Raw genomic sequence first — 72,089 nt, 5'->3', positions numbered from 1 at the left:
CCATGGACAGAGGTGCCTGGCAGGCTACAGTCCATGGGTTCGCAAGAGTCAGGCACAACTTAGCAACTAAACTGCCACATGGTTCGTATTAGGATTGCTTTTTCTATTTCTGAGAAAAAATTCCACTTGGAATTTTGATAGGGATTGTGTTGAATTTGTAGAGGGTTTGGGGTAGTATGGACATTTTAACAATATTAATTCTTCTGATACATGAACATGGGATATCATTTCATTTGTTTGTGTCTTTTTCAATTGAGAAATTGAATGTCTTACAGATTTTGGTATTTTGTCTTACCTCCTTGGTTAAGTTTATTCCTAAATATTTTATTGATTTTGGTGCTATTGTAAATGGGATTATTTTCTTTCTTTTTAAAATTGTTATTATATTGAAGCACAACTGATTTTGCATGTTGATTTTATATCCTGAAATTTTACTGAATTTGTTTTATTAGTTCAAATAGCTTTTAGTGGGGTCTTTAGGATTTTGTATGTACAACATTACATCATCTGCAAACAGAGAGAGTTTTGCTCTTTCCTTCCCAAATTGAATGCCTTTTATTTCTTTTTTCTTTTTTTGCCTAATTGCTCTGGCTAGGGCTTCCTGTATTTTGCTGAATAGAAGTGGTGAGAGTGGGCACCCTTGTTCCTGACTTTAAAGAGAAAAGCTTTCCACTTTTTCACCAATGAGTAATAATGTTAGCTGGGAGTTTTTAATATATGGCTTTTATAGTGTTAAGGTATGTCCCTTCTATACCCAGTTTGTTGAGAGCTCTTTTATCATGAAAGGATGTTTAACTTTTTCAAATTCTTGTTTTGCCTCTGTTGAGATAATCATATGATTTTTGCATTTTATTCTATTAATGTGGTGTGTCACATTTATTAATTTATATATGTTGAGCTATCCTTACATCTCAGGGCTAAATCTCACCTGATCATGGTGTATAATCCTCTCAATATGCTTTTGGATTCGATTTGATAGTATTTTGTTGACAATTTTTACACCTATATTCATTAGGGATATTAGTTTGCAGTTTCTTTCTTTGTAGTATCCTTATCTGGCTTATCATGATGCATAGTACATCATGAGAAACACTTGACTGGAGGAAGCACAAGCTGGAATCAAAGATTGCCGAGAGAAATATCAATCACCTCAGATATGCAGATGACACCACCCTTATGGCAGAAAGTGAAGAAGAACTAAAGAGCCTCTTGATGAAAGTGAAAGAGGAGAGTGAAAAAGTTGGCTTAAAGCTCAACATTCAGAAAACGAAGATCATGGCATCTGGTCCCATCACTTCATGGAAAATAGATGGGGAAACAGTGGAAACAGTGTCAGACTTTATTTTTCTGGGCTCCAAAATCACTGCAGATGGTGATTGCAGCCATGAAATTAAAAGACGTTTACTCCTTGGAAGGAAAGTTATGACCAACCTAGACAGCATATTAAAAAGCAGAGGTATTATTTTGCCAACAAAGGTCCATCTAGTCAAGGCTATGGTTCTTCCAGTGGTCATGTATGGATGTGAGAGTTGGACTATAAAGAAAGCTGAGCACAGAAGAATTGATGCTTTTGAACTGTGGTGTTGGAGAAGACTCTTGAGAGTCCCTTGGACTGCAAGGAGATCTAACCAGTCTGTCCTAAAGGAGACCAGTCCTGAGTGTTCATTGGAAAGACGGATGTTGAAGCTGAAACTCCAATACTTTGGCCACCTGATGTGAAGAGCTGACTGATTTGAAAAGACCCTGATACTGGGAAAGATTGAAGGCAGGAGGAGAAGGGGACGACAGGATGAGATGGTTGGATCGCATCAGCGACTCAATGGACATGGGTTCGGGTGGACTCTGGGAGTTGGTGATGGACAGGGAGGCCTGGTGTGCTGCGGTTCATGGAGTCACAAAGAGTCGGACATGACTGAGTGATTGAAATGAACTGAACTGTCTGGCTTTGGTATCAGTGTAATGCTGGCCTCAAAATGAGTTTGAGAGTGTTCCCTCTTCTCAATTATTTGGAAGAGTTTGAGAAGAGTCAGCATTAATTCTTTTTTAAATGTTTGGTCAATTTCACCCATGTGAGGCCACCTGGTGCTGGGTTTTTCTTTATCAGAAGGTTTTTGATTACTGATTCAATCTCTTTACTTATTATTTGTCTGTTCAGATTTTCCATTTCTTTATGATTCAGATTTGGTAGATTGTATCTTTCTAGGAATTTATCCATTTTTTCTAGGTAATCCAATTTGTTAGCATATAGTTAGTTATTCATAGTAGTCTCTTATTACCCTTTTTAATGTTTGTCTTTTCATTTATAATTTTATTTAAGTCATCTTTCATTTTTTATTAGTAAGTTTAGCTAAAAGTTTATAAGTTTTTATCTTTTTAAAAGCCCAACTCTTGATTTTGTTATCTTTTCTATTGTTTTTCTCATTCTCTACTTTACTTATTTTTGCTATGATCTTTGTTATCTACTTACTACTGCTAAATTTGGCCTTAATTTGTTTTTGTTTTTCTAGTTCCATGAGGTTATTTATTTGAGATCTTTCTTTTTTCCTTAATGTAGGCATTATAACCATCAACTTTCCTTTACTACTGCTCTTGCTTCAACCTAAGTTTTGGTGGTTGTGTTTCCATTTTCATTTATTTCAAGATATTTTTGATTCCCCTTTTGATTTCATCTTTGACTCGTAGATTGTCTAGGAGTGTATTGTTTAATTTCCACATATTTGTGAATTTTCCAGTTTTCCTTCTTCTATTGATTTCTAATTTATCATGTGATCAGAAAAGATACTTGATATGTTTTCAGTCTTTTTAAATTTCTTGAGACTTGTTTTGTGACATATAATATATCCTGGAGAATGTACTGTGTACATTTTAGAAGAATGTGTGTTATGCGGGTGTTGGAATGTTTTGTGTATGCCTGGTAGGTTCATTTGGTCTAAAGCATGGTTCGAGTCTAATGTTTCCAGGTTGATTTTCTATATGGGTGATCCAGATCCATTGTTGAAACTGGGATATTGAAGTTCCTATTGTCACATTATTGTCTGTTACTCCCTTCAGAAATGTTAGTATTTGCTTAATCTGTTTAGGTGCTCTGATGTTGGGTACATATATATTTATAATTGTCATCCTCTTCATGAATTGAGCCTTTCATCATGGGCTTCTTTGTCTCATTACAATTTTTGACTTAATGTCTGTTTTGTCTAGAGAATGAAATTTTGCCATTTGCACCGACATGGATGGACATGGGGGGCATTATGCTAGGTGAGATAAGTAATACAGAGAAAGACAAATACTGTATGATATCACTTATAGGTGGAACCTAAAAGATACAAGGTCATGTACACACTGCTATATTTAAAATGGGTAACCAACAAAAACCTACTGTATAGCACATGGAAGTCTGTTCAATGATATGGGCAGCCTTGATGGGAGGGAAGTTTGGAGGAGAATGGGTACATGTATATGTATATGTATGGCTGAATCCCTTCACTGTTCACCTGAAACTACCACAACATTGTTAATTGGCTAAGCTCTAATACAAATTTTTTGGTGTTAACAAAATTTTTAAAATACAACAAACTATCAAATAAAACAAACAAACAAAAAAAGCAGACTCACAAATATAAAGAAAAAATAAGTGATTACCAGTGGGGAGAGGGAAGGAAAAGGGGACAATAGAGGGGTAGATGGAAAAAAGGATTATGGGATTATATGAAATCATGTGTGTGAAATATATAAATTGTAAAGAATTTTAGAATTTTAAAAATCTTTCATTCAATAAAAAAATAAAGTCTGTTTTGTCTGATACAAGTATAGTACCCCTGCTCTCTTTTGGTTTTCATTTCTGTGGAATATCTTTTTCATCCCTTCACTTTAAGCCTATGTGTGCCCTTGAAGCTGAAGTGAGTCTCCTATAGGCAACATATAGATGAGCTTTATTTTTATTTAGTCATTAAGTCACCTCTGCCTTTTGATTAAAGAATTTAATCTATTTACAGTCAAAGTAATTATTGATAGGTAATAACTTACTGTCAAAATCTTATTGTTTTGACTGTTTTAAAGTTCCTTTGCTCCTTTTTTCTTCCCTTACTGTCTTCCTTTGTGAACTGATGATTTTCCACAATAGTGCACTCTGACTTCCTTCTTTCTATCTTGTGTTCATCTATTATTCATAGAATTTTATTTTGCGGTTACCTCAATTCTTACTGGAAACACTTTTATTTTGTATAACAGTATATTTAACTTAATAACAACTTAATATTGATTGTATACAAAAACTCTACCCTTTTTTGCACCCCATTTTGTTTTTGATGTCCAAATTTACATGTTTTTATACTATGTAGTCATTAAAAGATTTTTGTAGCTATTTATAATACTTTTGTCCTTTAATTTTTATACTAAATTTATGTGAGCAACATAGCTCCATATTACAGTATTGTTGTTGTTATTCAGTCTCTAAGATGTGTCCAACTCTTTCTGACCCCATGGACTACAGCATGCCAGGCTTCCCTGTCGTTCACTATCTTCCAGTTTGCTCAAACTCATGTCCATTGAATTGATGATGCTATCCAACCATCTCACCCTCTGTTGCCCCCTTTTCCTCCTGCCTTCAATCTTTCCCAGTATCAGAGTCTTTTCCAGTAAGTCATCTCTTTGCATCAGGTGGCCAAAGTATTGGAGCTTCAGCTTCAGCATTTGTCTTTCCAATGAATAGTCAAGATTGATTTCCTTTAAGATTGACTGGTTTGATCTCCTTGCTATCCAAGGGACTCTCAAGAGTCTTCTCCAGCACCACAATTTAAAAGCTGGTTCAACTCTCACATCCATGTAAGACCACTGGAAAAACCATAGCTTTGACTATATGGATTTTGTTTGCAAAGTGATGTCTCTGCTTTTGAATACTCAAAGTTTAGCATAGCTTTTCTTCCAAGGAGCAAGTATCTTTTTATTTTAATTTAAATTTATTTATTTATTTTAATTGGAGGCTAATTGCTTTACATATTGTATTGGTTTTTCCTTACATCAACATGAATCTGCCACGAGTGTACACGTGTTCCCCATCCTGAACTCCCCTCCCACCTCCCTCCCCGTACCATCCCTCTGGGTCATCCCAGTGCATCAGCCCAAGCATCCTGTATCCTGCATCGAACCTGGATTGGCGATTCATTTCTTATATGATATTATACATGTTTCAATGCCATTCTCCCAAATCATCCCACCCTCACCCTCTCCCACAGAGTCCAAAAGACTGTTCTATATATCTGTGTCTCTTTTGTTGTCTCGCATACAGGGTTATCGTTACCATCTTTCTAAATTCCATATATATGCGTTAGTATACTGTATTGGTGTTTTTCTTTCTGGCTTACTTCACTCTGTATAATAGACTCCAGTTTCATCCACCTCATTACAACTGATTCAAATGTATTCTTTTTAATGGCTGAGTAATACTCCATTGTGTATATGTACCACAGCTTTCTTATCCATTCATCTGCTGATGGACATTGGATAGGTTGCTTCCATGTCCTGGCTATTATAAACAGTGCTGCAATGAATATTGGGGTACACATGTCTCTTTCAATTCTGGTTTCCTCGGTGTGTATTCCCAGCAGTGGGATTGCTAGGTCATATGGCAGTTCTATTTGTAGTTTTTTAAGGAATCTCCACACTGTTCTCCATAGTGGCTGTACTAGTTTGCATTCCCACCAACAGTGGAAGAGGGTTCCCTTTTCTCCATACCCTCTCCAGCATTTATTGCTTGCAGACTTTTGGATCGCAGCCATTCTGACTGGTGTGAAGTGGTACCTCATTGTGGTTTTGATTTGCATTTCTCTGATAATGAGTGATGTTGAGCATCTTTTCATGTGTTTGTTAGCCATCTATATGTCTTCTTTGGAGAAATGTCTATTTAGTTCTTTGGCCCATTTTTTGATTGGGTCGTTTATTTTTCTGGAATTGAGCTGCAGGAGTTGCTTGTATATTTTTGAGATTAGTTGTTTGTCAGTTGCTTCATTTGCTATTATTTTTTCCCATTCTGAAGGCTGTCTTTTCACCTTGCTTATAGTTTCTTTTGTTGTGCAGAAGCTTTTAATTTTAATTAGGTCCCATTTGTTTATTTTTGCTTTTATTTCCAGTATTCTGGGAGGTGGGTCAGAGAGGATGCTGCTGTGATTTATGTCGGAAAGTGTTTTGCCTATGTTCTCTTCTAAGAGTTTTACAGTTTCTGGTCTTATGTTTAGATCTTTAATCCATTTTGAGTTTATTTTCGTGTATGGTGTTAGGAAGTGTTCTAGTTTCATTCTTTTACAAGTGGTTGACCAGTTTTCCGAGCACCACTTGTTCAAGAGATTGTCTTTTCTCCATTGTATATTCTTGCCTCCTTTGTCAAAGATAAGGTGTCCATAGGTGCGTGGGTTTATCTCTGGGCTTTCTATTTTGTTCCATTGATCTATATTTGTGTCTTTGTGCCAGTACCATACTGTCTTGATGACTGTGGCTTTGTAATAGAGCCTGAAGTCAGGCAGGTTGATTCCTCAAGTTCCATTCTTCTTTTTCAATTTCATGGCTGCAGTCACTGTCCATAATGATTTTGGAGCCCAAGAAAATTAAGTCTGTCACTGTTTCCATTTTCCCCCCATCTATTTACCATGAAGTGATGGGACCAGATGCCATGATCTTAGTTTTTTGAATGTTGAGTTTTAAGCCTGCTTTTTCACTCTCCATTTTTACCTTCATCAAGAGGTTCTTTAGTTCTTCTTTGTTTTCTGCCATTAGGGTTGTATCATCTGCATATCTGAGGTTATTGATATTTCTCCTAGCAATCTTGATTCCAGCTTGCAATTCATCCAGCCTGGCATTTCACATGATGTACTCTGCATATAAGTTAAATAAGCGGAGTGGCAATATACAGCCTTGACGTACTCCTTTCCCAATTTTGAACCCAGTCTATTGTTTTGTGTCCAGTTCTAACTGTTGCTTCTTGATCTGCATACAGTTTCTCACAAGGCCGATAAAGTAGTCTCGTATTCCCATCTTTTTAAGAATTTTCCAGTTTGCTGTGATCCACACAAAGTCTTTAGTGTAGTCAATGAAGCAGAAATAGATGTTTTCTGGAATTTCTCTTGCAAAACTATGATCCAATGTTGGCAATTTGATCTTTGGTTCCTCTGCCTTTTCTAAGTCCAGCTTGTACATCTGGAAGTTCTCAGTTCACATACTGTTGAAGCCTAGCTTGAAGGATTTTTGAGCATTACCTTGCTAGCATGTTAAATGAGCACAATTGTGTGGTAGTTTGAACATTTTTTTGGAATTGCCTTTTTTAAGGATTTGAATGAAAACTGACCTTTTCCAGTCCTGTAGCCACTGCTGAGTTTTCCAAATTTGCTGACATATTTAGTGCAGCACTTTAACAGCATCATATTTTAGGATTTGAAATAGTTCAGCTGGAATTCCATCACCTCCACTGGCTTTTCCGTTGTAATGCTTCCTAAGGCACACTTGATTTCACACTCCAGGATATCTGGCTCTAAGTGAGTGACCACACCATCATATTACAGTAGTAGAGTATTCTAAATCAGACTACATACTTAATATTACCAGTTTGTTATATATTTTCTTATGTTCTCATATTACTCATTATTATCCTTTCATTTCAGTTTGAAGAACTCCTTTTAGCATTTCCTGTAAGGCAATTTCTGGTGGTTATGAACTCCCTCACCTTTTGATTTTTGTGGAAGTCTTTATCTTGTCTTCATTTCTGAAGGCAACATTGCTAGGTAAAGTCATCCTGGTTGGCAGAGTTTGCCTTCAGCACTTTGAGCATATAATCTCATTATCTCCTGGTCTGCAAGGTTTCTGCTGGATTCCCTTGTATGAGATTTTTTTTCTATTGCTCTTTTTAAATTTCTTCTGTATTTGATTTTAGACAATTTTATTATAATGTTTCTTAGAAAAGATTGTTTTGGAATGATATTATTGAGTGGCCCCCTAGCTTTATGAATTTGAATATCCAAATCTGTCCAGATTTAGGAACTTCTCAGCCATTATTTATTTAAACTTTCTCCTTCTCTTCTCCTGCTGAGTTTCCAATGATGCCATAGATTGTTTCTTTTAATGGTGTCCCATAAACCCTGTACACATTTTTCATTCTTTTTTCCTTTTGTCTCAATAATTTCAAATGATCTGTCTTGACTCAATAATTTCAAATGATCTGTCTTTAAGCTCATTGATTTGTTTGGTCCAATCTGATGATGATGCTCTCTATTGAATTCTTCAGTTCAGTCATTTTATCTTCAGCTCCAAAATTTTTGTTGTACTTCTTTATACTTTCTGTCTCTTTGTTGGACTTTATATCTTGTTTTTGTATTTTTTCCCCTGATTTTGTTAAATTGTTTATCTGTGTTCCCTCAACATCTTTAGAAAAATTATTTTGAATTCTTTGTCTGGCAATTCACATAACTCCATTACTTTGAGGTCAGTTACTGGAAGTCTAGTATGTTCCTTTGGTGGTATCACATTTCTCTGATTCTTTGTGATCCCTGTAGTCTTGCATAGGTTCCTGTACATTTGAAGACACAGTCACCCTTTCCAGGCTTTATGGACTGAGTTTGGTAAGGAACGGCCTTCACTCGCAAGTGGGGCATGATGGGACATGATATAACCCTGGATCTAGTGGTGTAGGGCCCAAGTGCAAGGGCATGTGTGGCTCCAGGTCTGAGGGTAGTCATGATGTCAGCTCAAGATTCTGGGGTCCACAGCTTCAATAAATGTGTGGTGAGAACTTGGTGGGTTGCAGTGGCTACAAGGGTTGGTGGGGTCCTCAGCTCTACCTCCAGATCTGGCAGCTAGGGACCAGGACAGGCAGTGGTGGTAGCTGGAGCTGGTGGCATGCCCATGCTTGGCTATGGGGGCCAGCTTTAGGTTCCTGTATAGTGGGATGGGCTGCTTACAGACATACACAGTGGTGGGGGCCAGGACCAACAAAGGGCTTGGGCCAACTGTTTGTTTACTGGCAACCATGGAATACCTGGCTATCAGCATGCACTCCTGTTGCTATAGAGTCTCCTCATGAGTGCATACATAGCAGTAGAGGCTGGGGAAGGGAATCAGGTAGAGTTATACAGGTGCAAAAATGGAGGAGCTAGCAGTAGCTGAGATCAGTGGTTCAGGCTAAAGACAAGAAACAGCCAGGTCCACAGCAGTTTCAGGGGCCTTGTTTGTTGGCACACACTATAGCAGCTACAGGATCTCCACATGGTTATGTGCATGACATTGGATTCAGGTGATGTGAGTCAGACCAGGAACATGCAAATATATAGCTAGGGGACAAGGGGAAGCTAGGTGCAGGTGAGCCCATTGGTGCTAGCTAGTGACCAACTCTAAACCTATAAGCAGCCATAAGGACCCTGACTACAGGATCCTGCATTGGGCACAGGCATCACAGTAGAGACCAGTGATGAGAGGCAGGATGGTGGTGTGCAAGTACAGAGCTAGAGGGACTAGCCCCAAGCACTCACATAGCAGTTAGGGACAGTCACAGGGATCTAGGCTGGTGTCTTGCATTCACATGGCTAAAGAGGCCTGGGCTGGCTACTAGTGTAGATCTCAGGCTCCAGTAGGAGCAGGGGGCAGAAGGAGCTAAGAGGGTCTTATGTAGCTGGCATCTGTGATTGCAAATATCTGTGGCTCAAAAAATGGTGAAATCTGCATGAGATCCACATGGATTGTGCTGACCATTGGTTTCTTTAGTGCAAAAGCTGCTGGGTCCTCTACAGAGCAGGCCACTGGGAAACATGAACCCTCCTGCTGCATAGCTCATACTGGTAGCCCTGCTTCCCTCCTTGTTCCTTGCCACTTCTCTATGTTTCAGCTTTGCTGCTCTCTGGGTGAGAAAAACCTGAAAAGGGTCTTCCATTTGGTGCCTTGAAAGGCAGGGGAAGCTGGTCAGTCAGCCCTACTCTCCCTTTCCTGGCAATGGAACTCTTTCTAGCTGGGGAGTTACTTCTTGGCACTGAGTAATGTCAGCTTGGGGGATGGGATGATGAAGGCAAAATGAAGCTATTCTTCCTTCTCTTTGTGTGGTTATTCTTAGATTTTTTTGTTGTTGTTGTTCTGTTGTGTTGCTAAAGTTTCTTAAGTGGACTCTTGTGGTCTCCCAGAGCTGTTTCTATTTATGAATAGCTGTGTAATTGTTAATATTTGTGGGACTACAGAGGCTTGGTCTCCTACTTCACCATCTTGATGATATCACTCCTTAGCTTTGGCTTTGATATCTGAAGACCAAGTAGCCAATATAATCTTCAACTTTGAATTAATTAGTTTTTGTTGCAGCAACAAACAATTTCTAAATTTCAGTGGCTTACAACAACAAACATTCCCTATGATTCTTAGTGAGGGCTAATGGTTAATTACAGCTTTGCTGTTTGGCTAGGTTCAGGTGGCCTCATTATTTTTTTTTTAATTAATTAATTAATTAATTAATTTTTAATTTTTACTTTACAATTCTGTATTGGTTTTGGCATAGATTGACATGAATCCACCACAGGTGTACATGCGTTCCCAAACATGAACCCCCCTCCCACCCCCTTCCCCACAACATCTCTCTGGGTCATCCCCGCGCATCAGCCCCAAGCGTGCCATATCCTGCATCAGACATAGACTGGCAATTCGATTCTTACATGATATTATACATGTTTCAATGCCATTCTCCCAAATCATCTCACCCTCTCCCTCTCCCTCTGAGTCCAAAAGTCCGCTATACACATCTGTGTCTTTTTTGCTGTCCTGCATACAGGGTCATCATTGCCATCTTCCTAAATTCCATATATATGTGTTCGTATACTGTATTGGTGTTTTTCTTTCTGGCTCACTTCACTCTGTATAATCGGCTCCAGTTTCATCCATCTCATCAGAACTGATTCAAATGTATTCTTTTTAATGGCTGAGTAATACTCCATTGTGTATATGTACCACAGCTTTCTTATCCATTCATCTGCTGATGGACATCTAGGTTGTTTCCATGTCCTGGCTATTATAAACAGTGCTGCGATGAACATTGGGGTACATGTGTCTCTTTCAATTCTGGTTTCCTCTGTGTGTGTGCCCAACAGTGGGATTGCTGGGTCATAAGGCATTTCTATTTGCAATTTTTTAAGGAATCTCCACACTGTTCTCCATAGTGGCTGTACTAGTTTGCATTCCCACCAACAGTGTAGGAGGGTTCCCTTCTCTCCACACCCTCTCCAGCATTTATTGCTTGCAGATTTTTGGATCGCAGACATTCTGACTGGTGTGAAGTGGTACCTCATTGTGGTTTTGATTTGCATTTCTCTAATAATGAGTGATGTTGAGCATCTTTTCATGTGTTTGTTAGCCATCCGTATGTCTTCTTTGGAGAAATGTCTATTTAGTTCTTTGGCCCATTTTTTGATTGGGTCGTTTATTTTTCTAGAATTGAGCTGCAGGAGTTGCTTGTATATTTTTGAGATTAGTTGTTTGTCAGTTGCTTCATTTGCTATTATTTTCTCCCATTCGGAAGGCTGTCTTTTCACTTTGCTTATGTTTTCCTTTGTTGTGCAGAAGCTTTTAATTTTAATCAGGTGGCCTCATTAATCTTCTCATTTAGTGACCCATACTAAAGGAACTACCACACCCTTTGGCCCACTCGTCTCTTGTTGAAAGTCTTAATGTATGGCAAAACCAATACAGAATTGTAAAGTAAAATAAAAAAGAAAAAAGAAAAAAAAAAAGAAAGTCTTAAGCTTGAAAGAGATAGAGCCAAACCATGAAAGGATGTTTAAACCTTTTCTGATATGAGGTATACCATATCCACTGTATTATCTATTGTTATATGATAAATTATAAAAAAAAACTTAGTGGCTTACAACAACACATTTATTTTCTCACATTTCCTGTGAGTCAGGAGTCTGGACCTTGCTTAGCTGGGTCCACTGCTTAAAGGTTTCACCAGCTACTGCTGACTGTCAGCAGAAGGCTACCTTCATCTCCTAAAGGTTGTCCTCAATTCCTAGAGGCTACCCACGGTTCCAGTGCTTTTGTAGTTCCTAGAGGACTCTCCATAGTTCCTTGCAATGTGACAACAGAGCTAACAACTTCATGAAGCTAGCAAAAAGAGTCTCTAAAGTAATTCTCCTAGCAAGACTAGATCGATCTTATATCATGTCATATAATCACAGAAGTGACATTTCACCACTTTTAACATATTTTATCAGTTAGAGGCATGTTACAAGTCCCATCTGCACTCAGGTAGTAGGGATTGCAAAAGGGCATGAACACCAGGAAGTGAGGATCATGGAGACCATTCTAGAGTCTATACACCACATTTACTTACATTCTGTTGACTGAAGTTAGTCACATGGCTGGCCAATCCCTAAAACAATAGGGCAGTAAGGTGTAATCTTCCTAGAGGGTGGGGAAAGAATAAATAATTTTGAATATATAATAAAATCTTCCAAAAACTTCTGGCATTCTTAAGCTGTATGTAATCAATAATACTGTTATCAATTGTCATATTCATTAGCATAATAATGAAAGTAATATGAACAAAGGAAGTCAGTAGGACTTATTGTTAATATCTTAACATTCACTTTAAAACATAGACAAGCATTTTAGATGGAACTTGAGGATAAAATATTGTTATATATTCTTTATGTTTCAATTCTTTCCATCAGTTGAAGAATAAATGTATATTATGGCAAAAGCAAAATATAACAAAAATGGATGCTGATTGTAACACCTGTTAGTTTTACCTCTATAAAGATTAACTTTCAAACAGTTAAACAGAGAAGTATATTGGTAATTAATACAAATTTTGAGGTTATCACTAGACAACCTTAGGAAGAACAATATTTCAGTTTTAAGCTAAAATTCTTTTAAAATGTTAAGTAACAGAGATCTAAATATATTATAATTCTAAGCTGTAGACTTGCTTGAGGTATTACCATTCATAATAATAAACAAAATACCTCTAAGTACATACTTAATTATTAGTTATTAATTTCATCCTTCTTTCAAGAAAAAAAAAATCTTGCATGGGAATTGTTTACATCTTATGAAGATGGCTTAAAACCAGTATGTCAACTTTGCCACCTCAGATTTTTCAAGGAAGGTAAATCTTAAAAGTGGAATTTAAAGAAATCATTCCAAAGGAAATGATAATTAAAAACCCAAAAGAGTTAGCCAGGAGAAAGTTGAATGAAGAAGGTGGAGGAAAATTCCAAGTAGAACGGGTGGCCTATAAAAGAATGAGATGGCTGAGTATATGTTACAGGGGCTGAAGTGCTGTGGAGAAGATATATTAATTTATGATGCTACTACAACTTAATGACTTAAAACAGCATGCATTTATTATCTCAAAGTTTCTATGTATCAAGAATCCAGGCAAACTTTATCTGGGTTCTCAGTAAGACTACAATAAAAGCCTTAGCCAAGACTGGTCTCTAATCTAGAGGATCAACTAGAGAAGGTGCCACTTCCAAGCTTAGTCCAATTATTAGCAGAATTCTTTTTCTTGTTGCTTTAGGAATCATGGCAGGTTGCTTCTTGCAATTCAGCAATGGAGAGTGAGACTGCAAATTTAGCTAGTAGTATGGCCAAGATGGCAGGGTGGGAAGATGCTGAGCTCACCTCCTTCCAAGGACACGCCAAAATTACAACTATTTATGGAGCAACTATCTGTGATAACTAAAGACTAGCAGAAAATATTTTCCACAACTAAATATATAAAGAAGGAACCACAGTGAGAATGGTGGAAGAGAAAATATAATCAGGACCCACACCCAGGTAGGCAACCCCCAAATGGGAGGATAGTGACAATTACAGAGGTTCTTCCCAAGGAGTGAGAAGTCTGAGCCCCACAGTAGGCTATTCACCCTCAGGGATCCTGCCTTGGAAGATAAGCCCCTAAACTTCTGGCTTTGAAAGCCAGTGAGGCTTGCATAGGGGAGAGCTGGAGAGCTATAAGAAACAGAGACTCTCTTATTAAAAGGCATATGAAACATGTATAATATCATATAAGAAATGAATCATCAGTCTATGTTCAATGCAGGATACAGGATGCTTGGGGCTGGTGCACTGGGATGACCCAGAGGGATGGTATGGGGAGGGAGGAGGGAGGGGGGTTCAAGATTGGGAACACGTGTACACCTGTGGCAGATTCTTGTTGATGTATGGCAAAACCAATACAATATTGTAAAGTAATTAGCCTCTAATTAAAATAAATAAATTTAAAATTTTTAGAAAAGGTATATGAAAATTCTAACATGCTCAAAGTGCCAGCACAGAGGAAGTAATTTGAAAGTAACCAAGGTCAGAAACATTTGTCAATCTTGGAGAACCTGGAGAGACAGGTGGCAACTGGGACTCCCTCTGCAAACATAGATACTGGGAAACTCATTCTACCATGAGGACACTGGTGCTGGCAAGCATAAATTTTAGAGTTCTCTCTAACCTAAGAGCACCAGGGACATATTCACCCACTAGCAGGTTGCCACAAAACCCGTGACAAACAGACCCCACAGCCAGCCACCCTGTGTCCCAAGCCCTGCCTACTAGCAATCCTGGCACAAACACCAGGACCCACTGGGCCAGAGAGCAAGCCATGCTGGGACCTAGCCCTGCCCACTAGTGGGTTGGCAGCCCCCATTTAAGGCAGGGCCTGGCAGCCAAATAGGCCAGGGGTCAGTCCCACCTACCAGTGCACACACAATAATCAGGCCCACCATAACAGAGCTCCCCACACAACTCACATAGGGGAAACCCTAGAACATAGAGCTCTGCTCACCAAAGGGGAATGTACAGCTGGGCCACATAGGGTGTCTCCTACATAAGACCAGTTCTTCAAGATCAGGGAATGTAACTGACAAAGCTAATATATAGAAAGAAACACAAAGGATTAGGCAAAATGAGGAGACAAAGAAATATGTTCCAAACTAAGCAATCTGAATTCAACAATACATTAAAAAGATCATACACCACGATCAAGTGGGATTTGTTCCAGAGATGTAAGGATGGCTCAATATCCACAAATCAATCAATGTGATATGCCACATCAACAAATTGAAGAGCAAAACTAATATAATAATCTCAATAGATGCAGAAAAGATTTGACATAATTCAACATCCATTTATGATAAAAATTCTCCACAAAGTGGGTATAGAGGGAACATACCTCAACATAATAAACCTACAGCTAACATCAGCCTCAATGGTGAAAAGCTGAAAGCATTTCCTCTAAGACTGGGAATGTTTCAAGGATACACTCTCTCACTACTGTTTTCAACATAGTATTGGAAATCCTAGCCACAGTAATCAAACAAGAAAAAGAAACAAAAGGAATACCAAACTGGAAATAAAGTCATACTGTCACTGTTTGCAGATGACAATGATGCTACATGTAGAAAACCCCAAACATTCTGCCAAAAAACTATTAGACTAATAAGTGAATTTAGTAAAGTTGCAAGACACAAAATTAACATATAGAAATCTGTTGTGTTTCTCTAGACTAATAAAAAGCTATCAGAAATAAAAACTAAGTAAACAATACCATTTATAATTTCATCAAAAATAATAAAATATCTAAGAATAAATCCAACCAACAAGGCAAAAGACTTGTATTCAGAAAAAATAAGACATTGATAAAAGAAATTAAAGATGACATAAATGAAAAGATATAGTGTGCTCATTGATTGGAAGACTCAATATTGCTAAAATGACCATACTTACCAAGGCAACCTATAGATTCAATGCAATCCTTATCAAAAACAATGTCATATTTCATAGAACTAGAATACACTTACAGCTAACATCAGCCTCTAAAATTTGTGTGGAAACACAGTAGACCCCACATAGCCAAAATAATTTTAAGACAAGTAAAGCTGGAAGAAACATGCGTCCTGATTTCAAACTACATTTCAAAGCTACAACAATCAAAACAGTATGGTACTGACACAAAAACAGACACATAGATCAATGTAAAAGAACAGAGAGCCCAGGAATGAACCCACATGTATATGGCCAATTAATCTATGACAGATGTGGTAGGAATATACAATGGGGAAAGACCACCTCTTCAAAAAGTGGTGTTTGGAAAATTGGACAGCTACATGCAAAAGATTCAAACTGGACATCTTTCTCACACCATATATAAAGGCAAACTAAATGAATTAAAGACTTACATGTAGGACCTGAAACCATAAAATGGTTTTATGAAAACCTGAAAACCATAAAATGCCTAGAAGAAAACATAGGCAGTATGTACTTTGACATCAATCTTAGCAATATATTTTTTGATTTCTCTCCTCAGGCAAGGGGCAAAAGCAAAAATGAACAAAGGGGACTACAACAAACTAAAAATCTTTTGCAAAATGAAGGAAACTATCAACAAAATGAAATGGCAGCCTACTGAATGGGAAAAGATATTTGCAAATGATATATTTAATAAGGGGTTAGTGCCTAAAATATACAAAGAACTCATATAACACGGTATCAACATAACAGACAACCCAATTAAAAAGTTGCCAGAGGACTTGAATAGTCCTTTTCCCAAATAGGACATACAGATGACTAAAAGACATAAAATATGCAATATCACCAATCATCATGGAAATGCAAATCAAAACTGCAAAGCAGTATCACCTCACATCTGTCAGAATCATCATCATCATCAACTATCATCAAAGAGACAAGAGATAATAAGTTTAGGTGAAGATGTGGAGAAAAGGGTACTCTCATGCATTCTTGGTGGAAATGTAAAGTGGTGTAACCACTATGGAGAACAGTGTGGAGGTTCATCAATAATTTAACATAGATCTATCATACAATCCAGCAATTCTACTTCTGGGTATTTACCCAAAGAAAACAAAATCCACTTACTCAAAAAAATACTGTACAAATACTCTAGTGTCAGTGCAGCATTATTTACAATAGCCAAGATATGGAAGCAAACTAAGAGCCCATCAATAGATCAAATGGAATATTACTTAGCCATAAAAAAGAACAAAATCTTGCCATCTGCCACAACACTGATGGGCCTAGAGGGTATTTTACTAAGTGAAATAAGTCACACAGAGAAAGACAAATACCACATTATTTCACTTATATGAGAAATAAAAAAAATAAAACAAATGAACAAACAGAACAGAAACAGAGATATAGAAAGTACACTGGTGGCTGCCAGAGGGGAGGAAAGTGGAGGGATGAGTGAAATAGGTGAGAGATACTAAGTACAAACTTCCACTTATAAAATAAATGTCATGGGGATATAATGTACAGTGTAGGGAATATAGTAAATAATAGTGTAGTAACTTTGCATGCTGACAGATGATAACTAGACCTATCATGGGGATCATTTTGTAATGTATAAAAAATCAAAACGTTATGTTGTACACCTGAAGCTAATGCAATATCATGCCAATTATCTATCAATTCAAAAAAATAAAAATAAATAAAACAAGCCCACTAGCAAGACAGAGTCTTACATAATGTCGTATATTCACAGGACAGACATCTCATCACCTTTGCCATCTTCCTTTGGTTAAAAGCAAGGTACCTGTTCTGCCCACATTCATGGGGGAAGAGATTACACAGAAATATGAATACCAGGTGATAGGACTCTTAAGGGGCTACCTCAAAACCTGATCACCCCAGAGAGACATGGTGGTTCCAAGTAGGTAGTAGAGGCTCACTTAATTCATAGTTTGGACAAATGCTGCTTAGCCAGGTATCAAAAACAAATACCAAAGCTGAGGCCAAACCCCTAAATCCTCATATATTGAAATTCTTGTATACAAGAGTAAATTTGAAATTATATCAAAGAATTAACCATAAATTTATTGTTAAAGTGTTAGTAATCAATTTTTTTAAGTTTACCATTATAATCTGGGAACAACATTTCTAAACACTATCACACTGCCTACCATACTGTTGAAACTCTCCTTCATAACATTTTTGGCCACAACGTTACATTTATTTGTATGACTAGTTGCTTAATGTTTGAGTATTATGCTGGATTCTAATGTTCAGAAGAATAGGAGCCAGTGTCCAGTTTTGCTTTTAGCAGTACTTTTGGTGTAATAGGGTTCTCCCCCACATCTCCCTTACTCCTACTACCTATCCTCACCCTTCATGGCAAGGGAGATTGTTAGCATCATAAAAGTGCATTAAAATTATTCCATCTGAGGTGATCATTAAATAGCAAGAGAGGCGTTTATGAATAAGGAAGTTCACTTTAAGCTTTTAATAATTGTGAAAATTTGGAAGTGATCTAAATGCCCAATAGGGGAATTATTATAACATGGTTCCTTTAATCCATGCAGAAAGAATGGATTCCTTTATTTGTTCTTTCCTTTATTAGGTGGTTACCCTTTCCAGATATACAGAATATGAATGAGATTGCTGCCCAAGCAGCAGCATCTGCACTTCCTAATAACAATGTAGTGAAATGTTCATGTACTTTGGAGTTGAACATACCTAAGTTTAAACTCCAATTTTACCAATCTTGGATGGCCAAATGGAGGTCTATGTATCCTGAATGAGGTTTGTCTAAAGCAACGGTTTTCAAACTGTGGTTCTTGAAGGAGCAACAGTAGCGTCACCTGGGAACATGATAGAAATGCAAGCTTTCTACTCTCAACACAGACCTACTGGATCAAAACCTATAGGAAGTCTTTTAACAAGACTTCCAGGTGATTCTGACTCATCTCAAGTGTGAGACCCAAAATTCAAGTCATATTTGTTTTACCGGTCCCTTCTTGGTTATATTGGTCTTCAACCACAAGGTGGCAACCTCTGTCTAAAATCCAATGGGTTGACCAATGGTTACAGTATGGTTGACATCTGGTCTAGCTACCTTACTGTCCAAAGTGTACTAACTATTAACAGTAATGTGATATAGAGATGTAAGAGAGAAGTGGGAGATCAGAGAAAAAGCAAAGAGATGGAATGAAGAATAGGGCTGGAGGGGGCTATATCTTTGCTCCTAATATTGCAAGTTAACTAGGATGAGGAAGTGGTGGCAATGGAGTCAGGGCTGCTGGTACCAGGTTATTTTCCCTTTAACAATTCAGCTCATTCTGGGTCCAAAACTATGCACATGAATGTTGGAGAGTTTGTGGACAGTCAATTTCATCCACACTTTTTCATCCTTTAATACACAGACACTACTCAAAGGCAAGCACCTCCCCACACCATCACCTACACTCTTCCTATATTTATACTTTAATCATGAATTCCTTATCCACTTCTCATTACTGATTTCCTTCTTTTAAAATTTTTCTATAGTTCTCCTTGGAATTGCATTGCACAGAATAACAAGCTCAGACTGTGAAAATGTTCTTTGTTGCCCTTATTTACTTATCTCTCCTTAACTGTGACTTAGTACTCCCCTGATCCAATACTCTTGCCTGGAAAATCCCATGGACGGAGGAACCTGGTAGGCTGCAGTCCATGGGGTCGCTAAGAGTTGGACACAACTGAGCAACTTCACTTTCACTTTTCATTTTCATGCATTGGAGAAGGAAATGGCAACCCACTCCAGTGTTCTTGCCTGGAGAATCCCAGGGACTGGGGAGCCTGATGGGCTGCCGTCTATGGGGTCGTGCCGAGTCGGACACGACTGAAGCGACTTAGCAGCAGCAGCAATAGCAGCAGTACTGCCCTGAAGATTGTACTTTCCATGTATCCCTCTCTGGTAAAATCTGTTAATTTATGATTCCCCAGAAATTATATGGTTTGATAAAGAGGATAGAGAACGGTAACTTCCAGCAACAGAAGTCTCAAAGGAGGAAAAAATTTCTATTTCTGGCAATGGGATCCATGCAGGCATGTCACCCAGCACCTTAGTTTTTCAGTTCTGTTAACTGCCTCAATTCCATTTCACTTGAGCCACTGTCACCCATGACCAGTGGATTTTTCAACACCTATAGAAAATCGATGACACCACCCTTATGGCAGAAAGTGAAGAGGAACTAAAAAGCCTCTTGATGAAGTGAAAGAGGAGAGTGAAAAAGTTGGCTTAAAGCTCAACATTCAGAAAACTAAGATCATAGCATCTGGTCCCATCACTTCATGGGAAATAGATGGGGAAACAGTGGAAACAGTGTCAGACTTTATTTTGGATGGCTCCAAAATCACTGCAGATGGTGATTGCAGAGATGAAATAAAAACACACTTACTCCTTGGAAGGAAAGTTATGACCAACCTAGATAGCATATTCAAAAGCAGAGACTACTTTGCCAACAAAGGTCCGTCTAGACAAGGCTATGGTTTTCCCAGTGGTCATGTATGGATGTGAGAGTTGGACTGTGAAAAAAGCTGACAGCCAAAGAATTGATGCTTTTGAACTGTGGTGTTGGAGAAGACTCTTGAGAGTCCCTTGGACTGCAAGGAGATCCAACCAGTCCACTCTAAACGAGATCAGTCCTGGGTGTTCTTTGGAAGGAATGATGCTAAAGCTGAAACTCCAGTACTTTAGCCACCTCCTGCAAAGAGTTGACTCATTGGAAAAGACTCTGATGCTGGGAGGGATTGGGGGCAGGAGGAGAAGGGAATGACAGAGGATGAGATGGCTGGATGGTATCACCGACTCGATGGACATGAGTTTGGGTGAACTGTGGGCATTGGTGATGGACAGGGAGGCCTGGTGTGCTGCAATTCATGGGGTCGCAAAGAGTCGGAGATGACTGAGAGAGTGAACTGAACTGATACAAAATCCACCAGAGAAGGCAATGGCACCCCACTCCAGTACTCTTGCCTGGAAAATCCCATGGACGGAAGAGCCTGGTAGGCTGCAGTCCATGGGGTCACTAAGAGTCGGACATGACTGAGCGACTTCACTTTCCCTTTTCACTCTCATGCATTGGAGAAGGAAATGGCAACCCACTCCAGTGTTCTTGCTTGGAGAATCCCAGGGACAGAGGAGCCTGGTGGGCTGCCGTCTATGGGGTTGCACAGAGCTGGACACGACTGAAGCGACTTAGCAGCATACAAAATCCACATTGGAAATCCTTTTTCACTCAGTTATCTTTTTCTTCTTTCTTGCTTTCTATAGGATAGATGGAATTTTCATTTCCCGGTTTAGAAACCCCAACCCCAACCCCAACATCCTACTTTTGTTCTTATTGTGGTTTCCCTTTACACCTGGGTTTATTTACTCCTATTAATTTATCAATATATTTTCCTCTTAACAATACAAGTATTTGCAAATGTTCTTATGTCTTTTGGTTCTATCACACCTACTCCATCATTCTGATAATGTTTAAAACTTTAGTTCTGGGTTACTAGGGATATACTTTTTCTTTCTGCTCAGTATTTTTAATTTTTCACATCAGCAATAAACTATATCATGATATTTAATCATCCCTACTTCCCATATTTCTTGAAGCATCTCTTTTTTTTTTCTTATTTGAAGACTTCCTCCAAAATTGTCTTCAACAAGGATCTTTGTGTGGCAAGACTTCTGAGACATTGTATGCCCCCAAATATAGTTATTATTCTACTATATCTAAATGAAAAATGACTGGATATAAAATTATAGGTTAAAACATGATAGATCCAGTCTCTTAAAAGTATTACTTGATTGTAATATTTAACTTTGCTAATAAGTTTTTTATAAATTTACTTCTTTCCTTTGTAGAGAATTTTATTTTTTCTATATGATAGCCTTGAGAAGTCTTTGATATTATTAAGTTCAAATTTTATGTGTATATATGTGTACATACATATACATATACATATACATATACATATACATATACATATACATATACATATACATATACAGGTTTTACCTTATCTCTCTTAGTCTGTGTCAGCCACAATGTGTTTGAGGAGTGGGGGAAAGAGAACCAGATACTATAGAACCTGTTGATCATTCCCATTTGCTGCTATGATCAAGGCTTCATCTTGATACTCTTTGAAATAAGCAGCACTATTGTGGATCCAGTGTTCCCAGGTAGTAATCTACCAGCCTTGGGGATTTGAAAGGCATGGAAGAGTGATACAAATACTCACACCTATTTTCAAGTACTCACTCAACCAAGCAGGGCTTTTTTTTTTCTTCTGCCTGATATACTCTAATATGTCCACAAATACTGTTAACTGCGGTTTGGGGTGTTTCTGTTGATTCCTATTATGAAGGTAGATGATGTAGGTATCATGACAATTAGAGGAAATTGAAGAGCAAAATATAAAAAGCTTTCATTAAGCATCCTCTCAGTATTGTCTCCAACTATCCTCTATTCTAGATTGGAAAAACTACAGCCATGCAGATTGAAGTCACCATAAACAAATGGCTTTTATTCTTAGCTGGGCCTGGCACCACTCAGCTATCTCTTTGTCAGCTTCCTCTCCCATTTGTTCAGTGCCTGTTCAAATCTGCACCACACTCATCAAGCCCCTCCATTCCCTCTTCTTTTCAGCAATGGACTGAGAAACCACACCTTACATAAGACCAGAGGTACTCTCTCATTTGTGAATGGCAGTCCTGGAGCACAATATAGAACACAGTGAAACTTATACTTCCAGTTGTGCTAGATAGGCCCTGGAAGGACTTTGAATCTTATGTCAAAGGGAAAGGAAGACAGTGAAATGACAAGAATGGAAAATCATAGGCCACTCTCTATATGCTGTGGATATATCATTCAGGAGTGAAGCAGAAATCAAGACATTCTCAGGCAAAGGAAAACTAACAGAAGGCCTAGGCTGTGCCTAAAGGAAGTTTTTGATGCATAAAAGAAATATCTTGGCACATCAGAAAGGAAGAAAGAACAATGGAAGAACAAAATTATAGGTAAATGTAATAAACTTTCATTCTCTTCTTGATTTTTCTGAATCATGTTTGATAGTTGAAATAAAAATTATAATATTGTCTGATATGAGTCTCAAGGTATATAGAGGAAATAGTTGATAAAATTAAATTGTGAATGGGAGAAGTCTATTAAATTTAAATGGAAATGCTTCCCAGGTGGTGCTAGTGGTAAAGAATCCACCTGCCAATGCAGGAGACATGGGTTTGACCCCTGGGTTAGGAAGATCCCTTGGAATAGGAAATGGCAATCCACTCCAGTATTCTTGCCTGGAAAATTCCATGGACAGAGGAGCCTGGCAGGCTACAGTCCACGAGGCTGCAAAGAATTAGACATGACTGAGCACTGAGCACACACACATACACACCTCACTGGAACTAATAAAATGTCTACACAACGTATAGACTTTGATAAGTTATATAATATGTAATACATATAGTATTATATAATATCCACAGCAACCACTTTAAAAATTTATATGAAGAAATGCACTAAAAAGATACTAGTTAATTCAAAATGAAATTCTAAAAAATCTTAAAGTAACCCATAGGAAAGCATGAAAAAGAAAATAGTGGAGAGAATAAAAAGAACATGAACCACTCCCACCAAGCACACACAATGAAGGACTTACACCCTAACATATCAATAGTTAAATTAATTGTAAATTATCTAGGGACTTTGGTCAGACAAGATGGCAGAGACTCATTTCTCCCTGCCTCTCTCTGTTAAGAACAACTATAATATGACACAAGAAGCAAGCATAGGAGGACTCTGAATGATAGAGGAAAGCAGACTGGCTAAAGACCCCAGTACTGGAGAAAGACCCCAGATGGCAGATGGGCATCTTACAACTCCTCACTCAGCACTAGAAGGCAACCAAGCCTGGCATCGCCTGACCCGAACATATTAGATGAAGGTGGCTCAGGTAGGTTCATGTTTTCTCCAGATTAAATGGGTATTTTATGCTGACAACTCCAGTCAGGCCCAGTGGCACTGGTAAGGGTTATCAAGTGGGAACTTAAAAAATAAAAGGTGGCCAGGGAAAATAATCTTTATTTCTGTGGGCCAGCGAGTTTCTTCTCTAACCTAGAGATGCCCAGTGGCACCAGGAGGGGTGATACCATCACAAGTGACCCAGTTTGGAAAGCATTCTCTTTTTTTTTCATTTTAAAATCATTTTACTGTTTATACCATAGTCACATTTGAATTAGCAGAACTGTTCCCATGACAGACCAGACAGAGACCTGTTATTCAAGGAGAAAAATAAGTGAAGGCTTTCCTAAAGCTTAAGGAGAGACGTCCCATAGTAACTAACACAAGAATGGCTATAGCAATCTCAGACAATGGTGCCAAGGTGTGTGAGCAGGTAGGAACAAAGGGTGCTCCAGAGTAGCTGGCCTATGAATGTGTGTTGGCCTGAGACCACTGCTGCTTCCTAAAGAGATTTTCTCATTATGTTCGGTAAGCAGATGACTTGTAACAGATGTATAACTGAAGTAGGGTGACACTTCTGCAGCATAAATTCTACAGGTTTCGGGACAGGTTCTACAAATTTCATTGGTGATTAATTGTTGCTTAATTATGATTCTGAAAAGGTAAATCCCATAAACAGACATCCAGGGAAATTTTACAACTAGTGAAATTCTTAAGCCAAAAAAAAAAAAATAGCCACACATAACAAACCTACACACCATGAATTAAAATGGTGACATGTTAGGCCTTCTGAAAGAACCAGAGCAGGAAAGCTTATTCAAACAGAAAATCTTCATCCTTCTCTTCAGCCAGGAGATTAGCAGGCTCTATCACCTCTCTGGCTGCCCTCCATTGCTCCAAGTCCTTATCAGACTTTTCCTGGAGAATCGTCTTCTTCTCCTGTATTTTCCTTAACCTGTAGAACTCCTCTTGCTCTCTCTCATCCCGCTCTGTGATGATATAAGAAAGGGTATGTTCAATCCGGGGAATGATGACATGTTCGATAGCATTTACACGCCTGTCAGTTATCTTAATAGCTTCATCCAAAGTAACAAAGGAAGTCTGCAGTGAAGCCAGTTCCACCAGTAGTTCCACTGCTTTGGCATAATTCCTCTTCAGTTTAGCCAACTGTTCCCCACCTCCAGCTAAACCAGTCAGTTCATAATTGTCAGTTACTTCATGATAATGTTCAAATACTGGCAATGTAACACCTGCTACATTATCTTTCTTTGCTCTAATCTTCACTTGGGCCTTATTTACATTTTGGATAACTGTGGTGCTGAAGTCCCCTGCTGTGAACTTGGCCTCAGCAAGTGAAAAAGCATCTTCTCTCATCACTTCACTCATCAACATTTTAGTCTCTATTATCTTCTTAAGGATCTATCAAAATCGAAGAGTTAGTTCAGTTCAGTTCAGTTTAGTTCAGTCGCTCAGTCGTGTCCGACTCCTTGCAACCCCATGAATCGCAGCACGCCAGGCCTCCCTGTCCATCACCATCTCCCGGAGTTCACTCAGACTCACGTCCATCGAGTCAGTGATGCCATCCAGCCATCTCATCCTCAGTCGTCCCCTTCTCCTCCTGCCCCCAATCCCTCCCAGCATCAAAGTCTTTTCCAATGAGTCAACTCTTCACATGAGGTGGCCAAAGTACTGGAGCTTCAGCTTTAGCATCATTCCTTCCAAAGAAATCCCAGGGCTGATCTCCTTCAGAATGGACTGGTTGGATCTCCTTGCACTCCAAGGGACTCTCAAGAGTCTTCTCCAACACCACTGTTCAAAAGCATCAATTCTTCACAGTCCAACTCTCACATCCATACACGACCACAGGAAAAACCATAGCCTTGACTAGACGGACCTTAGTCAGCAAAGTAATGTCTCTGCTTTTGAATATACTATCTCGGTTGGTCATAACCTTTCTTCCAAGGAGTAAGCGTCTTTTAATTTCATGGCTGCAGTCACCATCTGCAGTGAAGAGTTAAGGCATCAGATTTTTTTCTTCAGGAGGTTTTGACCTGTCTGTGCTCCTTTTAACTGAGCCTTCATGATGGTCTGTGCCATTCGTGAGTGAAAGATTTCAATTAGGTCTTTGCCCGACATTCTGATGATGACTGTTCGGCTTGGGACCCTGGCCAGGCAACCGTGGCTGCAACTCAGCCACTGAGTCTTTCTCTACCTGGAAAGCATTCTTTGTATTTTGTAGTTGAAGACTCCTTTTGCCCACCTAGGAACACTGATAGATCTGACAGCACTGGAAGTGGGGAAACCCACTATCACAAGAAGCAAAATTCAGGAAATATAAGTAGTGTGCTCCTTATATAAAATATCCTGAAAAAGACAAATTATTAGAGAAGAAAGCAGTTTTGCCTGGGATTGGAGATGGGAGCAGGGCCTGACTACAAAGGGATTCAAGAAATTAGGACTGGGGGATGGTGGTAAATATTCAAAAACAGGATTTGGTGGTGGCCGCATAACACTATGAATGTACTAAAAACACTGAAAGGCAATACAGTATTGTAAAGTAAAAAAATAAAAAATAAAGAGCAAAAAAAAAAAAAAAGAAATGCAAGGGCAAAAAATATAGCTGAATTTTATGGTATATAAATTATACTTCAATAAAACTTTTTAAAAACTCACAGCTAACTAAAATAGAAAGAACTTCTTTAACCTAATGACAAGCATCTATAGATATAATCACATTTAATATAAAAGATTGAATACTTTTCCCTTAAGACCATGGAAAAGACAAGCATCCTTATTTTTACCACTCATATTTAATACCATATTGGAAGTCCTAACTGGTGTGATAATGCAGGAAAAAATAAAAGGTATATGGAATATAAAGGAAGAAACAAAATTATCTCTGTTCAAAGATAACATGATTTTCTATGTAGAAAATTTCATGGAATTTACAAAAAAGCTAGTAGAACAAATATATGAGTTTAACAAGGTCTCTAGGAGCTCAGCTGGTGAATCTGCCCTCAATGCAGGAGACCCTGGTTTGATTCTTGGGTCAGGAAGATCTCCTGGAGAAGGGATAGGCTACCTACTCCAGTATTCTTGGGCTTCCCTGGTGGCTCAGATGGTAAAGAATCCACCTGCAATTTAGGAGACCTGGGTTCGATCCCTGGGTTGGGAATTCCCAATACCCTGGAGGAGGGCATGGCAACCCACTCCAGTATTCTTGCCTGGAGAATCCCCATGGACAGAGGAGCCTGGCAGTGCTCTGCCTTCTTCACAGTCCAACTCTCACATCCATACATGACCACTGGAAAAACTATAGCCTTGTCTAGAGGGATCTTAGTTGGCAAAGTAATGTCTCTGCTTTTGAATATGCTATCTAGGTTGGTCGTAACTTTTCTTCCAAGGAGCAAGCGTCTTTTAATTTCATGGCTGCAGTCACCATCTGCAGTGATTTTGGAGCCCAAAAAATTAAAGTCTGACACTGTATCCACTGTTTCCCCATCTATTTCCCATGAAGTGATGGAACCAGATGCCATGATCCTCGTTTTCTGAATGTTGAGCTTTAAGCCAACTTTTTCACTCTCCTCTTTCACTTTCATCAAGAGGCTTTTTAGTTCCTCTTCACTTTCTGCCATAAAGGTGGTGTCATCTGCATATCTGAGGTTATTGATATTTCTCCCAGCAATCTTGGTTCCAGCTTGTGTTTCTCCCAGTCCAGCGTTTCTCATGATGTACTCTGCATAAAAGTTAAATAAGCAGGGTGACAATATACAGCCTTGACGTACTCCTTTTCCTGTTTGGAACCAGTCTGTTGTTCCATGTCCAGTTCTAACTGTTGCTTTCTAACCTGTATACAGGTTTCTCAAGAGGCAGGTCAGGTGGTCTGGTATTCCCATCTCTTTCAGAATTTTCCACAGTTTATTGTGATCCACACAGTCAAAGGCTTTGCCATAGTCAATAAGGCAGAAATAGAAGTTTTTCTGGAATGCTCTTGCTTTTTCCATGATCCAGCGGATGTTGGCAATTTGATCTCTGGTTCCTCTGCCTTTTCTAAAACCAGCTTGAACATCAGGAAGTTCACAGTTCACGTATTGCTGAAGCCTGGCTTGGAGAATTTTGAGCATTACTTTACTAGCATGTGAGATGAGTGCAATTGTGCAGTAGTTTGAGCATTCTTTGGCATTGCCTTTCTTTGGGATTGGAATGAAAACTGACCTTTTTCCAGTCCTGTGGCCACTGCTGTTTTCCAAATTTGCTGGCATATAGAGTGCAGCACTTTCACAGTATCATCTTTCAGGATTTGAAATAGCTCCACTGGAATTCCATCACCTCCACTAGCTTTGTTCATAGTGATGCTTTCTAAGGCCCACTTGACTTCACATTCCAGGATGTCTGGCTCTAGATGAGTGATCACACCATCGTGATTATCCAGGTCGTGAAGATCTTTTTTGTACAGTTCTTCTGTGTATTCTTGCCACCTCTTCTTAATATCTTCTGCTTCTGTTAGGTCCATACCATTTCTGTCCTTTATCAAGCCCATTTTTGCATGAAATGTTCCCTTGGTATCTCTAATTTTCTTGAAGAGATCTCTCGTCTTTCCCATTCTGTTCTTTTCCTCTATTTCTTTGCATTGATCGCTGAAGAAGGCTTTCTTATCTCTCCTTGCTATTCTTTGGAATTCTGCATTCAGATGCTTATATCTTTCCTTTTCTCCTTTGCTTTTCACCTCTCTTCTTTTCACAGCTATTTGTAAGGCCTCCCCAGACAGCCATTTTGCTTTTTTGCATTTCTTTTCCATGGGGATGGTCTTGATCCCTGTCTCCTGTACAATGTCACGAACCTCATTCCATAGTTCATCAGGCACTCTATCAGATCTAGGCCCTTAAATCTATTTCTCACTTCCACTGTATAATCATAAGAGATTTGATTTAGGTCATACCTAAATGGTCTAGTGGTTTTCCCTACTTTCTTCAATTTGAGTCTGAATTTGGCAATAAGGAGTTCATGATTTGAGCCACAGTCAGCTCTTGGTCTTGTTTTTGCTGACTGTATAGAACTTCTCCATTTTTGGCTGCAAAGAATATAATCAATCTGATTTCGGTGTTGACCATCTGGTGATGTCCATGTGTAGAGTCTCTTCTTGTGTTGTTGGAAGAGGGTGTTTGCTATGACCAGTGCATTTTCTTGGCAAAACTCTATTAGTCTTTGCCCTGCTTCATTCTGCATTCCAAGGCCAAATTTGCCTGTTACTCCAGGTGTTTCTTGACTTCCTACTTTTGCATCCAGTCCCCTATAATGAAAAGGACATCTTTTTTGGGTGTTAGTTCTAAAAGGTCTTGTAGGTCTTCATAAAACTGTTCAACTTCAGCTTCTTCAGCATTACTGGTTGGGGCATAGACTTGGATTATTGTGATATTGAATGGTTTGCTTTGGAGACGAACAGAGATCATTCTGTCGTTTTTGAGACTGCATCCAAGTACTGCATTTCAGACTCTTTTGTTGACCATGATGGCTACTCCATTTCTTCTGAGGGATTGCTGCCCACAGTAGTAGATATAATGGTCATCTGAGTTAAATTCACCCATTCCAGTCCATTTTAGTTCACTGATTCCTAGAATGTAGATGTTCACTCTTGCCATCTCTTGTCTGACCACTTCCAATTTGCCTTGATTCATGGACCTGACATTCCAGGTTCCTATGCAATATTGCTCTTTACAGCAGCGGACTTTGTTTCTATCACCAGTCACATCCACAGCTGGGTATTGTTTTTGCTTTGGCTCCATTCCTTCTTTCTTTCTGGAGTTATTTCTCCACTTATATACCACACCAAAAACACATGCTATTAAAGAAAAAATTGATGAGCTGGAACTTATCAAAATTAAAAACTTCTGCTCTGTAAAGTACACTGTTAAGAGAATAAAAAGACAAGCCACAGAAAATATTTGTAAAACTGATATCTGGGAAAAGACTTTTATCCAAAATATATTAGGAATTTTTAAAACTCACTAATAAAACAGCACAATTTAAAAATGGACAAAACACCAAATACCTCACCAAAGAAGATATACAGATGGCTAATAAGCATATGAAAAGATGCTCAAGTGATATGTTTGTCAGAAAATTGCAAATTAATACAACAATGAGATATAACTACATGCCTATTAGAATAGATATAATCCCTGATAATACCAATTGCTAGTGAGGACAAGGAGCAACATGTGCTCTCGTTAATTGCTGGTGGGAATGTAAAATGGTACTCAGCCACTTTGGATGACTGTTTGGCAGTTTCTTGCAATGTTAAACTTAGTCTGATCACACAGTTCAGCAATCTTGTTCCTAAATATTTACCCAACTGATTTGAGAATTTATGTCCACACAAAATCCTGCATGCAAATGTTTATAGCAGCTTTATACATAATTTCAAAAATTGTTAGCAACTAAGATGTCCTTCAAGGTAAATGGATAAACAAACTGCAGTACATCCTTACTATAGAACACTATTCAGCAATTAAAAGGATTAAGCTATTATACAATGGCATGGATGAATCTTAAATGCATATTGCTAAGTGAAAAACTCAGAGAAAGCTATTAGTCTATTTATATGACATTCTGAAAACATGAAGACTAGTTGAAAACAGATTAGTGTGCCAGGGGTTTAGGGAGGAACAAAGATTGACTAGGTGAATCACAAAGGATATATTAGGGCCATGAAACTATGCTATATAATACTGTACTGGTAGATACACTGCCCATTTGACAAAATCTATACCTTACAAAATAAAGAGTAAACCTGAATGTATGCAAATTAAAAAAATCAACTAGGAAATTGGGACTCTCAGGATGGAATGTAGACTGTGACAAAATTATTTAACTGTGTTACCAAAGTATGACACAACCTCACTGAAAGGGATGGGGAAAGGATGTTCTAACCTAAGAAACTGAAAATTAATAGACTACACACTGTAGGACTAGTGATAAAAGTAACTTTACATAAGCACTTTACCACAGGTTGTTTTTCACAAGGGTACAGGCTAACAATTCTAAAACCACATGTATACCAGAATTTCAACAAATAAACGGACAGCAGACAATGTAAGCCAGGTTTCTTACTGTTGGAATAGGAGGTTATAGATAAACAAGAGAGAAAGGCTAAAATGAACCATGTAGTACTCTGTTAATATCAGAGACATCAGTATAAACTCAGGTTTAACTTAATATAGACACTGACATAGAAATCACTGCTGTTCAGTCACTCAGTCATGTCCCATTCTGTGATCCCATGGACTGCAGCATGCCAGGCTTCCCTGTCCATCATGATCTCCCGGAGTTTGCTCAAGCTCATGTCCGTTGAGTCGGTGATGCCATCCTACCATCTCATCCTCTATCGTCCCCTTCTCCTCCCACCTTCAATCTTCCCCTGCATCAGGGTCTTTTCCAATGAGTCAGCTCTTTGCATCAGATGGCCAAAGTATTGGAGTTTCAGCTTCAACATCAGGCCTTCCAATGAATATTCAGGGTTGATTTCCTTTAGGATTGACTGATTTGATCTCCTTGCATTCCAAGGGACTCCAAAGAGTCTTCACCAACACCAGCTTGAAAGCATCAATTCTTTGACATTCCGCCTTTTTTATGCTCCAACTCTCATATCCATAATGACTACTGGAAAAAACCATAGCTTTGATTGTACAGACCTTTGTCAGCAAAGTAGTCTCTGCTTTTTAATACGCTGTCTAGGTTTGGTTTATTATAGCTTTTCTTCTAAAGAGCAAGCATCTTTTGCTTGCTCCTTGGAAGAAAAATCATTGTAGAAATATGTGTGTACATAGGTTAGTCTACATACATATATTCCCCAGCTCTGTCCACTGAAAAGGCCTAGAAACAATGATACCCTAGTAGCAATGAGTACACCCAGCACCCAGATCTTGGTTTTTAATACCATTTTCCAGTAAAAGAAACAAAGGATATTTGCAGAAATGGATGATTCCAGGACAGGCATCTTGGAGTACCAGAAAGTAAGTCCTCAAAAAAGCCACAATGATGGAGGTATATCAAAGGGACATAAATACCAAATGAAAGAGCTCCCAAAGGCCAAAGCTGGAACAATTTGAGCAACAAAATAAAATAGATTATCTTTCTATATAATAATTATATATTTTTTATATAATTTTATAAATAAAATAGATTATATATTTTGGATTATAACCCAAAGTACAAAATCAATATCCATAAATCCATATTGATATAAGTGATTGAATAAACAAATAAATGGGAAGAAGACAAATGTTCCATGCCTAAGAATTCAAAATAATTTTTGTAGCTACTCTGCCCCCAAGGAAGAGGTACATAACTCCCCTAGACTTCCAAAGACTATGGTACAGAAAAGAGGAAAAAATTAACTTTACAGTGGAGAAACCTGACAAACACTACCTCAGTCAGGTAATCAAGGTTGACATCAAATGCTATACGTCATGTTTACACTATTTACCTTTGGTAAGATTTTATGAGAAAGACACTTTATCTCTGTGGTCTCCCTCCAAAAACCAATAATTCCTGTGAAATTATAAGAAAAACATCAGACAAATCTTAGGTGAGAAAGATCTAAAATATCTGACCAGTACTCTTTAAAACTCTCAAGATCATAAAAAAAGGAAAATCTGAGAAACTGTCACAACTAAGAGAAACCTATAAACAACATCTAAATGAAATGTGGTATCCTAAATGTCATCATGGAACAAAAAAGAATATTAGGTAAAAACTAAGGAAATCTGAACAAAGTAATAACTTTATTTAATCATACTGTGTCACCACTGGATCATTAATTGTAACAAATGTTCCTTACTAACAATATGTCAATACTAGGGGAAACTGGGTATGGGATATATGAGAACTATGTACTATCTTGGCAAATTTTCTATGAAGGTGCTTAGCAAAGTGAAAAAAAGTCTCAATATAAATAGTTACTAGGGAAATGAAAATTAAAATCACACTGAGATACCTCTATACATCTATCAGAAAGGCTAATTTAAAAAAATCTAACATTATCAAGTGCTGTCAAGGACCAAAGTAGCTGGAACTCTTATACGTTGTTAGTGGGAATGAAAAATGGTACAGTAACTTTGAAAAAAATGAACAAAGCTAGTGGAGGTGATGGAATTCCAGGTGAGCTATTTCAAATCCTGAAAGATGATGCTGTGAAAGTGCTGCACTCAATACGCCAGCAAATTTGGAAAACTCAGCAGTGGCCACAGGACTGGAAAAAGGTCAGTTTTCATTCCAATCCCAAAGAAAGGCAATGCCAAAGAATTCTCAAGCTACCACACAATTGCACTCATCTCACATGCTAGTAAAGTAATGCTCAAAATTCTCCAAGCCAGGCTTCAGCAATACGTGAACCGTGAACTGCCTGATGTTCAAGCTGGTTTTAGAAAAGGCAGAGAAACCAGAGATCAAATTGCCAACATCCGCTGGATCATGGAAAAAGCAAAAGAGTTCCAGAAAAACATCTATTTCTGCTTTATTGACTATGCCAAAGCCTTTGACTGTGTGGATCACAATAAACTGTGGAAAATTCTGAGAGAGATGGGAATACCAGACCACCTAACCTGCCTCTTGAGAAATCTGTATGCAGGTCAGGAAGCAACAGTTAAAACTGGACATGGAACAACAGACTGGTTTCAAATAGGAAAAAGAGTACGTCAAGGCTGTATATTGTCACCCTGCTTATTTAACTTATATGCAGAGTATATCATGAGAAACGCTGGGCTGGAAGAAGCACAAGCTGGAATCAAGATTGCTGGGAGAAATATCAATAACCTCAGATATGCAGATGACACCACCCTTATGGCAGAAAGTGAAGAGGAACTAAAAAGCCTCTTGATGAAAGTGAAAGAGGAGAGTGAAAAAGTTGGCTTAAAGCTCAACATTCAGAAAACGAGGATCATGGCATCTGGTCCCATCACTTCATGGGAAATAGATGGGGAAACAGTGGAAACAGTGTCAGACTATATTTTTAGGGGGGCTTCAAAATCACTGAAGATGGTGACTGCAGCCATGAAATTAAAAGATGCTTACTCCTTGGAAGAAAAGTTACGACCAACCTAGATAGCATATTCAAAAGCAGAGACATTACTTTGCCGACTCAGGTCCGTCTAGTCAAGGCTATGGTTTTTCCTGTGGTCATGTATGGATGTGAGAGCTGGACTGTGAAGAAGGCTGAGTGCCGAAGAATTGATGCTTTTGAACTGTGGTGTTGGAGAAGACTCTTGAGAGTCCCTTGGACTGCAAGGAGATCCAACCAATCCATTCTGAAGGAGATCAGCCTTGGGATTTCTTTGGAAGGAAGGATGCTAAAGCTGAAACTCCAGTACTCTGGCCACCTCATGAGAAGAGTTGACTCATTGGAAAAGACTCTGACGCTGGGAGGGATTGGGGGCAGGAGGAGACGGGGACGACAGAGGATGAGATGGCTGGATGGCATCACTGACTCGATGGATGTGAGTCTGAGTGAACTCCGGGAGTTGGTGATGGACAGGGAAGCCTGGCGTGCTGCGATTCATGGGGTTGCAAAGAGTTGGACACGACTGAGCGACTGAACTGAACTGAACTGAACTGAACTTTGAAAAGCAATTTGGCAATTTCCTTTAAACACACACTTACCACAAAACCCACAAACACCACTTCTGGACAATAGCCTAAGTGAAATGAAAACTTATGGTCACACAAAAATTTGTATATAAATATTTGTGTAGATTTATTCTTAATTGCCAAAACTAGAAACAACTCAACTATTTCTCAAACAATAAATGGATTAACAGTAGCACATCAATATAATGGAATATCATTCATTAATAAAACGGGAACTATTGATACATAAAAGAAACCAGACTTAAAAGGCTACATAGGATGCCATATATATATAATGTTCTGGAAAAGGCACAACTATAAGCCTGGAGAATGTATCCATTAGTGACAGATGTTAAGGGTTGGTGAGGAAGTTTTAATTACAAAAGAGAAGTTTAAAGATATTTTAGGGGGTAATGGAATTGCTCTGTGTGTTCACTGTGGTGATGGTTAGGCAATATTATGCATTTGTCTAAATTCATAACTGAACACCAAAAAGAGAAACATTAACATATCTACATTTAAAATAAAACCTAAAACTAAAATTAGAGTTGGCCCTCTGTATCCACAGTTCCCCATCCACAGATTCATCCAATCATGGATTGTGTACAATTGTTATTTTTGCCTGCTTGTTTGTTCCTTTTTATTAAAGTATAGTTGATTTACAATATTAGTCTCAAGTCTACAGCATAGTAATTTATTATTTTGCAGATTATACTCCATTATGGGTTATTACAAGTTAATATCTATAACTATTTGTGCTATACAGTATATCATTGTTGCTTATCTATTTTATACACAGTAGGATTATCTATTAATAGCTTACACCTAATTTACCCTTCCTCCTTTCCCTCTCCCCTTTGGTACAAGTTTGTTTTCTGTTATCTGTGAGCCTTTTTCTGTTTTGTATATACATTCATTTATATTATTTTTTAGATTTCACATAAAAGTAATATCATACAGTATTTGTCTTTGTCTGACATTTCATTGAGTATAGTATCCTCTAGCTACATTTATATTGCTACAAGTGTTACAATTTCATTCTTTTTATTGCTTAGTAATATTCCATTGTGTATATATATATATATATATATATATGTAGCACATCTGTTAAGCCAATTGGCTGTTGATGGGCACTTGGATTGCTTCCATATCTGGGCTATTTTAAATAGTGCTGCTATGAACATTGGAGTGCATTTATCTTTTTAAGTTAATGTTTTTGGCTTTTCTGGATATACACCCAGGAGTGGAATTGTTGGATCATATGGTAGTTCTATTTTTGGATTTTAGAGGAAACCCCAACTTTTTTTCATAGTGGTAGCACCAATTTACATTCCCACCAATACTGTTCAAGAGATCCCTTTTTATCCCACATTCTTTACAACACTTGTTATTTGTGGACTTCTTTTTTTTCCATTTTAAAAGATAATTTATTTTTTACTGAAGGAAAATTGCTTTACAGAATTTTTCTGTTTTCTGTCAAACCTCAGCATGAATCAGCCATAGGTATACATATGTCCTCTCCCTTTTGAAACTCCCTCCCATCTCTCTCCCCATCCCACCCCTCTAGGTTGATATAGAGCCCCTGTTTGAGTTTCCTGAGCCATACAGCAAATTCCCATTGGCTATCTATTTTACATATGATAATTTAAGTTTCCACGTTACTCTTTCCATACATCTCACCCTCCTGTCCCCTCTGTTCATAAGTCTATCCTCTATGTCTGTTTCTCCATTGTTGCCCTGTAAATAAATTCTTCAGTACCATTTTTCTAGTCCATATATATGCGTTAGAATACAGTATTTATCTTTCTCTTTCTGACTCACTTTACTCTGTATAATAGGTTCTAGATTCATCCACCTCATTAGAATGGACTCAAAGGCATTCATTTTTATGGCTGAGTAATATTCCATTGTGTATATATACCACAGCTTCTTTATCCATTCATTTGTCGATGGACATCTAGGTGGCTTCCATGTTCTAGCTATTGTAAATAATGCTGCAGTGAACAGTGGGATACATGTGTCTCTTTCAATTTTTGTTTTCCTCAGGGTATATGCCTAGGAGTGGGATTGCTAAATCATATGGTGGTTTTATTCCTAGTTTTTTAGGGAATCTCCATACTGTCTTCCATAGTGGCTGTATCAATTTACATTCCCACCAACATTGCAAGAGTGTTTCTTTTCTCCACACCCTTTCCAGCATTTATTGTTTGTAGACATTTTGATAATGGCCATTCTGATCGGTGTGAGGTGATATCTCATGGTAGTTTTGACTTGCATTCCATTCTCACAGATGTGGGTTGGTACCTCATTTTTTCGATTTGCTTTTCTTTAGCGATTTCTTTTTAACATTGAGTTTTATGAGCTGTGTGCATATTCTGAATATTAACTCATTGTTAGTCAAGGTACTTGCAAATATTTTCCCCCATTTCTGTAGGTTGTTGTTTTATTTTGTTGATGGTTTCCTTTGCTATGAAAAAGCTTTTAAGTTAATTAGGTTTCATTTGCTTATTTTTTTCTGTTACCTATTTTGCCTAGGAGGCCAAAAAAAATCACTATGATTTATGTCAAACAGTGGTCTACCCAGGTTCTCTTCTAGGAGTTTTATGCATTTTGTTATATTTAGTTCTTTAAACCATTTTGAGTGTGTTTTTATATATGGTATGAGATAATATCCTAATCTCATTGTTTTACATATGTTCAGTTCAGTTCAGTTCAGTCGCTCAGTCATGTCTGACTCCTTGCAACCCCATGAATCACAGCACCAGGCCTCCCTGTTCATCACCGTCTCCCGGAGTTCACTCAGACTCACGTCCATCAAGTCAGTGATGCCATCCAGCCATCTCATCTCTGTCGTCCCCTTCTCCTCCTGCCTCCAATCCCTCACAGCATCAGAGTCTTTTCCAATGAGTCAACTCTTCTCATGAGGTGGCCAAAGTACTGGAGTTGCATCATTCCTTCCAAAGAAATCCCAGGGTTGATCTCCTTCAGAATGGAATCGTTGGATCTCCTTGCAGTCCAAGGGACTCTCAAGAGTCTTCTCCAACACCACAGTTCAAAAGCATCAATTCTTTGGCGCTCAGCCTTCTTCACAGTTCAACTCTCACATCCATACATGACCACAGGAAAAACCCTAGCCTTGACTAGATGGACCTGAGTCGGCAATGTCTCTGCTTTTGAATATGCTATCTAGGTTGGTCCTAACTTTTCTTCCAAGGAGTGAGCGTCTTTTAATTTCATGGCTACAATCACCATCTGCAGTGATTTTGGAGCCCAAAAAATTAAAGTCTGACACTGTTTCCACTGTTTCCCCTCTATTTCCCATGAAGTGATGGGACCAGATGCCATGATCTTAGTTTTCTGAATGTTGAGCTTTAAGCCAACTTTTTCACTCTCCTCTTTCACTTTCATCAAGAGGCTTTTTAGTTCCTCTTCACTTTCTGCCATAAGGGTGGTGTCACTACTATGTATAAAATAGATAACTAATGAGAACCTACTGTATAAGCACAGGGAACTTTATTCAGTGCTCTGCAGTGATTTAAATGGAATAGAAATCTGGAAAAGAGTGGATATACATATACATATGATTAATTCATATTATTCTACAGCAAGAAATTAATACAACATTGTAAATCAACAACACTCCAATTAAAATTAATAAATAAAAAATGTAGTGCCTTTTTCCCATTGTATATGGTTACTTTTCTATCATAGATTAATTGACCATATGTGTAAAGTTTTATTTCTGGGCTGTCTATTCAGTTCCATTGATCTATGTGTCTGTTTTTGTGTCAGTAACATGCTGTCTTGATTACTATAGTCTAAAGTCTGGGAGAGTTATACCTCAAGCTTTGTTCTTTCTCAAGAGGGTTCAGGGTCTTTTGTGGTTCCATATGATATTGAAGATTATTTATTCTAGTTCTGTGAAAAATGTCATGGGTATTTTGATAGGGATGGCATTAGATCTGTAACTTGTTTGGGGTAGTACGTCCACTTTAACAAGATTAATTCTTCTAATCCAATAGCATGAGATATCTCTTCATTTCTTTGTATCATCTTCAATTTCCTTCATCACTGTTTTATAGTTTTCAGAGTATAAATCTTTCATCCACAATTAAGCTTGTGTTAGTCAGTCAGTCCAACTCTATGTGTTCCCATGGACTGTAACCTGCCAGCCTCCTCCGTCTATGGAATTCTCCAGGCAAGAATGCTGGAGTGAGTAGGCAGCCCCTTCTCCAGGGGATCTTCCCAACCCAGGAATCAAACCCAGGTCTCCTGCATTGCAGTAGCCACCAGGGAAGCTTATTCCTAGGTATTTGGTTAGCCAAAAAGTTAATTTTTGTTAGCCAAAAAGTTCATTCATTTTTTTTTTTTGTAATGTCTTATGGAGAAACCAAATGAACTTTTGGGCAACCCAGTATTTTATTCTTTTTCATGCAATTTTAAGTGAGACTGAATTTTTTTTGTTTCTTTTTCCTACATTAATCATGTATCCCGAAACTTCACTGAGTTCTAATAATTTAGGGGTGGAGATTTTAAGGTTCTCTATATAGAGTATCCGAAGAAGGCAATGGCACCCCACTCCAGTACTCTTGCCTGGAAAATCCCAAGGACAGAGGAGCCTGGTAGCCTGCAGTCCATGGGGTCGTGAAGAGTCGGACATGACTGAGCGACTTCACTTTCATGCATTGGAGAAGGAGATGGCAACCCACTCCAGTGTTCTTGCCTGGAGAATCCCAGGGACGGGGGAGCCTGGTGGGCTGCCGGCTATGGGGTCGCACAGAGTCGGACACGACTGAAGCGACTTAGCAGCAGCAGCAGCATATAGAGCATCATGTCATCTCAAAATAGTGACAAGTTTTAACTCTTTTCTTCCCGTGTGGAAAGTTTTTTCTGTCTTTCTTCTCTGATTACTGTAGTTAGGACTTCCAGTACTATGTTAAATAAAGGTGGCAGTAGTGGGCATTCCTGTCTTGAATGTACAGGAAAAGTTGTCAGCTTTTCACTGTTGAGTGTGATGTTGGCTGTGAGTCTGAATAAATGCCCTTTAATAGGTTGTGATATGTTCCTTGTATATGCTGTTTGATGACGGTTTTTTAAATCAAGAATGGATGTTAAATTTTGTCAAATATTTTTTCTGCATCTATTGAGATGGTCATGTGATTTATATCCTTCCTTTTGTTAATGTGGTTTATGACATTAATTGATTTCAGGATATTGAACTATCCTTATGATCCTTGAATAAATCCAGCTTGATAATGGTGTATGATCCTTTTTATATATTATTGGGTTCTGCTTGCTAATATTGTGTTGATTGTTTTTGTATATATATTCATCCAAGATATTGACTTGTAATTTTCTTTTTGTAGTGTCTTTATCTGGTTTGGTATCATGGTAATGGTGTCCTCATAGAATGAATTTGGGAATGTTCCCTCCTCTTTAATTTTTTGGAATAGTTTGAGAAGAATAGGTATTATTTCTTCTTTGTATGTTTGGTAGAATTCCTCTATGAAGCCATCTGGCCCTGAAATTTTGTTTGCTAGGAGTTTTATTATTATGATTATTATTACAAATTCAATTTCACTTCTAGTGATCACTTTGTTCAAATTATATGTTGCTTCTTTATTCTGTTGTGCCAGACTGTATGTTTCTGGAAATTTGTCTCTTATTTCTAGGTTGTCCAATTTGTTGGCATACAGCTGTTCATAGTGTTCTCATGATTTTTTTGTATCTCTATGGTATTGGTTGTTACTTTTTTTTCATTTCTGATTTTGCTTATTTTCGTCTTCTGCTTGGTGAGCCTGGGTAAAGGTTTATCAATTTTGGTTATCTTTTAAAAAATCAGCTCTTTGTTTCATTTTTTTCTATTTAAAAAATGTTCTATTTTATTTATTTCCACTCTGATCTTTACTATATTGCTCCTGTTCACTTTGGGCTTTGTTCTTTATTTTCTGATTCTTTTAGGTGGTATGTTAGGTTGTATATTTTAAATTTTTCTTGTTTCTTGAGGAAAGCCTGTATTGCTATAAACTTCCCTCTTAGAACTGCTCCTGTAGCACTTCCCCAACTTTTTGGAAAATTATGTTTCCATTTTTATTTGTCTCAAGGTATTTTCTGAGTTTCTCTTTGATTTCTTTATTGACACTTTTTTTTTAAAGTAATACATTGTTTACTCTCTGCTTTGTTATTTTCCCATTTGTCTGTCTGTTGTTGATTTCTAGTTTCATATCATTGTGTCAGAAAATATACTTGATAAAATTGCTATCCTCTTGAATTTGTTGAGGCTTGTTTTGTGACCTAGTATGCAATCTATCCTGGAGAAAATTTCAGGTGCACTTGAAAAGAATGTGTATTCTATTGTTGTTGGATGTAATGTTCTATAGTGAAAGTGAAAGTCACTCAGTCATGTCCGACTCTTTGTGACCCCATGATCTATACAGTCCATGGAATTCTCCAGGCCAGAATACCGGAGTGGGTAGCCTTTCCCTTCTCCAGGGGATCTTCCCAACCCAGGGATCAAACCCAAGTCTCCTACATTGCAGGCAGATTCTTTACCTGCTGAGCCCAAGGGAAGCCCAAGGGAAGCCCAAGAATACTGGAGCTGGAATACCCAGGAATCGAACTGGGGTCTCCTGCATTGCAGGCAGGTAATGTTCTGTAGATGTCTATTAAGTCCAACTAGTCTATTTTGTCATTTAAGACCACTGTTGCCTTATTGATTTTCAGTCTGGATGATCTGTCCAGTCATGTAAGAGGGGTATTAAATCCCCCTACTATTATTGTCAGAGTCTCCCCTTATGTCTGTTAGTATTTGCTTTTTATAATTACATGCTCCTGTATTTTGGTACATATATGTTAACAAATGTAACATCCTCCTTTTGTTTTGATCCCTTTATCTTTATATAGTACCTTTCTTTGTCTTTTGTTACAGCCTTTGTTCTAAAGTATATTTTGTCTGATATGAGTATTGCTATGCTTGTTTTCTTATCATTTATGTTTGCATGAAATATCTTTTTCCACATCCTCACTTTCAGTCTGGGCATGTCTTTAGTCCTGAAGTGAATCTCTTGTAGGTAGCATATTGAAGACCTTGTTTTTTCTATACAATCACTCACCATAGTTGGAGCATTTGGTCACTGACATCTAAAATAATAATTGATAGGTATGTATTTATTGCCATTTTATTGTTTTTCCAATTGTTTCTGTAGATCTTTTCTGTTCATTCTTTCTTTTCGTTTCTTCCATTATGGTTTGATTATTTTCTTTAGTAGTATGCTTGCATTCCTTCCTTTTTGGTTTTGTTTATCTATTGCAGGTTTTTGATTTATGGTTGCCATTGGGGTTCATATAAGTTGACCCATAATTTTATTTACTTGATTTAAATTAATTGTCATTTAGCTTCAAATATATTCTAAAAGATTTATTTTCATTCCCTTCCCCCATATTTTCTGTTTGTGATGTCATAGTTTACATCTTCATGCTTATTCCTTTACTGTTTATTTTAGTTACAGTTGCTTTTTATAATTTTTTGTCTTTTAATTTACATAGTGGGTTATTTAGGTGATCTTTAATCCTTACTGTATATTTGCCTTTCCTATTGGGATTTTCTATTTCCTATAGATTCTTGTTTCTTTTCCATTTAGAAAAGACCCGTCAACATTTCTTTTATGGAAGGTTTAGTATGGGTGAATTATTTTAGTTTTTGCTTGTCTGAGAAGTTCTTTATCTCTCCTTCTATTCTAAATGATCATCTTGTTGGGGAGAGTATCCTAGGTTTCAGTTTTTTTTTTTCCTTTCAGTCCTTTGAATATATCATGCCACTTCCTTCTGGCTTACAAAGTAGCCTTATCGGTGTTCTTTTGTATATGACTCTGTTTTCATCTCGCTGCCTTTAGAATTCTCTCTTTAACTTTTGCTATTTTAATAATTATACATCTTGGTGTGTGTCTGTTTGGGTTCATCTTGTTTGAGACCCTCTGTTGATTCCTGTACCTGGATATCTATTTCCTTCTTTAGCTTTGGGAAACTTTCAGCCATAATTTTTCAAGTACATTTTCAATACCCTTCTCTCTCTCTTTCCTTCTGGAACTCCTACAATGCAACTGTAAACATTTTTAATGTTATCCCAGAGATCTCATATGTTGCTTTAATTTGTTCTCATTTGTCTTTCTGTCTGCTGTTCTGGTTGGGTGATTTCCATTATTCTATCTTCCAGGTCACTTACACATTCTTCTGTCTGCTTCTATAGTGTTATTTTGATTTTGTCTTTTTTTTTGGTATTTTATATTTACTTGTTAAAATGACCTCTGTTTAGATCAATTCTCTTCCCAATTCAGTAGGCATTTATTATTACCAATGTTTTGAATTCTTTATCTGGTAAGTTGTTTTTCCATTTTATTATTTATTTTTCAGGGGTTTTCTCTTGCACTTTCAAATGAGAGTTGTTTCTCTGCCTTTTCATTTTACTTATCTTTCTCTGTCTCTATGAATTTAGGTGAAACAGTTACCTATTGTGGTCTTGAATGGGTGTTCTTATGTGGGCATGTCCTTATGCAGTGCCCAATGCCTTTCTTGGGAGGGATGGATTTGTTGTGGATGTCAGTCATGTCTTTCTTCAGGGTGTTCTGGCAGATATCACCTTGGTAGGGAGTGGAGTTGGTGATGGAGGAGCTAGAGCCTGCCAAAGGTATGTAGAAGGACTTCCTTTCTGCTCAGTGGCTATCACCACCCTTTTAGGGGTGGAGTCTGCTCCCAAGTCACTGGAGCAAAAGGGCTGAGGGTAAGGGTCAAGCTGGCACTGTTCCCTTTAAGTGTGTGTTTTTCCTTCTCCCCATACTGGGACCTTTGCCCCAAAGGAGGGGCATACTAAAACAAGTGGGGTTGTGTGCTTACAGAAGTGTGATGCTCTCCCTCTGTAGGTGAATATGACTGTGCTCAGATGCATCACACAGACACGTCTTTTCCCTAGTTGTGGCCAATCTAATGCTTCTCTGTACCTTGGAGTGAGTTTGGCTTGTGCTGGGGTGCACTGAGATGCTTGTGGGAAATCCAGCCACTGCACTGCCATCATAAGTCAGGGCTCCTTCTGGGGTACCATTTGAGTAAGCACAAACAATGGCTGCTGTGTCCTACCTGAGTTATAGCCTTGGCCCCCAGATCACCTCTGCATCCCTAGATACAGTATTTTCCAGGTCCTGGCCACCCTAGATCCAGTGCCAAGCTTTGATGTGGAGTGAGTGGGACTAGAGCATTCACTCAGCTCAAGCTAGGGAGTGTGGTAAGGTGGCAGTTGCTAGAGCAGAACTCTCTCCACCCTGCTGGTGGCACACCAGCACTTGCACACTCCTTACAAGTAAAGCCTAGGTATCTCTAGCCTTTCTATCTATCCCACAAGTTTTCCAAGCAGCCAAGGGAGCTTGTCTCCTATATGTAGGACCACAGTACTGGGACGGGCAGTCTGTGGCTGAATCTGCTCATTCCCCAGGGAGAGTGTTAGGCTGAGTAATATCCCTTTTTCCTCTGAGTTCCCTCTCAGGGGCACAGGTCCCAAATCAATGTTTTTCTTCTCATCTTACCCAATTGCCTGTGTATTTTTCTTAAATCTTGGTTGTACAGGAATCCTTCTAATTTCTGGTTAGTTTTCTGTGAGATTTATTCCACACATCAACATATTTTTGATATGTTTGTTGCAGGGAGCTGAATTCCACATTTTAGTCTGCCATTTTGATCTCCCTCTGGATTGTGAGCTTCCCTCATAGCTCAGTTCGTAAAGAATCTGCCTGCAATGCAGGAGACCCAGGTTCAATTCCTGGGTTGGGAAGATCCCCTGGTGAAGAAAATGGCAATCCACTCCAGCATTTTTGCCTGGAAAATCCCATGGACAGAGGAACCTGGTGGGCAAGACTTGGACACGACTTAGTGACTAAACCATCTGGATTGTGTACTTTTTGTAATCTATGGTTGAATCCATGGTTTATAAATGTGGAACACATGTATATAGAGGGCTGACTATGGGACTTGAGTATCTGTGGCTTTTAATATCCACAGTGGGTCCTGGAGCCAGTGAGCCCCCAGATACTGAGGGAGGACTGTATATTTCTACATTCCATTAACAAAGAGTTAGAAAACAAAATTCTTATAAGACATCTCTACAATAGAATCAAAAACTGTTCTGGACACAGTAGCAAATCCAGCAAATTATGTGCAATAACACTTTAGGAAAAATTATGAAAATTAATTGTGATACATTGCTATAGACTGAATACATATATATATAATACATTTTTATCAATGGCACCCCATTCCAGTACTCTTGCCTGGAAAATCCCATGGACGGAGAAGCTTGGTAGGCTGCAGTCCATGGGGTCGCTAAGGGTCGGACATGACTGAGCGACTTCACTTTTCACTTTCGTGCACTGGAGAAGGAAATGGCAACCCACTCCAGTGTTCTCGCCTAGAGAATCCCAGGGATGGGGGAGCCTGGTGGGCTGCCGTTGATGGGGTCACACAGAGTTGGATACGACTGAAGTGACTTAGCAGCATATATATATATATATATAAAATTCCCAATACGATGATATTAAGAGGTGGGGGCCTTTGGGAGGCAATTAGGTAATGAAAGTATAGCTATAATGAATGGGATTAGGACTTATTAAAGAGGTCACAGAGATCCCATTTACCATTGCATCAGAAAGAATAAAATACCTAAGAATAAAACCACCTAGGAAGGCAAAACAACCATACCCTGAAACTATAAGATGTTGATGAAAAAAATTGAAAAACAAACAAAAGGAAAGATGTATGTTCTTGTATTGGAAGAATCAATATTTTAAAAATGTCTATATTACCCAAGACAATCTACAGATTCAATGCAATTCCTACCAAATTACCAATGGCATATTTGAAAGAATTGGAATAAAAAATTTAAATTTGTATGGAAACACAAAAGACCCTGAGCAGCCAAAACAATCTTGAAAAAGAAAAATGGAGCTGTAAGAGTCAGGCTCCTTGACTTTGGATTATACCACAAAGCTATAGTAACCAAAAGAGCATGGTACTGGTACAAAAACAGAAATATAGATCGATGGAACAGAATATAAAACTCAGAAATAAAGCCACATAATATGGTCTATTTATATTTTACAAAAGAGACAAAGATACACAATAGAGAAAAGACAGTCTCTCTAATAAGCGGTATGGAAAAACTGAAACTGTAAAAAATCAAGTTAGAACATTCTCTAACACCATACATAAAAATAAACTCAAAATGGATTAAAGACCTAAATGTAGGACCAGATACTATAAAACTTTGAGAAAAACATAGGCAGAACACTCTTCGACATAAACTGCAGCAAAAGCTTTTTGGACCTGTCTCCTAGAGTAATGGAAACATAAGCAAAAACTAATTAAACTTAAGAGCTTTTGTACAGCAAAGAAAATCATAAACAAAACAAAAAGACAACCTGCAGATTTGGAGAAAATATCTTCAAATAATGTGGCTGACAAGAGATTAATCTCCAAAATATATTAACAGCTCATACAGTTCAAGATCCAAAAAACCAAACAACCCAATCAGAAATGGGCAGAAGATCTAAAAAGACATTTCCTCAAAGAGTGCATAGAGATGACCAAAAGGTATATGAAAGAGTTTAACATCATTAGATTATTAGAGAATTGCAATTACTAGAATTATTAGAGAAATGCAAATCAAAACTAGAGTGAAATATCACTTCACACCAGTCAGAAGGGCCAACATCAAAGAGTCTACAAATATTAATAATAAATGCTATAAAGGATATGGAGAAAAAGGGACTCTCCTACACTGTTGGTAGAAATATAACTTGGTACAGCCAATATGGAGAACAGTATGGATTTCCTTTAAAAACTAGAAATAGAGCTTCCATATAATCCTGCAATCCTGCTCCTGGGCCTATATCCAGAGAAAAACATAATTCAAAAAGATACATGCACTGCAATGTTCATAGCAGCACTATTTACAATAGCCAAGACATGGAAGCAACCTAAGTGTCCATCAACAGATGAGTGGATAAAGATGTGGTACATATATACAATGGAATATTTCTCAGCCATAAAAAAGAATGAAATTATGCCATTTGCAGCAACATGGATGGATCTAGAAATTATCATACAAAGTAAAGTAAGCCAGATAGAGAAAGACAAATATCTTATGATGTCACTTATATGTGAAATCTAAAAAAAAAAAGATACAAATGAGCTCACTTACAAAACAGAAATAGACACACTGACATACAAAACAAATTTATACAAAGGATTAGGGGAGGAAAAATTAGGAATTTGGGATTAATGGATACACATTACTATATGTAAAATAGATAACCAACAAGGGCAGGAAACTATACTCAAAATTTTGTAGTAATCTACAATGGAAGAGAATGTAAAAAAAAAAAAAACTATACCAAGATACCAAGATTTGTTATAGATCTATTGTCATAAGGAAGTGCAGTATTGGCACAAGTACAGACAAGTAAACCAATGAGACACACTAGAACATACCAAAGCACTCTCACATATGTGGATATTTGTTTTTATAACAAAATGGTACTAGAAAGGAATGGATAAAAGAAGATTTTTTGATAAGTGGTGCTGAGACAATGGGACATCTATATGGTAGACAAAACTAAATGGAACCCTATTTCAAACCAACACCAGGTATTGGTATATAATCGAATCTATAGATTATAGAACTAAAAAGCAAGTGGCAAAACTACAGAACTTTGAAAATTATGTATGAAAATATCTTCAAACCCTTGGAATAGGGAGAAAATATTTACAAAACATGGAATCCATAAAGACTTATAGCTAACTTTTTTTTAATTTCATGTACATTGATAAGAGACAGACAGCCCCTAGAAAAATGAGGAAAAGGCTTGAAAAGTCACTTAACAAAAAAGGAAATCCAAATGATCAATACTCATAAAATACACCCATTTGTAGATATAAAATTTTAAGTATGACAAATGCCAATTATAGAAAAGGGTATGAATCAGTAGTAACTTTTATACACTATTGGTGGGAATGTAAACTGATACAAGCACTTTGTAAAGCAGTTTGGTATAATCAACTAAAATACTATGACCCAATGGGTATATTGTCAGTAATGAACAGAACAGAAATGTGTGAATATATACACAAATGATATGAAACTTTATTCATAACAGCCTAAAGCTAGACACAATCTAAATTCTCAATGGCTAATACACACATGAAAAGATGTTCAACATCACTCATTATTAGAGAAATGCAAATCAAAACTACAATGAGTTATCACCTCACATCATCAGAATGGCCATTATCAAAAAATCTACAAATAATAATTGCTGGAGAGGATGTGTAGAAAAGAGGGACTGTCCTGCACTATTGATGGTAATGTAAATTGATATAGCCACTACGGAGAACAGTATGGAGATTCTGTTAAAAATGAGGAATAAAACTACCATATGACCCAGCAATGCCACTACTGGGTCATATACCCTGAGAAAACCACAAATCAGAAAGACACATGTACCCCAATGTCCATGGCAGTGCTATTTACAATAGCCAAGACATGGAAACCATCTAGATGTCCATCAACAAATGAATGTATAAAGAAAATGTGGTACATATATACAATGGAATATTACTCAGCCATACAAAATAATGAATTTTAGTCAATTGTAGTGAGGTGGATGAACCTAGAGCCTGTTATACAGAATGAAGTAAGTCAGAAAGAGAAACACAGACACTATATATCAACACATATATGTGTAATCTAGAAAACTAGTACTGATGAACCTATTTGCAGGTAAGGAATAGAGACATAGACATAGAGAATGGACTTGAGGACACCGTGAGAGGAGAGAATAGGAGGAGTGGACAAATTAGCAATGACATATGTATATACATTACCATGTGTAAAATAGGTAGCTAGTGGGAAGCTGCTATATAACACAGGGAGCCCAGCCTGGTTCTCAGTGATGACCTAGAAGGGTGGGATGGGAATGGAGAGGGAGGCTCAAGAGGGAAGGCATATATGTATAATCATAGCTGATCCACATTGTTGTATGGCAGACACCAACACAACATTGAAAAGCAATTATCATCCAATTTAAAATAAATAAATTCCCTTCAATGTGGAGTGATTTGTTTTTTTCTGATTTATACAATAAACTATCATGCCTCTGCAAAGACAAAAATATTACAGTACATGAAACAAAATAGGTAAATCTCAAAAATATAATCCAGTCATAAATTTCAAGACAAACAAAGTTTAACCACAGTGTTTAAGGATACATACCTAGGTGGTGAAGGTATAAAGAAATGGTAAAAAGTCACATCATATTTAACTTTTAGCAGGGTGGAGGGTTGTGTGATAGGAAGGAACCCAGGTAGGATGCCCTTTCTGGGTGCTGACAGTTTTTTTCTTATTTCAAGTGATGGTTATATTAATACATGTGTATTCATTTTGTCATAATTCATTGAGTAATATACTCATGATTAATGTATGATACTTACATTTCAATATTTTAAAAATCTTTAAAAACAAAGAATGGAGGCTATCTGACAAACTTTCTCAGCTTGCCACCCCCTCCCCCCGCTTGCTGGTCAATGCATCTGTGTGTATGCTCATCCTTGCCTTTTCCCCTCTAGCCTCAAAGATATGGCATCTCTTCTGTCTCTTCTAACCCACTTTGCAACTAAATTACCCTCTTTCTCCAACATCTTTGACTTATCATTCCACTGTTACATCCTATAAATATGCTAAAGCAATCTAGTGTGCCCCTACATTTTTCTTTCCTTCTTCTTTTTCCCCTTCCACCTCCCTTTCTCTTTTCACAGTCAAACTTTAAAAGGTTAATTTACACACACACACACACATACACACTCTCTCTCCATTTCATTTTTCAATCAATTGAAATCTGGTTTCCACACTTTGTCTCACTGCCCCCTCTCTTTAAGTTCAACAATGACCTTCCTTACAATCATCATTGGCTGTTTCAGGTGTCATCTTTTTGACCCTTTCTATTGTATTTTATATTAGTAATCAAATTCCTTGAAATCCTCTCCTCCTCTGGCTTCCAGGACATTGCCGTTTCTCAGATTTCCTTTTGCTTATGTTACTATTACTAAGAAGAAGCATATTTTATAGTTAACAATTATGTATCTTTTTTTTCTGTGTCCTCAGCAACTTTCTAAGCATTTACATATATTAACTTATTCCTCATATAACCCTATCAAATAGATACTGTTGCTATCATCTTTTTACAAATAAAGGAATGGAGGCACCTAAGGTCATCAAGATAAGTGGCAGGAGGAGAATCTGAACCTAGGCAGTCTGGATCCAAAATTTGTTCTCTTCACTTTTACCTCTCCTGCATACACAGTTGCCATTGAAGGCTTTCTTTCTTCTATTGTTTAACTGTTGATGTTCCCTGGAATTTATCCACAACCCTCTGCTCCTCTCACTCTAAAAGTTCTCTTTAGCTAATCTTGTCCACTCTCAGGATTTAAAAAACCATCTATACACCAATGAACCCCAAATCTTACCAACAACCCTGACTTCTCTGCTAAGTTTGGGACTGGCCTCATGTATCCTGTGGGAGACCATATACACTTAGAAGGGTCCTGTTCAGTTGCACAATTGTGTTCAACTTTTTATGACCCCATCCCTCACTATCTCCTGGAGGGTCCTGCACTTGGATTAATACTCTGTTGTCATTACCTTCAATTCTTAATTGTTGAACAAGTGGATCTACATTTTCATTTTGCAGTGGAACTTGCAAACTATGTAGCTATTTCTGGCTAAGCTTATGATATATATTCAATTACCTAATGGTCAGCTCCTCCTTTCTCTCCAGATCTACACACACGTCCTTCAAACCCCAACCTTACTAGTATTCTATCTGATAGTCTAACTTCAGTTGATGGTAACAGCCAGTCACCCATCCCAGAAACCTGAGAACCATCCTCCATTTCTCCTTGTCACTTCATCCAAACATACCAAGACCTGCCACCTTAACTTGCTACCTTTACTTTGAATCATCTTTTCCTTTTTCTTATTACTGTTGCCCTAGTTCAGACTTTTATTATCTTTTGTCTAGAATATTGCAATGGTTCTCTTTAAACCCATCTTTCCTGATGCTGCCAAGCAGGGCTGCCACACTGTATAACTCCAGGTAACATTATTCACACTGTGCAATGTAGTAGCCCTAATAACAAGACTGAATTTTCTTAAATGCAAATCAGTCAGTTCAGTTCAGTTCACTTCAGTCGCTCAGTCATGTCCAACGCTTTGTGACCCCATGAACCACAGCATGCCAGGCCTCCCTGTCCATCACCAACTTCCGGAGTCAACCCAAACCCATGTCCATTGTGTCAGTGATGCCATCCAACCATCTCATCCTCTGTTGTCCCCTTCTCCTCCTGCCCTCAATCTTTCCCAGCATCAGGGTCTTTTCAAATGAGTCAGCTCTCCGCATCAGGTGGCCAAAGTATTGGAGTTTCAACTTCAACATCAGTCCTTCCAATGAAAACCCAGGACTGATCTCCTTTAGGATGGACTGGTTGGATCTCCTTGCAGTCCAAGGGACTCTCAAGAGTCTTCTCCAACACCACAGTTTATAAGTATCAATTCTTCAGTGCTCAGCTTTCTTTATAGTCCAACACTCACATCCATACATGACTACTGGAAAAACCATAAATTCGACAAGATGGACCTTTGTTGGCAAAGTAATGTCTCTGCTTTTGAATATGCTGTCTAGGTTGGTCATAACTTTCCTTCCAAGGAGCAAGCGTCTTTTAATTTCATGGCTGTAGTCACCATCTGCAGTGATTTTGGAGCCCCCCAAAATAAAGTCAGCCACTGTTTCCACTGTTTCCCCATCTATTTGCCATGAAGTGATGGGACAAGATGCCATGATCTTAATTTTCTGAATGTTGAGCTTTAAGTCAACTTTTTCACTCTCCTCTTTCGCTTTCATCAAGAGGCTCTTTAGTTCTTCACTTTCTGCCATAAGGGTGGTGTCATCTGCATATCTGAGGTTATTGGTATTTCTCCCAGCAATCTTGATTCCAGCTTCTGCTTCATTCAGGCCAGCATTTCTCATGATGTGCTCTGCATATAAGTTAAATTAGCAGGGTGACAATATACAGCCTTGCTGTATTCCTTTTCTTATTTGGAACCAGTCTGTTGTTCCATGTCCAGATCTAACTGTTGCTTCCTGACCTGCATACAGGTTTCTCAAGAGGCAGGTTAGGTGGTCTGGTATTCCCATCTCTTTCAGAATTTTCCACAGTTTATTGTACCCACACAGTCAAAAGCTTTGGCATAGTCAGTAAAGCAGAAATAGATGTTTTTCTGGAACTCTCTTGCTTTTTTGATGATCCAGTGGATGTTGGCAATTTGATCTCTGGTTCCTCTGCCTTTTCTAAAACCAGCTTGAACATCTGGAAGTTCACAGTTCACATATTGCTGAAGCTTGGCTTGGAGAATTTTGAGCATTACTTTACTAGCGTGTGAGATGAATGTCATTGTGCAGTAGTTTGAGCATTCTTTTGCATTGCCTTTCTTTGGGATTGGAATGAAAACTGACCTTTTCCAGTTCTGTGGCCACTGCTGAGTTTTCCAAATTTGCTGGCATATTGAGTGCAGCACTTTCACAGCATCATCTTTTAGGATTTGAAATAGCTCAACTGGAATTCCATAACCTCCACTAGCTTTGTTTGTAGTGATGCTTCCTAAGGCCCACCTGACTTCACATTCCAGGATGTCCAGCTCTAGGTGAGTGTGAGTGATCACACCTTCCTGGTTATCTGGGTCAGGAAGAGCTTTTTTGTACAGTTCTTCTGTGTATTCTTTGTTAATACCCTACTTAAAACTCTTCAATGGCACCCCAGTAACTACAGGATAAATTCCAAACTCCTTAGCATTCCAATTAAGCATGATCCAGGCCTCAACAATCTCTCTTGTCCTTCATTTCACATTCTATCAATCAAGGTAAACTGGAAGTGATCAGACAGGAGATGGCAAGAGTGAACATCGACATTTTAGGAATCAGTGACCTAAAGTGGACAAGAACAGACGAATTTAATTCAGATGACCATCATTATATCTACTACTGTGGGCAAGAATCCCTTAGAAGAAATGGAGTAGCCCTCGTAGTCAACAAAAGAGTCCAAATGCAGAACTTGAGTGCAGTCTCAAAAATGACAGAATGATCTCGATTTGTTTCCAAGGCAAACCATTCAGTATCACAGTAATGATGAAGTTGAATGCTTCTATGAAGACCTAAAAGATTTCTAGAACTAACATAAAAAAAAATGTCCTTTTCATCATAGGGGACTGGAATGCAAAAATAAGAAGTTAAGAGATACCTGGAGTAACAGGCAAGTTTGGTCTTGAAGTACAAAATGAAGCAGGGAAAAGGCTAAAAGACTTTTGTCAAGAGAACGCACTGGTCATACCAAACACCCTCTTCCAACAACACAAGAGATGACTCTACATATGGACATCACCAGATGGTCAATACCCAAAATCAAATTGACTATATTCTTTGTAGCCAAAGATAATGAAGCTCTATACAGTCAGCAAAAACAAAACCAGGAGCAGACTGTGGCTCAATCATAAACTTATTGTAAGATTCAAACTTAAATTGAAGAATGTATGGAAAACCAGTAGGCCATTGGGTATGACCTAAATCAAATCCCTTATGATTATACAGTGGAAGTGACAAATAGATGCAAGGGATTGGATCTGATAGACAGAGTGCCTGAAGAACTATGGAAGGAGGTTCTTAAGATTCTACAGCAGACAGTAATCAAAAATGCATAAAGGCAAAATGGTTGTCTGAGGAGGTCTTACAAATAAATAGCTGAGAAAAGAAGAGAAGCAAAAGGTAAATGAGAAAAGGAAATATATACCCATCTGAATGCAGAGCTCAAAGAATAGCAAGGAGAAATAAGAAAGCCTTCCTAAGCAAAAAATGCAAGGAAATAGAGGAGAACAATAGAATAGGTAAGACTAGAGCTCTCTTCAAGAAAATTAGAGATACCAAGGAAACATTTCATACAAAAATGGGCGCAATAAAGGACATAAATGGTATGGACCTAACAGAAGCAGATGATAATAAGGAGAGGTAGCCAGAATATATGGAAGAACTATACAAAAAAAGATCTTAATGACTAGGATATCCATGATGATATGATCACTCACCTAGAACCAGACATCCTTGAGTGTGAACTCAAGTGGGCCTTGGAAAGCATCACTATGAACAAAGCTAGTGGATGTGATGGAATTACAGCTGAGCTATTTAAAATCCTAAAAGATGGCACTGTTAAACTGCTGCACACAATATGCCAGCAAATTTGGAAAACTCAGCAGTGGCCACAGGACTGGAAAAGGTCAGTTTTTGTTCTAATCCCAAAGAAGAACAACACCAAAGAATGTTCAAACTACAGCACAATTGCACTCATTTTACATGCTAGCAAAGTAATGCTCAAAATCCTTCAAGCTAGGCTTCTACGGTATGTGAACTGAGAACTTCCAGATGTACAAGCTGGATTTAGAAAAGGCATGGGAACCAAATTGTGAACATCCATTGGATCACAGAAAAAGTTAGAGAATTCCAGAAAAACATCTATTTCTGCTTCATTGACTACGCCAAAGCCTTTGACTGTGTAGACCACAGCAAACTATGGAAAATTCTTAAAGAGATGGGAATACCAGACCACCTTACCTGCCTCATGAGGAACCTGTAAGCAGGTTAAGAAGCAACAGTTAGAAGTGGTCGTGGAAAAGTGGACTGGTTCCAAATTGGGAAAGGAGTACATCAAGGCTATATATTGTCACCATGCTTATTTAACTTATATACAGAATACATTATGCAAAATGACAGGCTGGATAAAGCACAAGCTGGAATCAAGATTGCTGGGAGAAATATCAATAACCTCAGATATGCAGATGATACCACCCTTATGGCAGAAAGATAAGAGGAGTTAAACAGCCTCTTCATGAAGGTGAAAGAGGAGAGTGAAAAAGCTGGCTTAAAACTCAATATTCAAAAAATGAAGGTCATAGTATCCAGTTCCATCACTTCATGGCAAATAGATGGGGAAACAATGGAAACAGTGACAGACTTTATTTTTGGGGGCTCCAAAATCACTCTAGATGGTGACTGAAACCATGAAATTAAAAGACACTTGCTTCTTGGAAGAAAAGCTATGATAAACCTAGACAGCATATTAAAAAGCAGAGATGTTACTTTGCATACAAAGGGCCATCTTGTCAAAGCTATGGTTTTTCCAGTAGTCATGTATGGATGTGAGAGTTGGACCATAAAGAAAGCTGAGCACTGAAGCGTTGATGCCTTTGAACTGTGGTCCTGGAGAAGACTCTTGAGAGTCTCTTGGACAGCAAGGAGATCAAATTAGTCAATCCTAAAGGAAATAAACCCTGAATATTCATTGGAAGGACTAATGATGAAGCTGAAGCTCCAATACTTTGGCCATCTGATTCAAAGAATTGACTCATTGGAAAAGACCCTGATGCTGGAAAACACTGAAGGCAGGAAGAGAAGGGGATGACAAAGGATGAGATGGTTGGATGGCATCGTGGACTCAATGGACATTAGTTTGAGCAAACTCCAGTAGATGGTGAAGGACAGGGAAGCCTGATGTGCAGCAGTCCATGGAGTCACAAAGAGCCGGACATTACTGAGTGACTGAACAATAATAACAAATACTTGGTATTTCCTGTTCACACCATGCTTTTTTCTCTTCCTGGAATGTCTTCTCCTCAGCCTTCAATTTCTTAATCCTTTTCATCTGGGTAATTTTACAGTATTACTGCTTCAGAGCTCAGTCAGTTCAAACAATATTATTTAGGAAGCTTAGTCTGAAACTCAACACTCAACCACAGGCTTCTCTAGGTATCCCTCCCTCTATCATAGATCTTGTAACACTCTATGATCACTGCTTGTTTATAGTCCTCTCCTCTGAGTATAGGTGGTGCAGTGGTAAAGAATCCACCTGCCAGTTCAGGAAATGCAGGTGACACGAGACATGGGCTTCATCCCTGGGTCAGGATAATCCCCTGGAGTAGGAAATGGCAACTTACTGAAGTATTCTTGCCTGGAAAATTCAATGGACAGAGGAGCCTGGTGGGCTACAGTCCACGGGATTGCAAAGAGTTGGTTGTGACTGAGCGCGCGTGCACACACCTTTCAGTATAAGCTCCTTTACAGCCAACACTCAGTGTCCTCAGCACCTAGCAAAGTGCCAAGCCAGACAGAATTGACCCAAGCAAAAGACAAACTCTACACTAACCTCAGGGTAGGAAATTTTTTTTCAGAAATCCTATTAAACTATTTAAAATGGCAACGAGTATGCATGTAACCCCATTAGAGAGGATGAAAATGATAAATATATCCAGGTCCTATATGAAGCTAGTATGCAGGATTTCAGTCAGACTGATTGTAAAAATATTGAAATATTTTCATACTAGCCAGTAAATAGTTATTTCATACTGAGGCTCTCCAGCTCCTTCTGCTACTCTTCTAGGCCTTCCCCTAAGATTCTGCCAGACTTCTCCATGATCCAGCACTAATGTCTCTTTTGATTGATTATTGTCCATGCTAAGTCAGTTGTTAAAATATTTTGAATATTATATCTAAATTTACCCTTCCTCAATTGTGCAGCACTTCCTCCAACAGCATTTTTGGCTTTTCTTTTTATTTCAGGATCCTTGGGACCCTGGCATAGACTCTAAGCCAGTCATCCACTGGAAAGAGTAAACTACAATCTAAACAGATATTTAGCATTATCAGGACTGACGTTTATCAAGCTTTCCCTGCAATTGGATCACCCTCTTTTTTTTTTTTTCAAATTAAATTTTTATGTGTATGGCAGGGCAATATACTACTAAGTTAATTTCCAAATAGCTTTCTCCTTTTCTTTTCAGTGGAATAGATTAATAAACAAATCATGGAACCAGGAAGTTTGGAGCAAATCCAAGGTTGTAGCATATCTAACAAGCTCCCAGGTGATACACATATACACTGAACTCTCATCTAAATTCATCGTGGAGATGAGATTACTTGCCAAGATGGAGAGGGGACATACTGTCCTGAAAGAGGAACAATGAGATTTTTGTTGCTAGAGCCTGATTACCAGGTCCTTCCTGGACTGTCTAAACCCAAGATTCTGATATAATTGAAAGGAGGCTAAAGGATCCCACAAAGCAATTGATATTGGACTTCTGGCCAATACTGCTGAGTGGGAATTCAAATAGGACACATTAATTTTTCTAACTTAATCTGCATAGATTTTATTGAACTTTAAAAAATGGATATTGCACTTTTATTTAAAAAGAGGATGAGATGGTTGAATGGAATCTCCGATTCAATGGACATGAACTTGGGCAAACTCCAGGAGATGGTGAGGGACAGGGAGGCCTGGTGTGCTGCAGTCTATGGGGTAGCAAAGAGTTGGATGCAACTTGGCAACTGAACAATGAAAAATGGATATATATGACATTTCATCTAATAAGCCTAATACATAAGTTAAAAACCAATATTGTTTTAGCTGCTAAACATAATACTAACTCTGAAGTTGCAATAAGTTTTGCAATATATCTTCAGGTCTGTATACCTCAAAGTTGCTCAAAAATGAAACTTTCAAAATTGTACTTATACTAGAAAGCATCTGTATTCAGTTTATCCCAACAGAAAGAGTAACATAAGACAAACCAAGACCACAGTTACAATAAAATTCTATTTTTTTTAATTTCACAAATCAGAGCATCAATTTTATCTTCAGTTCAGTTCAGTTCAGTCGCTCAGTCGTGTCCTACTCTTTGCAACCCTATGAGTCGCAGCACGCCAGGCCTCCCTGTCCATCACCAGCTTCCGGAGTTCACTCAGACTCACGTCCATCGAGTCCGTGATGCCATCCAGCCATCTCATCCTCTGTCGTCCCCTTCTCCTCCTGCCCCCAATCCCTCCCAGCATCAGAGTCTTTCCCAGTGAGTCAAATCTTCGCATGAGGTGGCCAAAGTACTGGAGTTTCAGCTTTAGCATCATTTCTTCCAAAGAAATCCCAGGGTTGATCTCCTTCAGAATGGACTGGTTGGATCTCCTTGCAGTCCAAGGGACTCTCAAAAGTCTTCTCCAACACCACAGTTCAAAAGCATCAATTCTTTGGTGCTCAGCCTTCTTCACAGTCCAACTCTCACATCTATACATGACCACAGGAAAAACCATAGCCTTGACTAGATGGACCTGAGTCGGCAAAGTAATGTCTCTGCTTTTGAATATACTATCTAGGTTGGTCAAAACTTTTCTTCCAAGGAGTAAGCGTCTTTTAATTTCATGGCTGCAATCACCATCTGCAGTGATTTTGGAGCCCCCCAAAATAAAGTCTGGCACTGTTTCCATTGTTTCCCCATCTATTTCCCATGAAGTGATGGGACCGGATGCCATGATCTTCATTTTCTGAATGTTGAGCTTTAGGCCAACTTTTTCACTCTCCACTTTCACTTTCATCAAGAGGCTTTTAGTTCCTCTTCACTTTCTGCCATAAGGGTGGTGTCATCTGCATATCTGAGGTTATTGATATTTCTCCCAGCAATCTTGATTCCACCTTGTGTTTCTTCCAGTCCTGCATTTCTCATGATGTAGTCTGCATATAAGTTAAATAAGCAGGGTGACAATATACAGCCTTGATGTACTCCTTTTCCTATTTGGAACCAGTCTGCTGTTCCATGTCCAGTTCTAACCGTTGCTTCCTGACCTGCATACAGATTTCTCAAGAGGCAGGTCAGGTGGTCTGGTATTCCCATCTCTCTCAGAATTTTCCACAGTTTATTGTGATCCACACAGTCAAAGGCTTTGGTATAATCAATAAAGCAGAAATAGATATTTTTCTGGAACTCTCTTGCTTTTTCCATGATCCAGTGGATGTTGGCAATTTGATCTCTGCCTTTTCTAAAACCAGCTTGAACATCAGGGAGTTCGCGGTTCACGTATTGCTGAAGCCTGGCTTGGAGAATTTTGAGCATTACTTTACTAGCATGTGAGATGAGTGCAATTGTGCGGTAGTTTGAGCATTCTTTGGCATTGCCTTTCTTTGGGATTGGAATGAAAACTGACCTTTTCCAGTCCTGTGGCTACTGCTGAGTTTTCCAAATTTGCTGGCATATTGAGCGCAGCACTTTCACAGCATCATCTTTCAGGATTTGAAACAACTCAACTGGAATTCCATCACCTCCACTAGCTTTGTTCGTAGCGATGCTTTCAAGGCCCACTTGACTACACTTTCCAGGATGTCTGGCTCTAGATTAGTGATCACACCATCATGATTATCTGGGTTGTGAAGATCTTTTTTGTACAGTTCTTCTGTGTATTCTTGCCACCTCTTCTTAATATTTTCTGCTTCTGTTAGGTCCAGACCATTTCTGTCCTTTAACGAGCCCATCTTTGCATGAAATGTTCCCTTGGTACCTCTAATTTTCTTGAAGAGATCTCTAGTCTTTCCCATTCTGTTCTTTTCCTCTATTTCTTTGCATTGATCGCTGAAGAAGGCTTTCTTATCTCTTCTTGCTATTCTCTGGAAATCTGCATTCAGATGCTTATACCTTTCCTTTTCTCCTTTGCTTTTCACCTCTCTTCTTTTCACAGCTATTTGTAAGGCCTCCCTGGACAGCCATTTTGCTTTTTGCATTTCTTTTCCATGGGGATAGTCTTGATCCTTGTCTCCTGTACAATGTCACGAACCTCATTCCATAGTTCATCAGGCACTCTATCTATCAGATCTAGGCCCTTAAATCTATTTCTCACTTGCACTGTATAATCATAAGGGATTTGATTTAGGTCATACCTGAATGGTCTAGTGGTTTTCCCTACTTTCTTCAATTTAAGTCTGAATTTGGTAATAAGGAGTTCATGATCTGAGCCACAGTCAGCTCCTGGTCTTTTTTTTTGTTGACTGTATAGAACTTGTCCATCTTTTGCTGCAGAGAATATAATCAATCTGATTTTGATGTTGACCATCTGGTGATGTCCTTGTGTAGAGTCTTCTCTTGTGTTGTTGGAAGAGGGTGTTTGCTATGACCAGTGCATTTTCTTGGCAAAACTCTATTAGTCTTTGCCCTGCTTCATTCCACATTCCAAGACCAAATTTGCCTGTTACTCCAGGTGTTTCTTGACTTCCTAGTTTTGCATTCCAGTCCCCTATAATGAAAATGACATCTTTTTTGGGTGTTAGCTCTAAAAGGTCTTGTAGGTCTTCATAAAACCATTCAACTTCAGCTTCTTCAGCAGTACTGGTTGGGGCATAGACTTGGATAACTGTGATATTGAATGGTTTTCCTTGGAGACGAACAGAGATCATTCTGTCGTTTTGAGATTGCATCCAAGTCCTGCATTTCAGACTCTTTTGTTGACCATGATGGCTACTCCATTTCTTCTGAGGGATTCCTGCCTGCAGTAGTAGATATAATGGTCATCTGAGTTAAATTCACCCATTCCAGTCCATTTTAGTTCACTGATTCCTAGAATGTTGACGTTTATTACTTGTACTCATTTAAGTGTGTACTTAGTTCTACACAATTATCACTTTTTGTGTATCCACATCATAGTCAAGATACAGAATAGTTCCATCAGTGCAAGAATCTTTTTTTGTCCTTTTATAACCATATGCACTTCCCTCTGACAACCCTCCCCAGAACCAAAACTCTCCAGTCCTGACAACTGTAAACAGTTGACAATTTCTATGATTTTGTCATTTAAAATTTCTTCTATAAATGGAGTCATATGGTACATAACTTTTGGGGATTGGCTTTTTTATTTAGCATGATTACCTGGAGATATCTTTTTTCTATTAATATATGTTTTTGGTTTGCATTTTGTTCTTTTTTATAACTTCTATTTCCTTGCTGAGATTTTCTATTTTTTCATTTGTTTCTAGCATGTTCATAACTGCTCATTGAAACATCTTTATAATGGCTTCTTTAACATCTTTGTCAGATAATTCCAACATATGATTCATCTCCGTGTTGGCGTCATTTGATTGTCTTTTCCTTTTAAAGTTATTTTCCTAGTTCTTTGTATGACAGGTGATTTTTAAATGTATTCTAGAAATTTTGGCTATTGTGTTAGGGAAGTCTAGTCCTATGCAAATCCTCCATTTTATCAGGCAGTCTACTTGTTTAGGTTTAGCACATAGGTCCTGGCCAATTTTTGTATGCCATGATTCCAATAACAGTTTAATATTCAGAGCCTTTGCTGTGCTTTGACTGGGTTGGATTAACTGGTACCTGATGTGCTCCAAGTGGTCTGTTCTGGTTTAGCTTGTGGAGGCAAAATTTTCTTCTCTAGGCTAGATTGTTTGGTGCCTCTAAATGGAGAAAGGAAGTCTCCATGATGAAGAATACTTTCTGCACTTGGCCCACTTGTGACTGCATTTCTCCATCCAGGGCAGCCTGGCCAGTCTATGTGGTGGAGGGGATTCTTAGGACCATAAATTCAAAGAAGTTTCTAAGCTGGGTCACTTGCTTTAGAGGGGTCCCACTTGCATAAGACTCCCTGGCCTCCCAGTACCCCTCAGTAGGGAAGGGAGTCTCAAGGACTACAGAACAAAAGGGTATATTTCCAGGATTTATAGTGGTACCTAGTAGGGAGGAGCAGAGAGCAATGTTTCTATGCCATCTTATCTGGACCAGAAGCCCTCTTGTTTCTCTTTTTTGCTAGTTAAGATGTCTTAGTATTGAACTAATCTTTCTTTTTCTAAATTGTATAAAGCATTTTAAAAAATATTGTTCTTGCTCTACATTTAAGAAACTTAACATCATCTCTCACTTCTACATCCAACTGGGTTATTCACCAATAAATTAAATGAGATAGTCACTGGTGTTTTATTCAATATTATTACTTAGGAAAACATTTTCTTGTTGTGTAACATAAATACAGAAAAGTAAACAAATCTTAAGTTTACACACCAGCAAATTACCACAAAATGCACATATTAATATAGTGTTTCTTTTGATTAAAAATAATCTGGATATCTATTTCACAAAAATGTAAAAATACTTAACACTACTAAACTGTACACTTAAAATGGTTAAGATGGTAAATTTTATGTTATATATATATATATATATATATTTTTTTTACCAGATTTTTAAAAAGGCATCTGGAGGAACAAAACACCTAAATTCTGAAAAATGCCAACAATGCCTCCAAACTCACAGCCTAGCAGGGGTCACTGGAGCAAATTCCTAGTATATAGACCCTATGTCTTCAGCTCCTTTTCCTCCTACATATTCAGGAAAACAATTATTGATGATTTTCATCTATGAAAGAAAATAAAGAAATGTGGCATCTGTTTGTTATACCATAAGTATTGTGGGAAAAGCAAAGCATATTTGCTCTAGCTGAAGTCAATTTGGTATAGTAGCCCTGAACTTCTCACTACACAGTCATCCTGTCATCAGTGTGTGTATGTATATGAAAGTTACTCAGTTGTGTCTGACTCTTTTCAACCCCATGGACTGTATGTAGCCTGCCAGGCTCCTCTGTCCATGGAATTCTCCAGGCAAGAATACTGGAATGGGTTGTTATTCCCTTCTCCAGGGGGTCTTCTCGACCCAGAGATTGAAGCCAGGTCTCCTGCATTGCAGGCAGATTCCTTACCATCTGAGCCATCAGTACTGTTGTGCAAATTAAGTGAAATAAAATAGGTGAATGGTTTTCTACATGGTGTGCATACTCAGTTGCTCAGTCATGTCTGAATCTTTGCAACTGTGTGGACTGTAGCCTGTCAGGATTCTCTGTCCATGGAATTTTCCAGGCAAGAATACTGGAATGGGTTGCCATTTTCCTACTCCAGGCAGGTGTTGAATATGGAGACAAATGAGAGGGCAATACAGACTCATAAACAAATGCTGATAACATCTCTAAAAAGGAAAACCAAGGAAGAACATTCAAGGGGTAGGACTTACTTTGTGTTCCAAGCATCATGAATCATGATTTATAAATGATATTCCATTTAACCTTCTACAATTAATACTAAGGAACTACTAATTTTCCCACTTGACAAATGAAAAATCTTAATCTCAGAAAGATTAGGACAACTAGGCCCATGGACACACAGCTAAAAAAAAAAGTAACAGAACCAGGATTTGAATATCTTCTCTCCAGCTTACTTACAAAGCCATGCTTGTCCAAAGGATAAGGGCTCAAACCCATTTCATGGAGTGCAATAATCCAGCTCCAGCAGATCCTCCCAGCTCTCTCTCTATATATATTTCCACTGTGTATTTCATGCTCTCAACTGAATAATCTATCTCTTATCCTTTCCCCCTTAACTAACCATTATACATTTACATGCTATTGCTTCTCACTTCTATTATTTGTTCATAATGCCCTCAACTTGGCATCCTCTCCCTCTCATATTTGCATGGCTACATCACCTCTTCTTGGAAATCTTCTCAAGTCTCCATTGTCCCTGTCTCCTTAACCTGCCCATCCTCATGTTTCCACTATGCTTTTTGCTTATTTATATTGAATTGCCATTGTACATTTACTTTTCTCTCATTATCTAAGGATGCATTTATTACAAAGGCATTTGACAAAAATTTTTCTTGTATATTTATATTTATGTGAGCTCCTTGAAGGCAAGAACCACTTCTTATTCATCTGTATTATGTCTAACATGTTTCTTGGCACATACTTGTTACCCAATAAATATTTGTTCAGTGATTAAATGATTGAGTGAACAGATAAATGCCCCTAAACAGTGTTCTTCCTCTTCAGCCATTCATCTATCTTGTTCTGAATTTTGGAACCATATTCTTGTGCCAACCACCTCTATGTTTATTATTTACTTAATTTTTTCTTTAACTCAAGTCACTTTTCAATATTTTAAATCAACCTAGCCTTATTCTAAGCAATCATGGGCTAAATATATATACATATAATATGTTGTTGGTATTTAGTCACCAAGTCATGTCCAACTCTTCACGACCCCATGGACCACAGCACACTGACTTCCCTGTCCTTCACCATATACATATACACAATTATCAGCTGAGCCAGAAGGGAAGTCCAATCTCCAATACATATTTCAATTACATTAAAATGACTACTGAAAAAATTTTGGTGCTTATCCATTTACCTCCTAGATCATCTTGTAACCCTCCAGAGGTACACATACCATGCTAAGGAAATAATTACCTAGTGCTACTGCTGTTGTTGCAGGTGCCTGGATCTGATGGGCAAAGGAAGCTGAAGAGGTAAATGGCAGTAAGATACCTTTGTGTTAATATCACCGGGGCAGGTGACTGAGTCAATACTGAGACTATCTTGGTTGAGGCAGGAAATCCCCAAACTGCAGAAGATGCCTATGATACTGCTTGACTAGTCTTTGGAGTATGGCATTCTAGACCTCAGGATGCATATGTGGTTCAAGGGGTTCAGCCCAGCTATATCTGGCCCCATCATGATGCACCTGGTTCTGTTAAAATTGAGTTCTGTCCCCAAGTTCTATGTTCAAGCCTTCCCTGGGTGGTACACAGTGTATATAGTACTATATGTGAGACAGTATAGCCTATTGCTGATTCCTCACTGGATGACCTGGAACAAATTTTCTGAACTTATTAATAATTTTCTCACCTATAAAATGTATATGTTATATATGTATATGCCTCAATTGTTCTCAATCCTGACTATACATTATAATTACCTGGGGAGGTTTTTAAAAAATATTTTTTGACAAAATTTTTTATTTAATTGGTGCAGTGAAGCTTGGACCCTGATACAGTTTTTCAAGTTCTCCAATGTGCAACTAAGGTTTAGAATCACTGAGTTCACTGGATAAATAAAGAATTTAAAAACCACCTGGAACACAATAAATATGCTAGAAATGTAAGGTATTATTGTTATAATTATTACTAATAAGCTTATTCTTTGGTTATCCTTTCTAGTTTTCATCTGGTAGCCTATAACCTGCCTTACTCTGAAAAGCCTACACACCCCCCACCCCAAAGAACAGGCCAGCTGTTTGAATCATGTTTTCTCATGATGACTTTGAATGTCATCCTTTGCCCTCCTAGCACAACTTCTGTGACTGGGACCATATGTGTTCCACATATGGTTGAAGCCACTCATGACTAGGTTTGTGGGTAATTATAACTACACCCCCATGGCTTGCTTCTCTGTAGAATGAGATAGAGCGGGTAGCCATGGCAGTCACCATAGTCAGTTTCTTCTCTAGCCCTCCCTCTTATCCAAGGACATCAGGTTACAAGAGAATGAACTGTTCTAGCTTAGTAATGGGATGGGAAAAGGGGATGAGGCCAGCTGTATGCATGTGAGTTGCATATAAGCTGCATATGAAACCCAGGTGAGTTTTTTGTTATGGAAGGTTTTTTCCCCCCTCTTTTCTCCCATACCATCAGTGACTGAAGCTGGTTTTGAACCTAAGGAAGACTGTTAATGTGGCTACTTGTTAATGATCACCCTAAAAGCAATAGTTAATGTTTATTGAATGCCATGCACTGTGTCAAAGTGCTTATATAATGATCCTATTTAGTCTCCAGAGCAACTCTTGGAGGAAGGGTCTATTTTTATTATCTTCATTTTCAAATAAGAAAACTAAGAGGCCCAGAGAGATGAAGTAACTTGCCCCAAGGTAGAAGGTGAAAAGTAGCCCAAGAAATCTGGCTGTGGAGACTGGGCTTTTACCCCAATTTCTGAATTTAGTTCTAGAGGTGCAAAAGACCTGAAAGATCTCCCAATCCAACCTTCTTGTATTATCAATGGGGAAACTAAGAACTAACTAGGGAAAGGGACTTTTTCCTGAACAATGGGCATCTTTTAAGAAAATTCATTTAATGAATACTTATTGAACACTAATGCCAGGCCCTGTGTTGGGTGATGGAGATAACACAGTTTTTTTAAAAAGCAAAAGTCCTTGCCCTAATGAAGCTGATATTGTAGGGGAGAAACAGTCTTTAAACAAACTAGTGAAAAGTAGTATATTAGAAGTTGACAAGTACTACATGCTTCTCTGGTGGCTCAGACAGTAGAGTCCACCTGCAATGCAGGAGACCCAGGGTCAGTCCCTGGGTTGGGAAGATCCCCTGGAGAAGGGAATGGCTACCCACGCCAGCATTCTTGCCTGGGAAATCCCATGGACCAACGATCCTGGCAGGTAACAATCCATGGGGTTGCAAAGGGTTGGATATGATTGAGCGACTTAAGCATACACAAATGCCCATGCACATGCAAAATAAAACATAGAAGAGGCAAAAGGAGTATGGGGTGATTGCAAATTTAAATCGAGCAGTCAGGGAAGAGCTCACTGAAAGGGGCATTATTTTAATTATGATCTGAAGAAGGTGAAGGAGTGAATTATTTGAATATTTGAGAGAAGATTTTTCCAGGCAGAGAAAACAGCTAGTGCAAAGTCCCTGTGGTAAGGGCATGCTTGTTTATGTCCAAGGACCAGCAAGGAAGCAAGTGTGGCTGGAGCAGAGTGACTGTGAGGCAAAGTAGTGGAACCTGATACTGTGGAGATGAAGAGGGGACAAATCAGGCAGGGATGTATAAGCCATTACAAGACCTTTGACTTTTATTCTGAATGAGATAAAAAGTCATTGCAGAATTTGAAACAGAGGAGTGATGTGATCTGACTCGATAATTGAAAGTCTCCCTCTGGCTTCTGTAAGGAAAATGGAGAGGTGAATACAGAGACTAAAGGGAGTGAATGGTGGCTTAAAACAAGGTGATAGTGGTGAAAAGGATAAAAACATGGTCAATTTTTGAGAAAATTTGAAAGTAAACCCAGTTGTTAAAGGAAGCATAGCTGTGAAGTGTGAGAGAAAGAGACTCCCACATAACACTCCCGGTTGGGCCCAAGAATTTCTTTGGCCAAGCAGCTGCCATTACTTCTCATTCTTTCTTTCTGTCTTAGTTTTACTACAACTTCTAGAATACTCTGGAGAGTCTACTGGCCTCTTAGAGAATTACAGGAAAGAGGTGAAACCACAGAATTATTGAGTCACTGTAGTGAAGGTGCCCTATCCTGATTCAAATTACCTGCCCCAGAACCACTGCAAGAAAACAGAATAACTGAAATTTGAGACCATTTGCAGTCTTTTGCCTGCTGGATAAGGCAGTCATTATGGCCTGAAAAGGAAATGGTGTGATTTCCTTGACCCTTCATGCAGAAGGTCAGCAAAGGCCTACTTGACAGCCTGCAGACAGAACGTCAGGGAGAGGAACACTCTACACCAGTTAGAGGTCATCTTTAAGAAGTGCCTCAGGTCCCATGGCAGATATTTGGAATCTAGACGGGGGAAAATTCTTTAGTTTTCTATTTTAGGTAACAGCTCTACATTCAGATATTTTCAGACACATGAAAAGTAAGAGGTTTTGCTTCTTCTCCACTCCCTGATCTTTTGAGTCCTGACTATCAGGATTTACAGTTTCAAGATTCTTGAGAATAGCAGCTAATTCTAGTCATGCTTTCAATTATGCACCTCTAACAACTGCATGTCCAGGAAGATATTATTAGGCAAGTCAAGAATTTCCTTAGGAGATCCACAAAACAAAATGATACTTCATTAGAGAGGAAAGAGGGTGTATAAGGAAATAAGGAGAGGTTGAGTCCCACCTGGATCTCTGGACCATGCGTTTCCAGTTATTCACTGCTATCTTCCCAGAACTGGACTAGGGTAGATAAAAGGGGCAAGGCAATCTCCAGAGTCTAACAGTGACATATAGATCAATATCAAGAAGAGAAGTTGAGCTATAGTTTCCTTATTTCTAGTTGTCCTCAACCCATTGGTAACTCCCCAGAGAGATCACTACTCCCTAGGAATGGTGGGTACACATGTGGGGCAGTTTCCCTAGCCCAAGTCTGTCTTTGGTCATACTTGCCAACTGGAAGGTATCAGCAACCCAAGGCTATAGGTTTCTCAGTAGTCTGAGGGACAAGCTACCAGGAAAAGAAATGATTTTTCAAGTGAATATTTTCACTAGAAATTCTACATTGATGGCCTTTGAGGAATCACTAACTAAAAAAACTTTAAAACATTTATTCCAAAAGCTCTGCTGTGTACTGTACCAGTTATAAAGAAAGAGAGCCTCCATTGATGGTGACCTACTTTGTGCTGGACACATTATAAACTACTATTCATTAATCTTCACAGCAACCTAACAGAATTAGCACGGACGTGCCAATCTGAAAGGTGAGGAAATGGAGGCCACCACTGACTTTGTCCTATGCCACACAGCTTATCAATGGCAGATTCAGGGTTCAAAGCTGGGTTGGCCATGCTTATTCTATAATTGTTACAAGTGTCTCTGGAATATAAAATCCTTTTAGGTTGGCTCCCTATTTATCTATCAAATTCTCCTATCTCACAGCTGTCCTATTTGGGCCTCTATCAGCACACACCCTCATGAAAATATTTTGCATACTCTGGGAGGTAAGTAGGGTATTAGTTAAGACTGTAAGCTCTAGAACCAGGTTGTCTGGATTCATAATGCCATTTTGGCCACTTTCCTATTGTGTGGACTGTTTCCTAATCTGTACAATTGGAATAATAATAGTCTCTACTTCATAGGCTTGTTTCAAGGATTAAATGAGATAGTGCACATAAAGGTCTTAGAATGGTGTTTGGTATAGAATAAAAATTCTCTAAGTATTAAGTTGTATTATTCTTGGCTCTGGGCCTTTCTTATTTCTGTTACATTTTCTCTGAAGAGTTCCCATCCTCTTCTTTCCAGGTACTTCTCAACTAACCTTCAAAGCCCAGCTCAAACCCCACATCCTCCAAGATTTCTTTGACCATCATAACTTTCCAGTACTTAATGTCTGGATATAGTACCCACTCTCTATTCACAGTCCCTAGCCTATGCTTTGAACCTAGAAGGTACTCAGCAAGTCCCTTTGGAGATGCATAAATGTGTGAATAAAGGAGCCATGTTGCTAGCTGTTTTCCGTTTTTGTGAAAACTCTTCACAGCTGCCTTCCCCACTCCTGCCCAATTAAGCAATGCAGGCATTCCTGTTCTTTTATAGCTTAGATTAACAAGACTTGGATTTCAGGGTGGGGGATTTTTTGCCCAGGTAACTTGTTCAGTTCTCACTCTCTGCCTGGACTCTAGGAGACAGATTAACCTAACTTGCTAACATTTTGTCCTCCTGACTAGGTGCCTTAGCTATATAGTGAGAAAAGTGTATCTTTCCTCCTTTTTTTTTTCAAACTGGCCTGAGGATTTGAGGGGGTTATGGGGGATTCTGATTTGAGGTTTTGAAGTTTCTCTTCCAAATCCAATTCATGCCACTCTGTACTTATTCTACCAGGGTGATCACATCAATTCACATAATTTTAATTTCCACCTCTCTGTTAATGGCTGCCATGAAGTGTTGTGCTGGTAAATATTTAACCATGGGTTCTCTGAGGGAAAAGAAAAACTTCCTGATTTATAGTGTTTGCTAATTTCCATTGCGTAAATACCCCCAGAATGTTGGGTTTCAAGTTACAAGCAGAACATCATTGAACACAGAGATGGAAAGAGATATAAGATAGCATTCCATCATATAACATGTCCACCATACAAACACAAAAATGTAAATAATCTCAAGAGCATACAAAATAATAAATAAGAAGTGGTGAGTTTTGAGTTTTTACTTTTTTAATAAATTTAATGTTTATATAATTTAAATTTCAATAGCTATTATATTTAACATCCAGCTCACTAAATCTCTGAAGATTTAGCAGTCTCTTATGATCCATAACAAGCCAGCTCCAGCCCACCACCGATCCCATGTGATGGTCTCCCAAGTATATGTCTACAGCCTAGATCACTTTCCTCAATTCTACACCTGTGTAGACTTCCCTGGTGGCTCAGATGGTAAAGCGTCTGTCTACAATGTGGGAGACCCAAGTTCAATCCCTGGTTTGGGAAGATCCCCTAGAGAAGGAAATGGCAATCCACTCCAGTACTATTGCCTGGAAAATCCCATGGACAGAGGAGCCTGGTAGGCTACAGTCCATGGGGTTGCAAAGAGTTGGACACGACTGAGCGACTTCACTCACTCACTCACACCTGTGTACACAATCTACATTTCACCTCTACGTGGATGTTCAACAGATCTCTAACACATCTCAACAACTGTAGAAAGTGAAAATGAAGTTGCTCAGTCATGTCCAGCTCTTGCCAACCCCATGGACTGTAGTCTACCAGGCTCTTCTATCCATGGGATTTTCCAGGCAAGAATACTGGAGTGGGTTGCCATTTCCTTCTCCAGTCAACAACTGTATTCTCCATCAATTCTCACTGTCCAAAGTCAACTTCACATTTTGTCTTCCCTGTCTCAGAAAATGGCACCACTAGTCACTAATCACCCAAGTCAGAAACCTGGGAATCATCTTTGACTTCTCTCTCTCACTCCAGTACTCTTGCCTGGAAAATCCCATGGATGGAGGAGCATGGTAGGCTACAGTCCATGGGGTCGCAAAGAGTCAGACACAATTGAGTGACTTCACTTTATCACTTTAAGTTACTCAATATCCCTGGGCCTTTTCAATCCTAACTTATTGGCCCTTCCCTCGGCTATTGCCTTAGTTTAGGCTTCTTCATCTTATGCCTAGAACATGACAACAATCTCCTAACTGGTCTACCTGAATTTCCACCATATCTCCCTAGTAATCTATCCTACACAACATGACTAGAATGAAATTCAAAACTCACCATGTCAATATCAAGCTTAAAACTCCTCAGTGGAGATTGACTTCCAGCAATGGCAATGTGAGGAGCTCCACTGACCACTCCTCAGTGAAACTGAAAAGTATTTTGAAAACAATAAATCCTGGAAATTTTCCTAAGAGCAAACAGCAAATGAAGAAACATCTGTTCAAGAAAAGCTGCAAAAAATCAGTTAAAATGGCAAGAATCTGTGGTGTTTGAACCAAGACCACATCCTCCATCCCCATTTTAGTGCAAGTTGGGAAACTGCACTCCAGACTTCTGCAGCTGATAACACAGGGTTCCTTCTCCCCCAGCTCCCAATCAGAAGGTTTTCTTCCCATGAGAAGCAAGACTTCAGCACTTCTCATCCTGTCCTCAGCTACCCATTGCTAAGCCTAAGTCCTGGGTGACTGTGGTCAAGAGGTGGTGTCTCACTTCTTCCACTCAGCCTCCACTCATGGCATGGAGACTCAGCCTTAATGAGCCATACTGAGAATACTGGAACCCTCACCTTCCTTTCCCTGCCTTATGAGGTGGGAATTCCATGGCAGGAGAGGAAAGCTAAGAGGACTTCAGGTTACTAAGTGCCACCCCCCCCCCACCAGAAGATTAGCTCCTGGAGTGGGAATATTGCTCAGAGAGAAGGTTGCCATTTCCTCATCCAGCTCCAGAGCATTGGCTCTGGGATTTTGCCTGGGGGGCAGGGGAGAGAAGCAACCATAAAACAGACAGATCCTAATCTCTTACCAAAGGAACTAATTCTATTTGCAACAGATCTTGAAGATGTACAAACCTAAGGAAACTCTCAAGAGTGGTGGAGGTTGCAGTGAAAAGCAATTGAGAGGACTGAGAGGAGGTTCAAGGATTTTAATAAAGATACAGCCTAGGCTGTGGGCAGGCTAGTTTACAAGAGAGAGAACTTGGGAATAACAAGTTCTTGAGGAGCCCTCTTAGGGTCAGAACGAATATCAAACACTGAACTCAGAAACTATTGCTTCTTAGAAAATGAAAATCCCAGAGTTTAAAAATATAATAATTGAACTTCTTGCTTCTGTTCCTCATAAGGAGCTAGGAAGTTGCCACTCCATCCTAACAAGTAAAAAGCTGAACAGATCAAAGCATCAACAAATCTTCTTGAATCCATGAGAGAAAAGAAAACACAAGGCAAACTGCTGCTGTTAAGATTAGAGACAGACAGCCCAATAAAGATTATCATAGATTACTTCAGCAGAGACTTACCAGAAGAAACCACCATGGGAACCAGTGCCAGGGGTTTGGAACTGTAATTGACAGTTTTCTGGAATCTAAATGCAGAAAACTCTGAAAAACTTAAAAACTCCATAGCAACCCAGCTGTGGTAGAGTCCCAGAGTACTGTGGGATTTACCTCCAGCTCAATCAGTTTCCATAGTAAGTACTAGAGAAAAATCCCCTCAGGCTTCCAGCAGAGGGAAGGGAGAAAGAACCATTTTGAGGTACTCCAGAGAACTGCTCTTAACAAGGGCTGCCCTCAGGGAAACCTTATTAATCAGAGTAAACTACTAGAGTATTATCAGAACGTTCCAGTGGAAGAGAAATATCCAAATCTAGCTGTCTCTAGTCATGCTCTCCCACTAAGGGAGAGAGAAAAAGACTGAGAAACACTCATGAAGTTCAAAATCCAGAGATATATGCATACTAAAATACTAGAACCTACTCATAGAACTATAGAATGCTTCCCACACCCACACTTCACCTCTACATTAATAAAGGCCTATTTGCAACGTATTTTAACCTTGTATATTTTGTCCAGCTATCAAGAAAAAAATTATAAGGCAAGTCAAAAATTAAAAACACAATTTGAAGAAACACATGAAGCAACAGAACCAGATATGGCAAGGGTGTTGGAATTACCAGACAGAGAATTTAAAGCAACTGCAATTAATATGCTAAGGGCTTTACATGATGAAGTAGACA

At 38.5% G+C, this 72,089-nt stretch overlaps 1 protein-coding gene across 1 annotated transcript; it reads right to left on the bottom strand.

Annotated features, from left to right (window-relative positions):
* Window positions 1–23,976: 23,976 nt before the first annotated feature.
* Window positions 23,977–25,907, bottom strand: LOC120882142 (V-type proton ATPase subunit D-like). The gene is given in 2 exon segments (XM_040265985.1): window positions 23,977–25,193; window positions 25,773–25,907. Coding segments are annotated over 2 exon segments (744 nt in total). The 5' UTR covers window positions 25,881–25,907; the 3' UTR covers window positions 23,977–24,557.
* Window positions 25,908–72,089: the final 46,182 nt, after the last annotated feature.

Source organism: Oryx dammah, unplaced genomic scaffold (genome assembly GCF_014754425.2).
Source record: "Oryx dammah isolate SB20612 unplaced genomic scaffold, SCBI_Odam_1.1 HiC_scaffold_23, whole genome shotgun sequence".
Taxonomy (NCBI): domain Eukaryota; kingdom Metazoa; phylum Chordata; class Mammalia; order Artiodactyla; family Bovidae; genus Oryx; species Oryx dammah.
The sequence above is the reverse complement of the archived record's forward strand: the minus strand, read 5'-3'. Positions and strand labels throughout refer to the sequence as shown.